The sequence below is a fragment of the Kogia breviceps genome, chromosome 1 (assembly GCF_026419965.1).
Source record: "Kogia breviceps isolate mKogBre1 chromosome 1, mKogBre1 haplotype 1, whole genome shotgun sequence".
Taxonomy (NCBI): domain Eukaryota; kingdom Metazoa; phylum Chordata; class Mammalia; order Artiodactyla; family Physeteridae; genus Kogia; species Kogia breviceps.
Genome location: NC_081310.1, coordinates 181,152,001 through 181,204,155, shown reverse-complemented (window position 1 = coordinate 181,204,155; position 52,155 = coordinate 181,152,001). Strand labels below are relative to the sequence as shown.

General features: G+C 55.5%; 4 protein-coding genes across 6 annotated transcripts; 2 read left to right on the top strand and 2 right to left on the bottom strand.

Moving 5' to 3' along the window:
• Positions 1-7,868: 7,868 nt before the first annotated feature.
• TMEM222 (transmembrane protein 222) lies at positions 7,869-19,907 on the top strand. 2 transcript variants are annotated; one of them, XM_059036811.2, is made up of 6 exons: positions 7,869-8,118; positions 14,478-14,562; positions 15,858-15,889; positions 17,390-17,486; positions 17,572-17,693; positions 18,842-19,907. In XM_059036811.2, the coding sequence occupies exons 1-6, from the start codon at positions 7,922-7,924 to the stop codon at positions 18,927-18,929; spliced, it is 621 nt and encodes a 206-aa protein (XP_058892794.1). In that variant the 5' UTR covers positions 7,869-7,921; the 3' UTR covers positions 18,930-19,907. The 2 variants fall into 2 exon arrangements, with proteins under 2 accessions (XP_058892794.1, XP_058892783.1); XM_059036800.2 differs by having other exon boundaries at positions 17,572-17,702.
• Positions 19,894-31,993, top strand: SYTL1 (synaptotagmin like 1). Of its 2 annotated transcripts, none has more exons than XM_067014016.1 (16): positions 19,894-20,173; positions 20,894-21,015; positions 25,837-26,065; positions 27,047-27,195; positions 27,418-27,490; positions 27,572-27,617; positions 28,036-28,108; positions 28,355-28,461; positions 28,616-28,705; positions 28,942-29,108; positions 29,381-29,477; positions 29,818-29,976; positions 30,252-30,330; positions 30,454-30,553; positions 31,350-31,555; positions 31,764-31,993. In XM_067014016.1, the coding sequence occupies exons 3-16, from the start codon at positions 25,875-25,877 to the stop codon at positions 31,901-31,903; spliced, it is 1,677 nt and encodes a 558-aa protein (XP_066870117.1). In that variant the 5' UTR covers positions 19,894-20,173; positions 20,894-21,015; positions 25,837-25,874; the 3' UTR covers positions 31,904-31,993. The 2 variants fall into 2 exon arrangements, with proteins under 2 accessions (XP_066870117.1, XP_058892314.1); XM_059036331.2 differs by lacking the exon at positions 19,894-20,173 and adding an exon at positions 23,592-23,649 and having other exon boundaries at positions 20,938-21,015.
• An 83-nt stretch (positions 31,994-32,076) lies between these two features.
• On the bottom strand, positions 32,077-43,589 carry MAP3K6 (mitogen-activated protein kinase kinase kinase 6). Its single transcript, XM_059036038.2, has 29 exons — positions 43,169-43,589; positions 41,653-41,792; positions 41,541-41,564; positions 41,075-41,265; positions 40,788-40,956; positions 40,297-40,403; positions 39,703-39,873; positions 39,490-39,602; positions 38,934-39,093; positions 38,565-38,727; positions 38,369-38,488; positions 38,210-38,259; positions 38,025-38,120; positions 37,783-37,870; positions 37,567-37,700; positions 37,033-37,160; positions 36,657-36,793; positions 36,232-36,337; positions 35,587-35,744; positions 35,291-35,483; positions 35,047-35,185; positions 34,593-34,752; positions 34,247-34,423; positions 33,862-33,967; positions 33,421-33,592; positions 33,222-33,334; positions 33,052-33,125; positions 32,687-32,763; positions 32,077-32,463 (listed from the first exon to the last, which is right to left on the bottom strand). The coding sequence occupies exons 1-29, from the start codon at positions 43,509-43,511 to the stop codon at positions 32,373-32,375; spliced, it is 3,900 nt and encodes a 1,299-aa protein (XP_058892021.1). The 5' UTR covers positions 43,512-43,589; the 3' UTR covers positions 32,077-32,372.
• A 2,046-nt stretch (positions 43,590-45,635) lies between these two features.
• Positions 45,636-50,330, bottom strand: FCN3 (ficolin 3). The gene is given in 8 exon segments (XM_059083728.1): positions 45,636-45,877; positions 46,898-46,934; positions 46,936-47,033; positions 47,140-47,269; positions 48,363-48,519; positions 48,970-49,018; positions 49,365-49,460; positions 50,324-50,330. Coding segments are annotated over 8 exon segments (816 nt in total).
• Positions 50,331-52,155: the final 1,825 nt, after the last annotated feature.

The window sequence follows — 52,155 nt, the reverse complement described above, 5'->3', positions numbered from 1 at the left end:
AACTGTGGAGGACTCCTGTGCTTGATGAGGGATTGTAGGCTTGATCCTGTAAGCAAGGAGGAGCCATTGGAAGACTTTACAAGGGGCTCCATTCCATTTGGAATTGGTACTTTTTTATTAATAGACAATTTTTTTTTAAGAGCAGTTTTAGACTTACAGAATATTGAAAAGATAGTACAAAGAGTCCCATATACCCCTCTCTCCCTGGCTTAGTTTCTCCTATTATTAACATCTTGCATTAGTGTTGTACATTTGTTACAATTAATGAACTGATATTGATACATTATTTGTAACTAAAGTTCATAGTTTACATTAAGGTTCATTCTTTGTATTGTACAGTTCTACGGGTTTTGACACAGGCATAATGTCCTGTACCCACACTGTCAAAAAATAGTTGCACTGCCCTAAAAATCCCCTGTGCTCCACCTATTCAGCCCTCACCAGCACACACACACACACACACACACACACACACACACACAAAAGGGAAGAAGAAAAAAGGTACTAAGTGCTTAGGAATAAACCTAGCAAAGTATGTACAAGATATTTATGAGAAAAACTATAAAATTCTGATGAGAAAAATCAAGGGAAATCAGAATAAGTGAAGAGATATTCCATGCTCATAAATAGGAAGACTCAATACTATTAGATGTCATTTCTTCCCAACTTGGTCCATAGCTTCAATGAAATCTCAATCAAAATCCCAGCAGGGCTTCTCTGGTGGCGCAGTGGTTGAGAGTCCGCCTGCTGATGCAGGGGACGCAGGTTCGTGCCCTGGTCCTGGAAGATCCCACATGCCGCGGAGCGGCTGGGCCCGTGAGCCATGGCCGCTGAGCCTGCGCGTCCGGAGCCTGTGCTCCGCAACGAGAGAGGCCACAACAGTGAGAGGTCCGTGTACCGCAAAAAAAAAAAAAAAAAATCCCAGCAAATTATTTTGTGACTATCAACAGGCTGATTCTAACGTTTATATGGAGAGACAAAGACCCAGAATAGCCAACACAAATAACAAAGAGAAAGAACAATGTCAGAGGATTGACCCTACCCAACCTCAAGACTTATCATAAAGCTACAATAACCAAGACAGTGTGTCATTAGCAAAGGAATAGACAAATCAGTGGAATGAATTAGAGAACTCAGAAGTAGATCCACACAAATATAGTCAACTGATCTCTGACAGAAGAGCAGAATCAATTCAGTGGAGAAAGGAAAGTCTTTTCAAAAAATAGTGCTGGAAGAACTGGACATCTACATGCAAAAAAAAAAAAAATCGAAACACTGACTTTACACCATTCACAAAAATTAACTCAAAATGGATCATAGAACTAAGTGTAAAACACAAATTGATAAAACTTCTAGAAGGTAACATCGGAGAAAATCTAGGTGACCTTGGGTTCATCAGTGAGTATTTAGATACAACATAAAAAGCACAACCCATGAAAAAAAAATTGATAAACTGGACTTCATCAAAAACTTCTGCTCTACGAAATCACTGTTAAGAGAATGAAAAAGACAAGCCAAGGATTGAGAGAAAATATAAGAATTCTTACAAGTTAACAATAGGAAACAAGCAACCCAATTAAAAAATGGGCAAAAGATCTGAATAGTCACCTCACCAGAGAGGATGTACAGGTGACTAACAAGCACGCGAAAGATGACCAGCATTATGTCGCTAGGGAATTACAAACCAACAACGAGATACGACTCCACACCTATTAGGATGGCGATACCAAATGCTGACAAGGATGTGAAGCAACAGGAACTCATTCATTGCTGGTGAGAATGCAAAATGGTTAACAGTCTGGCAGTTTCTTACAAAGTTAGGTAGTCTTATCATAGGATCCAGCAATTGCTGTAATTAGAATTTACCCGAATGAGTTGAAAATGTATGTCCATGCACAAACCTGTACATGAATGTTTACAGCAGCTTTATGAATTGCCAAAAACGAAGCAACCAAGAAGTCCTTCAAAAAGTGAATGAGGGGGCTTCCCTGGTGGCGCAGTGGTTGAGAATCCGCCTGCCAATGCAGGGCACACGGGTTCGTGCCCCGGTCCAGGAAGATCCCACATGCCGCGGAGCGGCTGGGCCCGTGAGCCATGGCCACTGAGCCTGTGCTTCCGGAGCCTGCGCTCCGCAACGGGAGAGGCCACAACAGTGTGAGGCCCGCATACCGGAAAAAAAAAAAAAAAAAAAAAGTGAATTAGGGCTTCCCTGGTGGCACAGTTGTTGAGAGTCCGCCTGCCGATGCAGGGGACACGGGTTCGTGCCCCTGTCCGGGAAGATCCCACATTCCGCGGAGCGGCTGGGCCCGTGAGCCACGGCCACTGAGCCTGCGTGTCCGGAGCCTGTGCTCCGCAACGGGAGAGGCCACAACAGTGAGAGAGGCCCGTGTACCGCAAAAAAAAAAAAAAAAAAAAAAAAAAAAAAAAAAAAAAAAAAAAAAAGTGAATGGATAAACAAATGGGTACAGCCATACGGTGGAATATTACTCAGTGATATGAGCAATCAAGCCATAAAGCCATGGAGGAAACTTAAGTGCATATTGCTTAGTGAAAGAAGCCAATCTGAGAGCCATACTGCATGATTCCAACTATATGACATCCTAGGAAAAGCAAAACTATAGACAGTAAAAAGATCTGTGGTGCTCCATTTTAATGTGTTTCCACATGTGACTCAGTCCTGCTGACAGGGAGCCTGGGGCTCTGTGAGATAAGCCTGCATAGTGAATGTGTAGCAAAACAGACATTAGAATTGCAACCCCTGTGTTTGTGGTGGCAGCTGTGGCCCTGTGGCCCTGTGGCCCCAGGGGCCTGCTGCGGGTCTCTGTGCTAAGGAGCATGCTGAAATGCATTTGCAGAACTTAAAAGGTGATGAGAGATCAGCTCAGAGGATCCCAGCCCTGGCTATACATCAGAACCACCCAGAATACTCTATAAACTACAAATAGGGACAATGAGTTCCAAAGAGGGGCAGGGAGAGGGAATGGACTGCCTAAAACCCAAGTCATTAGAAGCAAAACCAGGACTGGATCTCTAATCTCTGAATTCTGGTCCAGTTCTTTAAGAATCACTTTCTTACTTAATGTCATGATATTTTTTGAGTTCCTATTCGCCTAGCACTGGCTTTATGACAGTGCACACAGATTAGTCCCTGCCCTCCTGGTGCCTCCACATTATCTGGAAGATGTGGGTAGCAAATATGGGGGTTGAGCTCAGTCCCTGAATGTTAGATTTCACTAGAAATCTTGAGCCCTGCCCCATACATCCTGCCGTGGAGTGCCCCACTGCGTGCCAGGCTCTTTGTCTGATGGACATGATGGCAGGCGTGAGGCACTCTGTTGTTCAGCCATGTCCTGCCTCCTACACCCGAGCCACTTCTTGATATATGTATAAAATAGGTCCTGGTCCTAGTGATGCCACAGTTTGCACCTAATCTCAGGTCTCATCCTCATCACTCTTTAATGGCCCTAAAACGGGTCACCAGCAGAGATAGCCCAGGGTTAAGGTGCAGAACCCCAACTCTATCTAATTTATGCTTAGATCTTGGGAAAGTTTCTGAACCTTTCTGGGCTCATTTTTCTCAATGGGAAAATGGGTGCCATGATACCTGCTCTGGTTACTTCACTGCATCGTAAGAAGGCCCCAAATCACAGTGAGAGGATGCGCATCGAAGTGCTTAAGTGGTTGAGAGTCCTGTGATGGTGATGAGTGGTTTTAATTGCTGTAACAGCCAACCCTGAGTGTTCATACTGGGCCAGGAGCTGTTCAGCTATAGCCTATCAAATAAACTTTACAAGAACTTTGCAATTTTCGTTTCCCATTTTAGGGATGAGGAAATTGATGCCCTGACAGGTTCGGTTACTTTCCTAAGGTCTGACAACCACTGACAAAGCTAAGGGTCAATACTGGGCTTGCCGGCTGACACCTGAGTTCATATGCTTAACCACCGTGCTTTACTGCCCACCTGGGTGTAGAACACTTAGATTCTGGTCCTAGCTGTGCTTTCTAATTTGTTGGGTAAGTTTGCCCAACTATAAAATGGAATGGAGAAGAAAGTCGTTTTGTAAAACTCTGATGTCTAAAGGGTCAGAGGGTCTGTTCTCAAATGGTTTCTTGCATTGTATCGGCCCCAGTGGTCCCCTCCCCACCACAGAAAGGTTTGGAGCCATCCAGGAAGACAGTTTAGGGCTTAATGGGGGGAATCCAATGGAGCAGAAGCAGAAAACCTGCAGAAGAGAGGACACACACACATGCACGCTGCGTCACACCCAGCAGCTCCTCCAGCCTGCGCTGTGATCGCCCCAGGCTCAGCTCTGCTTCCCTGGATTACTGATTGAGGTGATTCTTCACCAGAGCCATTAAGGCGACCAATCTATGGTCATCAAATAGCTCTGGTGCCATTCCCTGAGCACTTCCTATCTACCGGGTGCCATTCTGACTACAAGGTCCAATGGATCCAGTCAGTCCCCTTCTCAAGGGTCTCCTGGGGAAGACAGACATGTAAACAGCTAATGCTAATGCAAGTACACATGAATATGCAATAGGCAGGAACAGCCTTCGTGCTCTGGGAGCAAAGAGGGAGGATTTGCTGGAAACCCTGAAAGTGGTGTAGAGAGTAGGGGAAGGGTGAGAGTAGGGGAAGCAACTCTGCTAAAGGAACAGTGTGAGCAAAGACATGAGGTATGAAGTGCAGGGCTCTTTCTCTGAAGGGCAAACAGGGCAGTGAGGTTAAATCCAAGCACGTCCCAAGGGAGACAGAGAGATGAGGGTAGAAAAGAAGGTTGGGGGTTGGGGCCAGACCAATGGGGCCTTGAATGCCAGGATGAGGAGTGAGATGGCCTGGGGAAGGAAGTGTGTGAGCCCTGGGGACTTTTACATGGGGCCAATTGAGAGGGTGTCCTGACTCATACCAAGAGGGGATGTGCCCTGAGTTCACCCTTCAAACAAGCAGCATCTTACCCTTGAAGCTTTCCCAGCCTGACTGCTTCCAGCTCTGCCATCCTTCCCTCCCCCAGCCAGTCGTATAAGTGGATCCAGATGGTCATTCCTATTTTAGGTTGGGGTGTGTTTGGGGGGAGGGGTAGCTATGAGCTCTATCAATCTTTTCCTGAGCTCTGTTAGAGGAGCTTCTTCCAGGACCCTGCTGTGATCCTCTGAGCCTGGAAGGGATTGTTAGTCTTTGATGGAGATTTCCCATCTGTCTGTGGGTGATAGGGGTGGCAGCAGCCCAGGAGGCAAGGGCAGAGGCCAAGGAAGCTTTAACATTGGGTAGAAGAACCTAGGTGATGTGTATATGTGGGAGGGGGTCCTGTGAACGGGCTGCGAAGGGGAACAAGCCTGGGAGAGAGGCTCCAGAGGAGTCAGAGAAAGAGCTGGCTTCTCCCTCCAGGTACCTGGCCCTCCTCTTGCTCCTGCTTCTGCAGCTGCCTAGGCCAAGGAGATAGGGCTCTGGTCAGACCCTACTGAGCACTGTGCCTACCAACATCCATGAGTCCCTTAAAAATCTTGGGGCGGGCTTCCCTGGTGGCGCAGTGGTTGAGAGTCCGCCTGCCGATGCAGGGGACGTGGGTTCGTGCCCCAGTCCGGGAAGATCCCACATGCCACGGAGCGGCTGGGCCCGTGAGCCACGGCCGCTGAGCCTGCGCGTCCGGAGCCTGTGCTCCGCAACGGGAGAGGCCACAACAGTGAGAGGCCCGCGTACCTAAAAAAAAAAAAAAAAAAAATCTTGGGGCATTGCAAGGTAGCAGCTGACAAGCTAGATTCCTGCTCTCAGACTGTCTATAGCTAGCATATGATACATACCAAGCTTATAACTATTTGTCATTCATTCAGTTTAGCAAATATTAAGTAAATGCTGTGTGCTAGACACCACTAGGCATTGGGTTTACAAAAGTGAACAAGACAAATACAGTGTCTGCCCTCAAGGAGTTTCCAGCCTAGTAGGGGAGTCCAACAATACACAGCCACAAATGTGCTACAAAGGAAAAGAAGAAGGTATTCCAGAGGAGATTCACAGGAGCTTTCCAATTTAGATAGGGAGGCCAAGGAAGAGCTCTCTGAGAAAGTGACATTTAATCTGCTACTTGAAGGATGAATGAACATTACCCACTTTTGGAGGGAGAAAGGGCATTTCAGGCAGAAGGGAACAGTGTGTGCCAAGTCCATGGGGTATACAAGAGCATGGCACATGAGAGGAACTGAAAAGAGGCTGTAGGACAGTGAACAAGTTAAAAAAAAAAAGGGGGCATGATGCAGGGCCTTGTAAGCATGGTATATCTGTGTTTTATCCAAAGTACAATGGGAAACCACTGAAGCACTAAATGTGGTACTTGTGTTAGTACAACCAAATTTGTGGCAGGCCCTAAGAAAGACTGACTTTGGTTGTGTATTCATCCCTACAAACAATAAATGTTTAGAGGACACCCACCAGCCCTTTGCTAGAATTATGAGTTGACAGTGATGGTAAAGGAATGTCTAAGGTATAGACCTTCCTCGGAGACCTTCCTCCAGAAGAGATGAGACAGCTAGAGTGATTGAATCAAGATGTGATTTATTCATTCAACAAACTGGTACTGCACACTTAAACTATTCCACACATGTGCCAGATGCTGGTTGTTGCCCATCAAGGATCACACACATGGGTCACAGGAGAGGCATAAACGTACTCAAAGAATTTTGAGTGGGTTAGAAATATTTTCAGCTGTGGTATCTGTGAGGCCTTTATAAAACATCCAGTCATTCTGTAAATCAGTAAACATCTAGTGGGCATCTGTTCTGCACTAGGAACAGCGCTGGCTACTGAAATTAAGGACCTTAGAGTTCCATAACAGAGATAGACATACCCCCCCCAAAATGCATTAAAATATTAGGTGCTAAAAACAGGAGAGCAGGCTTTCTATAGATCAGTGTTGAGGGAGGGTAATGCAATGGAAGAAAAACCTTCCCAAAAAGGCATTATCTCCCACCTTCCTCAGCGGATTTATCCATACCTCCCACTAGCATGATTTTTAGCTGCTGCCTTCTTTCTTCGTCCCCCCATTTTCCCTTCCCACCCCAGCAGATTCCATTTTCTTTGTCTACCTTGGTATCCGTAAAAACGCCCAAAGAATCCAAGATTTGAGCCTGGCTTCTTTATATTTATAGTGTGTGATCTCAGACAATTACTTTAACTTTCCTGAGCCTCAGTTTTCCCATTTGTACAATGAAAGGATCGGATCACATCTAAGGCTTGTGATTTACTCCAGCCAAGGTGATATTCACACTCCTGCACAGTGCTCTGCAAGGCCTTTCTTTCTTTGCACGGCTGCACGCATCCCTCCACCCCCATGCCGGAGCCACCTGGCAAACATCAAGGCTCAGCTCAAATATCTTCAGGCAAGTTTCCCCTATTTCTGCACACACGCCACACACTGTTTTAGTCTATCCTTCCTTTATGCTACCACTACCTCGCAAGAGACCACAGAATATAAAAGGGAGACTTGGGTTTGAGTCGTGGCCACTTACCTCACCTCTTAAGCCTCAGCTTCTCACTTGTAACTTGAGGGAAATACCTAAATTCGCATGTCTAAGCAGTTTATGGGGATTAAAAACAATGTATGTCAAGTCAAGTGCGTGGCACCTAAGTCACGCTCAATAAATGGAGACTGTACCACACCTCTTAGGAGCCCTCATCGTACTTAATTACAGAGTTCTAGGTCTCCCGCGCTAGACTGCGCGCTGCCTGAGGGCATCCCTTCCGCAGCGGTTCAGTGCTAGCGCGAACCCCCGAGGGTGGCGGGCGCCGAAGGAGGTGGGCCGGGCCAAGAAGGACGCAGCTCCTATTCCCGGTGGGAAGGCCAAGCCTGGCGGACCCCACCTTCGGGAAGTGACGCCACCGAGCGACCGGCGCTGGATCAGGGGCAGGCCGGAGCGGGGCGCGCGCAGCATGGCGGAAGCGGAAGGGAGTTCGCCACTCCTGTTGCCGCCGCCGCTGCCACCCCCGCCCGGGATGGCGGAAGTGGAGGCGCCGACGGCGGCCGAGACGGACAAGAAGCAGTTTAGCTGTGCTGGCGGCAGCGTCATGGACGTGGAGCGGAGCCGCTTCCCTTACTGCGTGGTGTGGACGCCCATCCCGGTGCTCACGTGAGTCTCCTCCGGCGTCCGCCCGGGGACGGGGAAAGCCGGGCCCGCGCGGCGTCCTCCGGCGGCCCGGGGCCAGCTTCCGGCCCCGACACACAGCAAACCCTTCCAGTGGGTCCGGGGTTCACCAGTACCCCGCCACCCGCGCGGTGCCAGCTCTGCTGGTGAATGGGACAAGCTCTCCTCCCTCATTACACCTGGTCTGATCTGAGAGAAAGACAGTTGTTGACCGCCGAAAGGTTCTGAGGCTGGGAAGCTAAGGACCTGTGGGCGTACAGAAAAGGGGCCCCTAACTGGGTGTGAGAGAGACATCTTCATTCACTCACGGGCTTATTCATTCATTAAACAAATGATTGCTGGTCACTTCCTATACGCAAGACATCCTGCTGGGTCTGGAGGCAAGAGTGGGAGTTTGATTGGGACCACACCGACTCCTGGGATGTCGTCATTGGAAGGGCCCCCAGAGATCTGGGAGTCCAACCCTTTGTCTCACAGATGAGGCTGAAGATCACACACCATCTCAGATGCAAAGCGCATTTAGGTCCCAGGCTGTCTGCCTCCCAGACCATGGTTCTTTCTATGGCATCAGCCTTTGTCAGAAGAGAAAGCAGGTGCTCCAATACTGCTGGCGCCTTTTAGCAAGGAGCTTGGGGACGGGGAGGGGGGAGTAGGGAGCTGGTTTGCCCTCGTGCTTCAGCCTTGACAGCTGATAATAACCACTCCTCACAGTGCTGGACAGTTGGCCAAGCTCTTTCACACCCATTTTCTCTGAATTCCACAGCCACTTTCTAAGGCAGGAATTATATTCTCGGATGATGAATTTGTACCATTAAATGTCTTGATCATGTTCACATGACAGTAAGCAGAAGCATCCCAAACTCCGTTTTCTGACTCCATAACTTGCTCTCGTTCGACTACATCCTGTCCCCTCTCACCTGACGAATAGATGTGTTCCCTATATCAAAAACAGCCAAATGGTGTGGAGAAGGGATCATTTTTGTCCTTATACGTTGCTGATCCTAAAATGAACTTAATTCTTGTATTATGTTAAAATACTTCAGTTCTGTTTTCAAATGCTTATGCATTTGTTTAAGAACACCCAAGTCTTGGAATTCCCTGGTTGCGCAGTGGTTAAGAATCTGCCAGCCAATGCAGGGGACACAGGTTCGATCCCTGGCGGGGAAGATCCCACATGCCGCGGAGCAACTAAGCCCGTGCGCCACAACTACTGAACCTGTGCTCTAGAGCCGGGAACCTAACTACTGAGCCCACATGCCTTGAGCCCAGACTCTGCAACAAAGAGACGCCGCCGCAACGAAGAGTAGCCCCCACTCACCGCAACTAGAGAAAGCCCGTGCGCAGCAACGAAGACCCGAAGCGGCCAAAAATAAACAAATAAATAAGTAAATAAATTTATAATTTAAAAAAAAAGAACATCCAAGTCTGAGTCCTTTCAAAATAAAAATTTTAAGAAAGTGTTTTCATTGATTAATTCAGCATTCTTTTTTTAAAAAATAAATTTATTTATTTATATATTTTTGTCTGAGTTGGGTCTTCGTTGCTGCGAGCGGGCTTTCTCTAGTTGCCGCGAACGGGGGCTACTCTTCGTTGTGGTGCGCGGGCTTCTCATTGCGGTGGCTTCTCTTGTTGCGGAGCACGGGCTCTAGGCGCAGACTTCAGTAGTTGGGGCTCGCGGGCTCTAGAGCGCAGGCTCCATAGTTGTGGCACACGGGCTTAGTTGCTCCACAGCATGTGGAGCAGGACTTCCCGGACCAGGGCTCGAACCCATGTCCCCTGCATTGGTAGGCGGATTCTTAACCACTGCGCCACGAGGGAAGTCCCTCGGTATTCTTTTTAACACACCTGCTAAGTGATTCCTATGTGCCTAGAGTAGTTCTAGGTGATACGAATATACAGTGGTGAGTAATGCAGATATGATCCTTGTTCTCACAGAGTTTAAATCAAGGTAGAAGGAGATAGACAGTAAACAAGTAAACTAATAAAAGAACTGATAGTGAATCGTGCTGTGAAGAAAGTAAAATGTTAATGTGAGAATAACTGGGAGGGAATGTATTGGTTTTGCTAAAACCTGTCTTATTATCCCGAGATCTCTTTGGTTTTTCCCTGTTCTCAAAAACACATTTGTGGAGTCCTCTGCTCTTCAGAGAGCTGGTAGCAACATTGAGTGGAGGCACCACGATCCCCAGTCATCTGGGCCAGAAGCAGCACACACCCCATTTCTATTCAGATCTATTTACAGGTGTTCATAAGATGAATAAGGCCTACTGCCCCATCAGAAGGCTCATGTTCCCATCAAAGGACTCGCCTTCCAGCAGGAGAGAGAGAGACAGGTGAACTCGCCATTGTAGTGCGTTGTGGTGATTGCTGACCTAGAATGCGGAGCTAGGAATAGATGTGGCACAAGGAACTGTCATTGATTTTGGAGGTGGGGGGGCGGGGATCAGAGAGGAGGAAACTGAATCCAGAGATCTGTCTGTCCCCTCAGAAGTGTTGATAATTTTGCATGAAAAGCCAGTTAACAGCTATTGCTACTACTAAAAACAGCGAAGATTGGATACTTACTCTGTTCTGGGCTCTGTTCTAAACATTTTATATTCATTGTCTCATTCAGTCCTTTTATCAATGTAATGAAAATAGATACTGTCATCCTCACTTTATAGATGAGGAAATATAAAGGCTTAGAAGCCAGCATAGGGCTTTTTCCACTGAAATAGTCTACCTATACCAGGTAGAGCTCCAGAGTCAATAACTCATTCATTCAATAAATAGTTCTTGAGGACCTAGTACGTACTAGGTCTGAGTAGACAGTAGTCCACAAAGCAGCTTTGGAGCTTGCCTTCATGGAGCTTCCAGACTGACAAATACTTTGCGAGTTTCTTCTCCAGGGCTTCCCCAGGCGCAGACTCTTGTGTTGTCTCCAGCCTTTATTCTAACTTCCGGCGAAGCCGTGGTATGTGGAGTATTGGTCAAACCCAGACCTTCTCCCCAACCAGATGAGAGGAATTGAGGGTGGGAGGGGGAGATGGGTCTTGAGATTAGGGCCTGAGAAGCCAGAGAAGCTACGTTCCCATAGTTCTGAGTGTCCATCCTGTGGCCACTATGAGTCTAAAGCAACTTATTGTATGCCAGCCAGTCCAGCGAATCAAATGGCAAGTATTTATTGTACACCTACCTCATGGTAACAACATTGGGCAACTACCAAGTGCAGGGAAGTGTGATAAGCATTTTGCAGGCATATCCTGTTTGGTCCTCACAGTCACCTCGCAAAACAAAGTCAAGACTCAACCCACGTCTGACCTCAGAGCCTGACTCCAGTCTTAAATGCATGATACTCATCCATGCATCATTTAGTCAATGACTGCTTAGCTCCAGCTCTGTGCCAGGCACTGCCCTGGGGGCTGCTCTAATCAATAAGAGAAAATCCCTGCTCTCTGGGAGTTTACCGTGCTAGAGGGGAAAGACAGTAACCATATAAGTAAACAAGATGATTGCAGATAACAGTAGATACTATGACGAGATTAAAGCAGAGTAATGGGATCCGGGGTGCCTGGGGTTGTGTGTGGCTACTCTAGAAGGCAGTGTCAAGGGAAACCTCCAAAGTTGATGGTTGAGCTGAGGCCTAAATGATGAGAAGCAGCCAGCTTTGTGAAGCTCTAGGAGAGTGTCTGGGATGAAGGCAAATGTAAAAAAAAAAAGAATTGAGGTGGGAGGATTCGGTGTGTCTGACGAACCAGAAGTGGGCAGTGTAGCTAGAGAGAAGAGTGAGGTGACTTCAAGGAATAAGCAGGGCCAGACTGTTGGAAGGAGTTTGGAGTATAAGTGTAATAGGAAGCCCGTAATGGATGTTAAAGCAAGGGAATGACAGAACCTGGATCGTGTTCTTAAAAGACCACTCTGGGGAATTCCCTGGCCGTCCAGTAAGGTTGGGACTCAGCGCTTTCACTGCCGAGGGCCCGGCTTCAATCCCTGGTCCGGGAACAGATCCCGCAAGCCATGCGGCACAGCCAAAAACAAACAGACCACTCTGGCCCCACCATCCTTTCAGGTGCTCAAGCTGCAGACCTGGAAGAGCTCTATCCTATCGTCATAAAACTGCCCAGTCTTCCTTTTAAAGGTCTTCTCAAATCATCTGCTTTCTCACCTGACCAATACTCTGGTCAGGATCACCATCATCTCTTGCCAGTATTCCAAAACAGCCTCTGAACTCCTGTCCCCCTCCCATTCTCCAGGCACACACAGCACTTTGCTGCCTTGGAGTTTTGCTTTCTGCCTGTCAACATCCTGTGCTTTCACAGGTCAAGGTTAAAAGTTACCTCCTGTGTGAAGTCTTTGCTGACTCTGCCCCAGCCCCACGTAATTGTTTCCTTGGGCTATATCTCTGTGGCTTTTGCCTCCACCTCCCAGCAGGCAGCCTTCAAATCAGCACTTCGCTGCTGGCCCTGGGAGTCCTTTTTTCTTTTTTTCCCTGTGAGTCCTTAAACTGGATCAGTCTCTCCAGCACCTAGTTCCTGCAGAGCCACGGTTCTCAGACTACAGACAGATCCGGAGTTCCTATGTGTTTTGCATATCGGGGTCCAACTGAGATTTGGGTATTTTTAAATGCCCATGGCTTTTAAAAATTCAAACTTTCGACTTCGCTGGTGGTGCAGTGGTTAAGAATCCGCCTGCCAATGCAGAGGACACGGGTTCTATCCCTGGTCCGGGAAGATCCCACATGCCGTGGAGCAGCTGAGCCTATGCGCCACAACTACTGAGCCTGTGCTCCAGAGCCCGCGAGCCACAACTACTGAGCCTGCGCGCCGCAACTACTGAAGCCTGTGCGCTAGAGCTGTGCCCCACAAGAGAAGCCACCACGATGAGAAGCCCGCGCACCACAACGAAAAGGTAGTCTCCGCTCGACACAACTAGAGAAAGCCCGCGTGCAGCAACGACGACTGAACACAGCCCCCAAAAATAAAAATTAGAATTAAAAAAAAAAATCAAACTTTCAGTTCCTGTAACACATCATGCTTTTGTCCTGAGCCCTACCCTTGCACACATTGTTTCTTCATCATTTCCTCAGAGGAGCCTTCTGAACCCCACCCCCACCCCCAATGTGCGTGCGTGCATGTGCGCGCGTGCTCACATACACGCACGCGCACACACACACGCTGGTTTAAGTGCCCCCCAACACTTTTAAAAAAACTTTTTAATTGAGGTATAACATGTACCATAAAGTGTAAAAATCTTAAGTACACGGCTCAGTGAATTTTGCATGTGTGTGCACTCAGGTCACGAGAGGGCGTTTCCAGTATCCAGTGGGCTCCCTTGTGCCAGTCAGTTCTGCCACAGAAATAACCCCTCTTCTGCGCTCCAGCACAATAGATTAGTTTTGCCTTTTATTTATTTATTTATTTATTTTTTGCGGTACGCGGGCCTCTCACTGTTGTGGCGTCTCCCGTTGCGGAGCACAGGCTCCGGACGCGCAGGCTCAGCGGCCATGGCTTACGGGCCCAGCCGCTCCGCGGCATGTGGGATCCTCCCGGACCGGGGCACGAACCCGCGTCCCCTGCATCGGCAGGCGGACTCTCAACCACTGCGCCACCAGGGAAGCCCAGTTTTGCCTTTTCTTGAACTTCACATAAACAGAATGATATGCATGCACTTTTGTGTAAGTTTTCTTTTACTCTGCCTTGTATATGTGAGAATCCGTGTTGTGCGTAGCAGTTTATTATTTTTCATTGTTACCTACTATTTCACTGTATGACTATATCCCAATTTACTTACCCATTTTACTATTGTTGGACATTTGGATTATTTCTAGGTTTTTTTAAGCAACTTTATTGGGATATAATTCACATACAATAAAGTGCATACATTTTAAGTGTGCGGGCAGTGAATTTTGACAACTGTTGTTTCCAGCTATTTTTTAATAAAGGTGCTGTGAACATTCTTGTCCACGGCTTTGGTGGACACAAGCATTTGTTTCTGTTGGGTGTATACTCTGAAGTGGAATTGCTGAGGTAGAGGGTGTGGTACCAGTTTTCGAAAGCTGTGGAAACAATTTATTCTCCCGGCAGCAGTGAGAAGAGAGTTCCGGTTGCTCCGCCTCCTCCCCACACTCAGTGTTGCCGTCCTTTGAGTGTAGCTGTTCTGTGGGCAGCGCTGATTTCCCGCTCTGCTGTTCCCGTGCACTTGCCCCTCTTCTGTACTTCCCCACCCGCTGCCGCCACCCTCATGGACACTTACCACACAGCGTTATATTCATATGCTGTCACTCTGCATGGAGTGTCCCCAGCGTCTGTCTGACCAGCTGAAAGACACCCACAAGCTCTGCCCTTTCCCTGTCCTTTTTTTCACAGGTGGTTTTTCCCCATCATCGGCCACATGGGCATCTGCACATCCACAGGAGTCATTCGGGACTTTGCTGGCCCCTACTTTGTGTCGGTGAGTCCCCATTCTGGCCCCCTCTGGAGGGTTCCAGGGCTCAAGTGGAAAGCTAGCCTGTCTTGCCCACAGGCAGCCTTTCTGTCTCCCCAATATGCAGGAGAATGCAGATGCCACGCAGTCCTGGTCCGGCCATCTGGTTCTCACCAGTGTTTGACCCCTTTCCCCCTTCTCTTGCCTCCAGGACAGACCAGGAGGGCAGTGTGGCCAGGATTCTTAAGTAACTGACCCAGCCCTTTGCCCACCCCGGGGGTACCAAGACATGGGTAGGGTTAGAGGCAAGAGTGGAGTGTCAGACCATCCTGGTTCCTTGGTCCAGGAACCAAGTGTCTGGACCTTCAGAAGGTGGGAGTCACAAGGCAGGGGCACAGGGGAGGCTGACATGGTTCCCTGGGTGTGGCCATGGAGAAGAGGGGGTGGACCTTCTAGAATGAACCAACTGTGTTCTCAGGTCTGTTCCCTGGGGATGTGCCCGAGATAGGGCAGTGGGCTCACTCCAGATGAGCAGGCAGCATCCTGCCTATTTCGAGGTTGCAGCTTCCTCTCCATCAAAGGCTGGGATGAATGGGTGGTGGCACCAACCTGTTTATATTCATATTTGTCATGATTGTCTTAACACCACAAAGGTCTTTCATACCCATTACTTTCACTGTCATATACGTGTATGATAATTCATCTTTGACCAGCTCTGTCAGCAGATTCTGAACCCAGAATCTGTCCCTCTGTAACTCCTGTACCCCACATCTTGTGTGGCAGGCCTAGGACTTGGCTAAAACATCCCCCTCGTAGCAGGCCTCTTGAGGCCCAACCACTGTGTCTACCCCACTCACCCCAACCCACCCCGTGTCCTGCTTCGACTGCAGTCACACTGCCAGATTCTGTGTGGGCCACCACTGTCGGGTCAGGAGGTCAGAGGGTGTCCTCATTCACACCACGAAGGAAACCACTTCCCTGTGGACAAAGACCAGAGATTGACCAGAGAACCTGGAGAAAACAAGGCCCAGAGAGGGTGAGAGACTTACTTGGCAGCCACAGAGAGGCAGTCATGGCTGTACCCCAAGTCTTTGGTCTCCGGGTGCAGTGCTCTATGCACTCCTGCCACACTGCCTTCTTCACACAGAAGAGCTGCTGCTGGCCCTTCAGATATCCCGCCAACCCCAGAGCAGGGCCCAGGCCCCACTTCTGCCCACCCACCTTACCTCCTCCTAAGTCATGACACTTCCACCACCAACCCAGGTCTGTCTGCTGGGCTGGATGCGGGTTCCCCACTGACCTCTGCTCTTGTCCCTCAACAGGAAGACAACATGGCCTTCGGGAAGCCTGCCAAGTAAGTGATGAACATCCGTGTGATTGGCCCTAGAGCCAGGTTCCTCCTGCCTGGAGCAGCAGGCCAGGCCTTCTGGGGCACAGCAGGAGCCAGCAGCCTGAGGATGGGGTGAAGGGGGGCAGCCCGGGTCTACCAGAGCATCTGACCTTGTACCACACATCTCCTGCTCCAGTCCCTGGCTGGGTCCTTTATCTGCAGGCCATCTAGGCCTTGCCTCAGCCCTGCAAGGTCGTGTTTTCAGCTCCGTCGGAAAGGTGAAGATAAGGAAGGGACTTGGTCAAGATCACACAGGAAGTAGCAGAGCTGCGACTCACATGCAGGTCTGTCTCACTCCAAAACCTGGACTCTTTCTCCTGCCCCTCAAGGAACAAACACGCCATTTAAGGTGTAAGGGAGGCATGGTTTGGAACTCTGCTGGAAAGTTCTGGTTGGAGAGAATAAAGGCAGTTTAGTCTCTCCTGGAGCTGTCGCTGGTTTGCATGGGATTTTTGGACTTCATTTTTTCTGTCTTGGGGGCCCACCTCAGTTGTGGGTCTGGTGACAGTGCCTCAGTCTGCAGTCTGCTCAGAACAGCAGCAGATGCTCTATTGCCCAAGGCAGCATCCAGGAGGGTGGAGCCCAAGGAGTCCCACACAGCATAGGCGGCCTGGAGCTGGGCTCTCCAAACCCTGCTGACTTCCTCAGGCAGGTGGAAACGTGAGCCAGGGGCCTCTGGTCTGGGTGTCTGCTGCCAGACTGCTCCTCGGCGAGAGTTGGAAGGACACCCGTTTCCAGGCAGGAAGCCCTGAGCAGCTGAAGTCCTGGCCACGGAAGTTTCTCACTGGTCCAGTCTGTAGGCTCCTCTGTCAAGCCATTCCCCACATAGCAGCCAGAGGGCACTCTGACCTCCCAGTGCCCCCTGGCCCGAGACCCTTTGGGGTGTCACCCGGCTTGAGGTTCACAGACTTTAGCTCCACCAGCTATTTTCCCATTCACCCTAGTCTCCCATGTGGGGAGATGGGGAGAATGCTCTCTGACGGATGAACTCCTCAGGATGACCTTCAAGTCCCCCAGAACGTGGCCCGCCTGCATCTCCAGCCTCACCTTCCAACCTCCCTCACCCCGTTCTTCCCTCTGAATCCTCCAGCAGTGCCCAGTGTCTTAATTTCTGGTACACACTGCACAGTTCTGTTCCTCTTCCTCTGTTCAAACTGTTCCCTGTCCCTAGAACATTCACTCCCCATTCTGCGCCTGGCTAATCCTTCCTCCTTCACACTGGACTCAGGTGTCACCCCCAGGAAGGAAGCCCCTCACATCCCCACTGAGTGAGTTCATATCCTGCCCGGGATCCGCATGGCGGTGGGCATGTCACACTGTTCCAGTTGTCTGCTGTGTGGTCCTTTCCCTGGACCTGGCACACCCCTGTAGCCTCAGCACCCAGCTCAGGGCCCTGCACAGAGCAGGCGTCAGGGGCCATTCATGGAGCTGAGCCAGTGCCCAGAACCCCTTCTCCCTCCTCAGGTACTGGAAGCTGGACCCTGCTCAGGTATACGCTAGTGGGCCCAACGCATGGGACACGGCTGTGCACGATGCTTCTGAGGAATACAAGCACCGCATGGTAGGTGGGCTGCTCCTGAGGGCGGGAACGAGGGTGGGGGGTTTCCCCGCAGCCCATCCTGACCCAGCCCATCCTGCGTCTCCAGCACAGTCTCTGCTGTGACAACTGCCACTCACATGTGGCCTTGGCCCTGAACCTGATGCGCTACAACAACAGCACCAACTGGAACATGGTGACTCTCTGCTTCTTCTGCCTGCTGTATGGGAAGTACGTCAGGTGCGCTGCCTGTCCCCCTGGCCGCCGCCACCCTCCCTGGGGCCGCTCTCCCACGGATCCCAACAGGGCCATTTCTGGGGTCCTTCATCCAGCAGGGACAAAGCAGGAAAACAATTAGCTGAGCTCCTGGTGAAGAGGCTGGTGCTGTCTGAAGCCCAGCTCTGTCCCTTGCTCACTGTGAGATCTTGGGTAGCTGCCTTGGCCTCTCTGAGCTGCAACTGTCCTTGGTAAAATGGAGATAATGATTCTGGCTCCGCAGGGATGCTGCGTGTGTACAGAGCCCTGTGCTCAGGTGCAGTGAGCAGGTGGACCCTCAGAAGAGGGTGGATGACCCCATAGGGTCCCCTCCCAGCATCCCTGGTCAGAGGCAGGGTTCTGGGCAGGTGGGCCCCAGTGGTGGCCTGGGAGGACCTTTGAAGCCCCCGCCTCATGACTTGTGAGGTCAAAGGCCTTGGTCCCAATTCACAGACCAAGGGAGCTCAGAGAGGTGGAGTAACCGTCCCACCGGGGAGCCAGCACACACCTGGGCTAACCCAGCTGCCTCGCCAGGCTTTCTTCCAGCTGTGCTCATCATTAAGAGCTTCTGAAAAGGAGATTTTCAGGGTCTTTTTTGGTCCAAAGGCTTTTAGAGGTCTCCTGGGAAGACCTTATCTGTGGTCACACAGAGACTGAGGCAGAGGCGGGGTTGAAGCCAGGCTGAGCCATAGCCCCGCGCTAACTCTCGCTGACCGCTCCCCGCCCACTGCGCTGTGAGCGGAGAGCACTCCTGGCTTCCCCACCCAGACTGAAGACTTCTGGGTCCTCTCGCTGGCGACCTCTCCCCAGACACAGGGGTGATTGTGGATGGAGTCAGGAAGGCCCAGAGGGTGGGCGCGTCTCCTGTACCCACCCAGCGAGGTGTCACATCTCCACCAGGAGCCTGGAGCAGCCCCTTCCCAGGACCGTAGCTGGTCCTCCTCCATAGCGGGCACCAGGCCTGGCCCAGGCCCTTAGCTGACTGAGTCTGGGGGTGAGGGGGGTAGTTCCAGGAACTTCCTTGGGGGGAGCGGCCCCGTCTGGGTTTGTGGGAGGACAGTGTGCCGGCCCACACGCTCACTCACTGGGCCCTTCCCTCCCATGCTCCCCCCTCTCTCCACCAGCATCAGCGCCTTCGTGAAGACCTGGCTGCCCTTTGTCCTCCTCCTGGGCGTCATCCTAAGCGTCAGCCTGGTGTTTAACCTGCGGTGATGGCTGCCCCATGGCCCTGGGCCCTCCAGGCTCCTGAGGAGGCAGCCGCCATCACCTTTCGTTCCAGATTCTTTCTCCCCGCCCTTAGGGATGGGCCCGCCTGGCGCAGGGGTCTGGGCTGAGTGGGGCGGAGTAAGCGCTGAGGATGCGCACGGGCTGGAGGCGCTTGCACTCTGTGTCTCACTGGTCGCCCAGAAGCTCCGTGCCCCCTCCTTCCCAGGCTTGTGACTCCCACCCTCGTGGCACCCTTTGTTCATCTGTTGGAAAAGCCCTAGCTTCCCTCTGGAGCTGTGTCTGCCACTGCCTGCTGGGCTCCCTCTGCCTCAGCCCACTGCCTGCTGGGGGAGGGAAGGCTATTTGGACCCACCAGACAAGGCAGCACAGGGACCAGAGCTGGATTTGAAGCCCATTCTCCTGCCAGGACTCTGGTCCCAGGGTGGAGGTACACTAAGAAGTCTGCATAAACTCAGCCACCCTGGGGCCTTCTCCACTGGCCTCTAGAATGGTCCAGTAGGGCTGACGGGCCCCCTTCAGATGTCTGCCAGAAGCTGCACTACGGCTAGTCTGTGCCCCACTCCTGGCGGCCGCCAGCCCACGCAGCCCCCTCTTCCCGCTCTCCCAGGGCCTCCAAGCACTTGGGCCCATCTCCCCCCTGCAGCTTGGGGCCTGGGCTCCCCCAACCAGGCTGGAGAGATGAGTGACACTGACATATCCAGAGTGACCCCTGCAGATCAGAGTGATGTAACAAAGCTTGTCCTTGGCCCCAGGTAGGGGCCTCGCACTCGTGACGGCACCCCTTGGGTCCGAGATGTCGGGGGGCCGTCGGAGCAGCCAGTGCCATCAGGGAGCTGTCTCCTCGCACCCCCCACGGCTCCCCCTTCAAGTTGTGGGACAGGCCTGTGCTGCCCCCTCACCCCTGCTCCATGGATTCCTTTGTGCGGGGCTCCCTGGGCAGGACAATAAAGAGTTTTAACTCCAGACCGTGCTTGTCCTTGATTTCTCCCTTCGGTGGTCCCTGGTTTCACTGAAGACATGCTCTCCCTCCAGCTCCTATCTTCGTGGTGAACTTGGGTTCCTCTGCCCCCGGCAAGGGGTCTGGTTGCCAGGGACATGGTTGGGTCCTCATCCAGTGCCTGGAGCTTGCAGGAGTCGGCATCCCTCGGGTGTATCCTGCTCTGAGCCGGAGCGCTGCGAGTTCTTCTCCACGCCTCATCCACCGTCCCAAAGCTTCCTCCTTGAGGCAGGCGAGTATTGAAACCCCTCCCATATTCCCTGTTGGGAAGAACTTGGCAGTAGGATTGGGAGTCAGTGCTGACAGACCAGAGCCCTGGACCTGGCCCCCACCATATACATTGATCATGTCGCCCCGCTCCTCGCGCTGACCCCCAGTGATCCGGTCGCTGCCCTGCTCCGTGGTGCCTCTACTTCTCCATGGCCTCGGGACCCTGCACTCTCACTCTCCATGCATCCCACACTCTCTACCAAGACGGCAGCACCTGCTCTCCAACGCCCACCCACTTCTGGTCCTTTGCTTTCCACCTCTTGAAGTCGTGCCCTTCCTTCTCAAGGCCCAGCTTAAAAGGCACTTCCTTGGTGAAGTCTCTCCTAACCTTGCCCTATGCCAGGTACCACTTGAGCTGAACTAGCAAAGGATTTGATCTCTGAATCCTGAGAGCCCTTTGTGTTCACCCTGGGGATGGCCTTGGGGACAGCTCTAGCTGCAGCCCTCAGGGCCCTGGGTCAAGTGTCCGTCAGCTCATCCCAGACCCTGCGGTGCTGTGGTTTCCAAGCCTGGGGCTTCTCCAGGGCATGACAGAGGTGGCCCCTCCTCTCCTCAGAGCACTTCCATTTTCAAAAATCTGTTCTGCCTATGGGTCCACCTAAGGGTTGGGGTTAAATTCTGGTATGGGGGACACCACAGCAAAATGGACAGAAAAGCTTTAAGGCCTGTTTTCACCCAGCAGAACTCTAAAGCAGCCGTGTGGTGATGGGACATAAACAGGTGCCATCAAAATGACCAACGGTTACTGAGTGCTCACTCTGTGCTGATAAAGTACATCATTTATCCTCACCACAGTCCCATGAGGTAGGTGTTCTTATCCCCATTTTAAGATGAAAAAAAGCACAGAGAGGTGACGTGACCTGCTGGAGGTCACAGCGGTAGGAACAGTGAAACCATGTTCAAACCCAGCAGCCAGGCTCCAGAGCCCCCATTCGGAACCACCCTGCAAGGTGGCCCCACTGGAGCACACGAGGGAAAGTGGGGTGGGGCTGTGACCGACAAGAAGGGAGAGTGGGCGCTGGAGGCAAGAGAAAGGAGTCTCCTTACGACAGTCCCAGGAGACGGCTGCCATTGTCCCCGCTTCATAAACGGAGAGAGTAAGGCTTACAGAGACTGTCACTGATCCAAGGCCACAGGCCATGTGGCAGAGCCAGAATTTTAACCCAGGCCTGGGGCCTCTTAGCCAGGGGCTGTTGCCTGGAGACCAGCTGCAGTGCAGAGCATCAAGGCGCTGCAGGGGTGGCGACGGGTGGGGAAAGCATTCTGCAGCTGAGGAGCTGGGAGCACAAATGGGTCTGGGTGTTGAAGGGGCAGGAAGCAGAGCCCGCAGGTAGGGCTCTAAGGACGTAGGAGACAGGAGATGAGGACCAGTCAGAGCTAGGCAGGGTCCTGAGGGTTGGGTCGAAAGGCCAGGCAGCCCAAAGGATGATGGACTGTCTTGGGAGGTGATGAGACTCCTACTGTAGATTTGGAGTAGATTTGTTAAAGGGTCAGGGGGGTTCCTCTGGTTGTCTGCTGGCGCCTTCCAAAGCTGGGGAATGACAGATAAAAGTGGAATGCTGAAAGGGCCCTCTGACAGCTGTGCAATAAAGGGCTGGGGCGGGGTGGGGTGCTGAGTGTGGAGGCCAGGAGACAGGGAGGAGGAGGCTTCCAGGAGAGGCTGGGCAGGGACTGAAACCTGGGCAGTGGGAGGGTGGCGGAGGTGGGGGGCAGATGGGAGAGAGTCCAGTAAGTGGCAGCAAGCATCAGGAAGCCTGGGGGCCGGGACACGAGGGCTGTTCACAAAAGTGGAAACTTGGAAATAGGAGAAGGTTTCGGGTGGGGAGGACACAGGGGAGCTGGGGCTGAGAAGACAGCAGGAGAGGGGTCCAGGAGAGTCACAGATGCAAGGACAGGAGATCAGAAAGAGGAAGGGAGTTTAGAAGCCAGAAGAATAGACAGTGAACTTTGATGCCTTCCGTGGTGAGAGCCAAGAGGTGGGAGGGTTAGAGAAGCATCCTTGGGAGGAGCCAGGACAGAATGATGGGAAGGGGTGAGGGTACTGTAGGCCACTCCTCTCCCAGTCCGGGAGACTTGACAGAGGAGGCGGACCTCACAGCAACCGTTCCCGCAGTGGATATTCAATGGCTATTGCATCTACAAATGCATATGCATATTTATTAAGGGCCGGTTGGGGTCTAACTGAACTGTAGTGAGAGCCATCTTCAGAGGGATTATTACCCCTATTTAATAGATGAGGGGAAAGAGGCTCAGAAAATAAGACTGACTTGCAAAAATAAACGGGGAAGGCTGGACCTTGGGCTGGGGGTGGAGGAGGGACCCTCAGGTGCTCCGGGTGGTGGTAACATTCTGGAGCCGCTTCCGATGCTGGGGAGGAGGAGTGGAGTTTTGCTTAGAGTCCACCCCTTACCCACCTCCCCTCTTGGGGGTCTGTGAGGTGCCCTCTGATCTTTAAGCCATGGTGCAGGTGGGGCAAGACAGGCAGATTGAAATGAAGCAGACTTGGGGGGGATCTGGAAGCTTTGCTGTGGCCTCGGCTCATGGTCCCAAAGCAAATGTAATCCGGGCCCAACCTATTCTCAGGGTGGGGAAGAATCTGGGGGCAGAATGGGGGGTGCTCAGAGGGGCTCCCCACGGACAGAGGGAGGGTATGGGAGCCTCACTTTGGCCCTGGAAGAGTCCAGGCCTCCTCAGACAGATGGGGCCCAGGGCGGCAGAGGGGACAGAGAGCAGCTCTGCTGTGGCCAGCACTTCCTGGGAGGCATACGTGGACATGGAGGGGACCATGTTGGCCAGGGAACACCTGGTACCTCCTATATGCCAGCTTGTGCCAAACACTTTCATTTCCCTCCGAGGCTCTTCACCCTCTGCTGCCTGCAGTTTGCACAGGAGGAAACTGCAGCTCAGAATGGTTGAAAGACCTGCTTAAGGTCACACAGTGGCACAGCAGGAACTATTCGGGTTGTCTGGCTGCAGTCTGCAATCCTTCCACTACCCTGGTTCTCAGAAATGTTTCTAACTTTGCTTTCAAAGCAAGTTCCTATCAGCTCCTCAGTGGGCAGGGTGGGGCTGCTACCCATTCGACAGATGGGGCACCCAAGGCTCTGAGGGGTTGGGGCCAGCTCGGGTTACAGGAGTTACAGAATAAGTCTGCAGAGGAGCTGGGGCCAAGCCCCAGGCATCTCCTACCCACCACACCTGCTCTGGGGTTACTGAAAGCCCAGGCCACGCCCCTGGGGAGCCGGGAGTCCAGGCCCGGTTTTGCATCAGGCCCTGTGAGAAGGTGTTTCCTCCTCCTCAGTGGGGCAGCCACTCTGCTGGGCTGCAGGTTGAGTCAGCCTTAGGTCCTCACTGCTCTTCTTCTGGTCCCTGAAACTCAGCTGCCAGGGGAGCCGGGTGTCCCGACGAAGGTGTCCCGTCCATACTGGACCCCTACAGGTAACACACCTCGGGGCCAGAGGGCCCCTGCCAGTGTCCCGAGGGGTGGGCACTGCCACCTGGTATCCTGAGCACCCTCTAGGACCCAGGGGTGGGGGAGGTGGAGCGTGTCTGGGGCTGGAACAGCCAGACCGACGGACAGACCCTTAAACTGACCCATGGGTCTGTCCCATAAGTGTTGAAACAGAGTGGGGAAGACCAGACACCGGATTCTGCCTCTGGAACCAGAGGGGACTGCAGGGAGGGGTGTGCTGCTGGGGACCCTGGGCTCAGATGCCCACAGCCCAGCCCAAGCAGACCTCAGGACAAGGGCGGGCAGGGTCAGTTCTGTGGAACGTCCCCCCACCTCCATACTCATACACACACACCTGGTGGCCCCCAGGGCACCAGAGTACACACCACAACACACAGCCCAGTCACACGTACAATACGCACATGCGCACACACCCCACTGCGCTGTCGCCCAGAAAGTCACAGAACCTATCACACAGACGAGAGTCGCCCATGCAGCATCACAGTGTGACATGACGCCCAGACACACATGCAGTGATACAACATTCACACCCACAAAATATACAGCCTCCCAGATCCCCAGTCTGCAGCCGCCTGCTGAACAGAGACTCACAGCGGCACCGGGTAACACAGGGGCAGCCACACAGGCTCACACACCAGGCCCCAGAAGAGCCCTAAACAGTGCATATGCAACGCCCAGGACCTGCACACAGTAGATGTTCAGGAAATGCTGTTAACATCGGTCACACAGGCATTTCCACAGCGTCATACACGACACCCGATAGAGACACCCACCCACACCCCCGGGTGAGGGTGGAGCAGCAGGGGGAGAGGGCTCGCTCAAGGGGCTCGCTGACTCAGCTGGGAGGGCACAGAGCGCGGGCTGGCAGCAGGCACAAGCCAGGACCTGTCTGCTGAGTGTCCTCTTCCCGTCTCAGCCCTGCCTGGTGCCCTGGGAGGGAGGGGACTAAAGGGGCGGGAGGAGAGGAGAGACCGCCCAGTGGGCTCAGGCCACAAGGCTCTGCCCACGGCCCAGTCACAGGCCCCTTGCCACATCCACACGCCCCTCGGGGCTGGGCAAATGTTTTCCTTCCGGAGTCACCGTGGTACCTGAGCTGCTTTGCAGCACTCGGCCTCCGCCACCAGGTCCCACCCCAGCCAGGTCCTGGGTCAGGGCGTGGGGAACCCATGTGGCCAGAGTAAAGGGGTCTAGGGAGGGGCTCCAGGCCAGGGGGCAGGGCTGGTAGCAGGGGCAACCTTGGGCTGGAGGCCTCCATGGGAGTGGGTGCAGCAGTTACCTCCGGGGGAGGAAGTTAGGCTGTGAGCTGGGGAGGAGGTTGCCTTAGACAGGAAGGCCCAATAGGCCAGAGCAGGGTGGAGGTGAAGGGTGGAGGTGAAGGGTGGAGGGAAAGGACACAAGTTGGGAGATTCCCGGGGCAGGGTGGCGAGCAGATATGTGTGTGCACCTGTGCGTCTGGCTGCGTGTTTGTGTGTGTGCATTTCCCACGTGTGTGCAGGTGCACGTATTTCTGCATTTAACTAGTCAAACTTTTACTAAGCATCTGCTGTGTGCACAGTTCTGGCTTTGAGGATGAGGCCCTGTCCCTGCCTTCAAGGAGCTCACAATCTAGTTTGTGGGCTGCAGTATGTGTGTGCAAAAGTGTGTGTGATTTGTATATATCTAAGGACAGGTCTTTGTCCCTGGACTTATTCTTGTATAGGTGAACCCATCTGTGGGTCCTTGTCTCCCCTATGTGCATGCGCCTGTGTGCAGGTTTAAGGATATGTTACATACATCTCTTGGTCTGGACATGGATCTGGGCCTATGACTGCATAGGGCCCTTTATGGGGGACCGGGTATGCATGAGCCTGTCTTTATATAGGTGTCAGTGTGCACGCGTGACCAGGTGTGCATCTCACTGTGGGGAACTATATCTACACGTATCGGTGTGCACATGTACGTCTCTACATGTCTTTGAGTGTGTCCCTGAGTGTGTTCATGGGTCTCGGTGTGCATGTGTCCACGAGTGCATCTCATGCCACCTTGATCTCAGCCTTCCTGGGCTTGTACCGCGCCCACCATCGGGGGTGTATATTTGGGCAGAAAAGGCAATTGGCTCCAGGATGTGCCCTGTATATGGGAAGGCCTTTACCTAACCCTTGCTCTGCCCCCAGGGAGCCACGTGTGCCCAGCCTGGGCACTGCCCCAGCTGATGCCCCAGAGGGGCCACCCATCTCAAAAGGGGCTCTGGTCCCTGCCTGGCCTCATCATGGCACATGAGGCACAGCCTGAGGCTGATGGGCTCTTGGATCTCAGCTTCCTGACAGAGGAGGAGCAAGAGGCTATTGCCAAGGTCCTGAAGCGAGACGCCCACCTGCGCCAGCTGGAGGAGGGACGGGTCAGGTAAGGCAGAGTAGGGGAGCCCCAGAGGAAGGGGCCTCAGGCACTGGGGGGCTTGGGTGACTCCCACCCTCTCCCCTACCAATGTGCAGCCTGTCAGATATCTGGGTAGGTCTTGTTTTTGCCCACTGGTCCACTCCACCCTTGGGCAGCTCAATTCATCACCTCTCCCAGGGTGGCTGCACCAGCTCCCTTGCTGGCCTCCCTGCCTCCGGGCTCGCCCTTTCTGGCCCACCCTCCATGCTGCAGCTGGGACTCTCCAGATCTGTCTTTAATATCCTCTCCTGCAACCTCACATGGTTCCTCAGCATCTCCTGTCAGGGGCAAGCTCCGAAGCGTGGTCCGCAAGGCCTCCCTGGTTGGACCCTGCCAGCCTCTTCCACCAGTAAGCCTCACCCCCTGACACACATACACAAAATGTCCACTACAGCCACTCGGGTGCTCCACAGTCCCCAAACACACCCTTCGCTTTTATGATGTTTCTCCTGCCTGGAAGAGCACAATGGCAGAGCAGCATGGGACTTACAAGTAGTGTTTGGGGACAGACAGACACCTCCTAGATTGCAACCTTGGACCTCCCCAGCACCGCTCTCCTCATCTGTAAAATGGAGCTAACGAGTCCTACCTCATACATTAGGAAGGATTATACACAGTCATTTAATGAATAATAATTATTTTTCTTCTCTACCTGGAGAACTCCAATTTGTCATTTAAGAGCAATTCACATGTCACCTCCTCTGGGAAGCCCTGCAGTCTTCTCGCAGGCAAAGCTGGCCCTCTTACATACATCATGGCTCTACCTCACTATAGTGTACTCGTCTATTCTGGACTCAGTCTCCCCACCAACCTGAGCTCCTCCAAAGCAGGGATCAAGTCTGATTTGCTGTTGTATCCCCGGCCCCAGGTACAGGGCCTGGCACAGAGTGGGTGGCAATAATGTTGATTGCATGAGTGGTGACAGCCACGCCCTCCCCCATCCTCCAGCAAGCTCCGGACATCGCTGGCAGACCCTGGGCAGCTGAAGATCCTTACAGGGGACTGGTTCCAGGAAGCACGCTTCCAGCGGCACCACGACGCCCACCTTGGCTCTGACCTTGTTCACGCCTCCATCCGCAGGAAGAAGGGCTCCAGGGGTGAGAGGAGCTCCCCAGAGTGGGGCACGCCTTGGGCAGCCCAGGTCACCGGGTGTATTTGGACAAGGAGAGAGAGCCCCTGGTTTCAGTTCCAGCTGCCCCTGGCACTGCGTGACTTTGGGTGGGCACCTCCCTTCCATGGGCTACAGGAGGTGGGTGGGCATCTCCAAGGGCCAGACATCCTGAGAAGAGAGTTTCACAGAACTTCTCACCTGGGTGCAGGAGACCAGGCTCAGGGCAGAGATGGGGAGGCTGAGGCTGCTGGGAAAGAGACCGAAGAGGCGCTGGAGCCCAGGTGAGGAGGCATGGCAGGGAGTGGAGGGTGCCTCCCAGTCACCTGGGGCCCATCTCTGATTATACCTCTCCCTCCTCCCAGGCTCCCCATGGACGAGGCCCCCCAAGAGAGGTTCAGCGAGGCTGAGGTGAGTAATGAATGACTGAATGGGCTAATGAATGAATGTACAGTGTCCCTGGCATGGAGGTGGGATGTACTGGGGAAAGAGCCCAGCCTGAGAATCAGGAGACCCTGGCCTGGGCCTCTGTCATCCTCCTCTGCCAAATGGGGGTGTGGGCCCATCCTCTAAGGGAAACTCTGAATTGATTACTAGGGGTGGAGTGTGGACTGAGCTGGGTGAGGTCCAAGACTCAGATGCCACCAATGGGACCCTGGGAGTTAGGTAGAGCAGGCCCTGAAGCGTGAAGGGGTGTGAAGTACAGGCCAGATTGGTCCTGCAGCTGGTTGCCAGCTCTGCCCTGAGAGCAGTGCAAAATCTGAAGCTGGAACCTCTGACCCCTTCACCACTGGGCCCCTCTGTGACTTCTACCCCTTGCTTCTTTCAGGGACCGGATTTCCCCTCACCATATGTCCCCCCAGAGGCTTCAGATCATGAGAAGGAGCCCCAGGCCCAAGAAGGTGAGTGGGAAGGTGTGTGTTGGGAGCACAGAGAGGTTGCGGGGATCAGAGGCAGCTCTAAGTGACCCCAGCCACCTGTGTTCACCTTCCTCGTCCAGCTTAGGTGGTGGGTAGGTGTGGTCTCCACCGGCAGCCGCAGGGCAGCACTGGGGTCTGAATGGGGTTTGTAAACCAGTCCCTCCAAATTTGCTCAGGAGTTAGGGCGGGCAGGGGAGGGGCTCGCTGAGCTGTTTGTGCCCCTCCCAGCCCCTGGCCCCGGGGGCGGCGTCCAGGTCTTCGCCGCAGAGGAGGCTGACCCTGAGCTGGAGCCTCGGTCGAGGGGAGAGGAGGAGCCGCAGCCTCCGCCTGCCCAGGTAGGCGGGAGCGGCCCAAGGCTACTCTCAAGACCCGGAGTGGATTCCGGGCGGGGAGTGCAGCTGCCCGAGGCTGCGAGCGGTCCGGGACCGACAGCGGCCGCGGGAGGGGCGGGGGGTTAGGGGGCGTCCCCGTCACTTACCCCCTCCTCAGACCCAGGAGGCGTCCGAGATCCTGGAGAATGGGGAGGAGGCCCCGGGGCCCGGGGCACTCGACTGCGTGCTCAGCAGCAGCTCCTCCACGGTGAGGGGGTGAGGGAGAAGGCCTGGGGTGGGGGTGGGGTGCGCCTCCCCTCCCCGTATCCCGAGGCGTTGCCCCTGCATGACCCCTCCCTTGATCCCCGGACCTGACACTCCAGCCTCCAGGCAAGCTACCTCACTTTACCCCCCTCCCCCCCATCTGAACCCTCCGCGCTCCCCTTCCCTGGCCCCGACGTGAGCCCCGCAGCCCGTCCTGACCTCCCCACCCTCCGCCCGCAGCTGAGCAGCAGCCAAATGAGCCTGTCCGGGGAGGCGGAGGCGGGCGCGGTGCAGGTGCGCGGCTTCGTGCACTTCGCGCTGCGCTACGAGCCTGGTGCCGCCGAGCTGCGCGTGCACGTGATCCAGTGCCAGGGCCTGGCCGCCGCCCGGCGCCGCCGCTCCGACCCGTGAGTGTCTGACCCCGCGAGGAGGGGCGCTAGGGAGCCGCTCTCACTGCCCAACCCCACCGCTTTTCTTGGCCTCAGTTTCCTCATCTTCAAAATGGGAATAACGTTCTTGGTAGACGCGGGAGCTGAGTGAGATAACTCCTGTAAAGCGCTGCACGAGGCCTGGCACGCGAAGCTGCGTTCCCGGCTGTGGCTGAGGAGTAGGCGCTGGAAGGGGCTGGAGGGGTAAAGGGGTCCCCCTTCACCTCCGGTCCTCACCTGCCCCGCTCCAGCTACGTCAAAAGCAAACTCCTCCCGGATAAGCAGAGCAAGCGCAAGACCGCAGTGAAGAAACGGAATCTGAACCCAGTCTTCAACGAGACTTTCTGGGTGAGGCTGCGACGCCAGGGCGGCCCCCCATTCATGAACCGAACGCCCCTTCCTGCGGGGAACGGGTGGCGGGGGCAGCCATGGTGTCGTCATTGCCGGTCGTTCCAATCCTCCATTCTGGGGGAGGAACGGCAGGGAGGCCCTCGCATTAACTCGCTCTCCAACATGTCAGTCTAGAGGTGGGCGCGGCGCTAGTCCAGACCCCCATTAATACCGTCCGGGGTTCCCCAGGGTTCCTTCCAGCAAGGAGCGTGGTAGGATGAGCCCCAGGCAACACTCCCGCAACACTGAGGCCGGGGCCATCGACGCTGCTGCATTAAAGTGCACCTCCTGTCCCCAGTACTCCGTCCCCCAGGCCGAGCTCCGGGGCCGCGTGCTGAACCTGTCCGTGTGGCACCGCGAAAGCCTGGGTCGCAACATCTTTCTGGGCCAAGTCGAAGTGCCCCTGGACACGTGGGACTGGGACTCCGAGCCCACCTGGCTCCCCCTGCAGCCCCGGGTGAGCAGCTGGCCCGCGCGGGTAGACCCGCGGCGCAGATCTCCCGCCTTTACTGCACTGGGCTTTCCCCCAGTCCCCGTCAGCCTCGAAACCTTACGGCCCTATTCAGAGGTCTGTCCCTGACTGCCGGTGGCGGGGCTCTCGGATTCCCCAGGCCGTTCTCTCGGCGGCCCCCTCCAAGACCCCGCCCCGTCGGTGTCTGGAGACTCCGCTCCCTCCTGTCCCCTTTTCCCTTGGACTTTGTCCCCACCCCCTGACGAGCCCGCCTCTCGCAGGTCCCTCCCTCTCCCGACGACCTTCCCAGCCGCGGACTGCTCTCTCTGTCCCTCAAGTACGTGCCCGCTGGCTCTGAAGGTGAGTGACCGCCAGCGAGAGACCAAGCTGGACGGGCCTTGAGAGGCGGGGAATCTCTGTCCCGCAAGGGTGAGGGACAAGTGTCTGTCCTTGGGGCAGGGCCTGAGCCGAGCCTCTTCGCAGGCGCAGGACTGCCCCCGAGCGGGGAGCTGCACTTCTGGGTGAAGGAAGCTCAGGACCTCATGCCTCTGCGCCCAGGATCCCTGGATACCTACATACAATGGTGAGGGGCATCGGCACTTCCCCGCTTCCCTTCCCTTCTCATGCAGTGGAGCTCCCCACCTTCAACAAAGCCCTTCTGATCATTCACCCTTGATTCCCCACTCTGGGCTTTGACCGCTGAGCAGAGGTGGAGGGGAGAGCTTGAGCAAAGGCCTGTAGTCAGGAGAGTTGAGGACTCCTCTGAGCAGCTGCATTTCAGTGACTGGAGCACAGGACTTGGAGAGCTGAGGCTGAGACCTGGGAGGTCTCAGGGGCCTGTCCATGGAGGACCTGGAAAGCCAGGCTGTGGGGTTTGGTCCTGAACTTACAGTTCAGTGGTTTTCAAAGTAAGCACTGGAGGAATTCTAGGGGTGCCTCCACACCCTCAGAGAGTAAAATAGAGGTAGGCCAATGAGGTTCTGAGTTCCCAGCCTTGATTCAACAAGAGACATTGCTTTTCTTCTAGGTTTTGTACTTCTGAGCAATATTTTTGTCTTGCAGAAAGGGCTCCGAGGCTTTAAAAAGTTTGGAAACTACTTCTGGGGGGCTGTGAAGGTGACTGAGCTGAGGAGTAGCAGAACTGCATTTCAGAGACATTACTCTGGGGTCCTGTGAATAGGTGTTGTAACTTTTAAAGGCAGGAGATCTGAGAGGAGGTTGGTGGCAAAGGTCCCAGGATACTGAGGGTTTGAGGCCAGTTCTCAGGCAGGAGCCAGAGGACATGGACATTGTGAGGAAGTATGTGTAGGACTTGGTGACTGGTTGGTTCTGGGGAGTGTGAGGGGGTGGCCACTTGACGCCAGCCCACCTCCCCACAGTTTGGTGCTGCCTGATGACAGCCGGGCCAGCCGCCAACGGACAAGGGTGGTGCGACGCAGCCTCAGGCCCATGTTCAATCACACCATGGTTTATGATGGCTTCGGTCCTGCTGACCTGCGCCAGGCCTGTGCTGAGCTCTCTCTCTGGGACCATGGGCCCCTGGCCAGTCGCCAGCTGGGGGGCACACGCCTCAGCCTGGGCACCGGTGAGTGGGGCAGAGCCCTGAGTGGACCCGATGCTAGGAGGCAGGGGCTTGACATGTGGCCCTGGGCACTTCTCTGGCCTTTCCTGAGCTTTGGTGTCCACGGAGAACGTGGGGGTGATAGTGCATGATCTGGGACCAGGCAGGTGTTCCTTGGGACCTGGGGTGTCCAGCGTGACCATGTCTTCCACCCCTGCCCGCCCATATCTAGGCAGCAGCTATGGGCTCCAGGTGCCCTGGATGGACTCCACACCTGAGGAGAGGCAGCTGTGGCAGACCCTCCTGGAGCGGCCATGTGAGTGGGTGGATGGCCTTCTGCCCCTCAGAACCAACTTGGCCCCCAGGACATAGCTGCCCTACAAGCCCTGCAAAACCCCTCTTTCTGGACCCCCATCTCAGGGCCTGCCCTTGGCTAAAGTCAATAAAGTCTATTCTGAGGGCAACAAGGGACTGATGTCGGCTTGGGGGTGGGAGTGTGGGATGGCAGTGATAGCAGGGAAGTGAAGAGGGCCAGATGAAGGAACTTTAGACTCAGACATAAAGACTTTAGTGAGCTGGTCCTAGGACTCCTCCCCATACTTCAGACATCGCCAAGGCCCAAGGGTACAAAAGTATTGTTGAATAGTCTTTGCCTGCCGGCACTCTGTGAGCTTGAGACACCTCTCTGGTTGGTTGGCTTGGGCCCTACCCTGCCCCCCCCACCCCCCCGCCCACCTGGCCTCCTCCAGTTGCCCCTGGTTCCTGGGGCAGGTATGTCACAAGCCTCTTGTGTTTCCTGCATTCATCCATCCTTGGGTCTGGCCTCCTGTCTCTGATGTCCTCATTCAGCCTCCTGCAGGCCGGGGGTAACTGGCGTGGATCTTGCTCGCTGTGCCAAGATGGCTCTCCAGATGCGGCATATCATCCCTCCCCTGGGGGTACCAGGCTCAATGAGGCTCAGGCAGAAGAAGGCCCTGGGCTCTCTCTCTGGTACCCACTGTCTGCCTGATGCCCCCTCTGTCCCCAAGGGACCCTAGGGTCCCTATAGTTTTCAGAGAGGAACCCAGGCAGGCCTGTAACTAGGGGGGGTGGTGTCAGGATCTGGCCAGCATGAGGCCATATGTGTGGGTTATCCCTCAAGGGCCCAGGACATACCTGATGCGTGTGTAGATGAGGTCATCTCTAGTGGCACAGGTCAGTAAGGCATGGAGGGTGAAGCTGTGGTTCAGTAGCTAGTTGTGGACAAAGACACATGCACAGAAAGAGGGAGAGGTAAAATCAGAAAGATGGGTCCAGAGACCCAGGAACTAGCTCTGTTCTACTACCAACATGCTAGGACAGATCACACTCCTTTCTGGGCCTCAGTTTTCTCATCTGTCCAATGGGAGGCATATACAAAGTGCTCATTCAGTATTGAGATTCTCTGCATCAGAGGGAGAAAGTGAGAAGAGCTGAAAGATGGGCATAGATGGAGTCTTTGGCTGGTGGGGGTCAGGGACTGCCAGTACTCGCCCCCTCACCGTCTGGATGGTGCCTGAATCCACATTCAGCTCCTGTAGCCACCGCACCAGGCTCCGGTCCACTGTGAGAGCAGCTGTCAGGGAGAAGTCAGTAGGTGAACCCAAGGACGCCTCTGCCACGAAGCTGTGTCACACCCACCATTCGAGCTCTCCAGCCTGCTCCCACTCACCTGGGGGCTCTGAGGCCAGGACCCAGGTCCTGGCCTCCCCACTGACGCGCTGTAGGGTTAGCTGCACCAGGGACTGGCACTCCCGTTCCTTCTCAGCCAGGACATCTCGAAGCCTGTTAGAAGGCAGAAGGCAATAGAATGGAGGGGGCGTAGGGGTGAAGCTCCTGCAGAGGCTATGGGTGAGTCCCAGAAGCTGTACCTATCGGTCTCTGCTCGCAAGAGGCCCAGCTGCACCATCGAAGGTGGGGTGTCCTGCTCGGGTTCCCCTGGGAGCGGGCTCTGCTGCACTGGGGTCTCCTGCTGCTTCCGTTGGGACTCCTCTTCTTTATTGGACTCCTCCGACTTTGGTGGGACTGCCTCCTTCTCCGCCTCTGCCAATCCGAGTAGGGTGAACTCAGGCAGGGCGAGAATGCCCATTTAGGACCCCAGACATCGGCAGAGGACGCGGGGCTCTGGGCACGGGCTAGGCAGTGTCGGCCTGGGAGATATCCATTTGGTTACACCATCCCCCAGCTTGGCACTGGGTCAAGCCAGGGCCTCGCTGACCACGCCCCTACCTGCCCTATTTGTGTTCGCCACGCCCCCAAGGATCACACCCTCACCACACAGGCTGGCAGGCAGGCTCCAATCCCCCACCCACCTGGGGCCAGAACAGCCAGGGCTGCCAGCACAGCGCGGCTGAGCAGCGAGTCCAGCACGAACATCCAGTGTGGGCGGATCTGGCGCCTGTGGAGGATCTGCTTCACCTGGAGCAGGAGGAAGGGTGCGGTTGAGACTGCTGAGCTTCAAACAGAGATGGGGCTTGAGTTGGAAAGGCCTAGAAAGTCTTCTGTCGGAGGCAAGTGGGGTGGGCGGGCTTGGGATCAAAGGAGGGGCTGGGAAGCTAGGACTGGGCAGATGTCCCTTTCCCGATGGTTCTATCGGGGAAGACATGGAATCTTGCAACATCAAGTCCTTGTACATTCCCAAGCATGGGGAGCTCACTACCTCTTATTGGGCAGCCCTAACTGAGAAAGCTCCCTCACCGCATCCGGGAAGGTGAAGAGCGGTCCTTGCAGAATCTCGGGCCCAAGGCCCTGGGCCCGAAGCTGCCCTTGCAGCTCCCGCAGCTCCTGGGCCAGCTGCCGGCGGTTGGGAGTGTGGATGTGCGCCCTGAGGCAGCGCAGTAGCTGTTCCACGTGATTCCTCCCCAGATGGGAACCCTGAGGAGGAAGAGAAGGTCATCAGCGAGTATTCCCGCCTGAGCCGGGGGAGATGCTGGTGGGAGGGTGCGGGGCGCGGTGGGGTTGGGGAGCGGAGGGACGGGGGAGGCCTTCAGCAGGAGTCCTGTCGGTGCTCGACCAGCAGGGGGCGCCGGGGCGAGCCGCCCACCTGTTCCTGCTGCAGGCGCAGACTCTCCACCAGGGTCGGTAGCTCCTGCTCCAGTACGGTGGCCAACATGGCCCGGCGCTTGCTCTCTTGGTGCAGGAGGCTCAGCCCCGAACTCTCCTCAGGGGACGCGGGCTCCTCGGCCCCAGGCTCCTCAGGCACCCTGGGTGTAGTGAAGAGCGGCTGATGGAGGGGGGGGCCGCAACACCGTCCAGCCACCTCCACCCCAGCGTTTGAATGCTGGCTTTTTTATGCCCACCTCACAGGGATAAAAAAGATGAACTCAGCATTGAGAGGGCACAATAAATATAAGTAAGAGCATTTGGGAGGAGGGCACCAAATGCCATCCTTGCAAGTGGTCAAAGTGCCCAAGTCCCCAAGGAGGGCTTTTTCTGGAGGGAGCGTACCAGGACAAAACCAGATGAAGCAAACCCACCCCAGGACCCTGGGTTCTTACCGGAGCCGGCTGGTGTCCCCATAACTGAGGCAGCGCTTGGGGGGAATGGAAGGGTGCTGAGAGGGTGCCTGAGGGCGCGGGAATGTCTGGGACTGGGAGGTCAAGTCAGCTGAAGGAGTGGGGCTGGCGGACGGGGCGTCTGAGGGAGGGACAAGGCTGTCAGCCAGGGCCCCCTGAGCCCTCTCACCTCCACAGCTCCTCTGCCCTCACCCAAGCGTGCTCACTCCCTCCACCCACTTAGTACCTGAGGACCTTAGAGCCTGTTGGGGGGGGCCGGGACTGCGGCTCTTCTTCCCAGGTTGCAGGAAGGGGTCCTCCAGCAGTGCTTGAGCACTGGCTCGGAGGTGGGGGTCTGGCTCAAAAGTTCGGAGGAGGAAGGCTTGAGCCTCGGCTGACAGAGAACTGGGCATTGGTGGGTGCACCTTGTACATGCCCACCTGGGAAGAGGGCAGGGAGGGGACACAAGGGGCAAGTTTAGAGGTGTTCAGGGCCCAGTCTGTCCCCACCCCACCTCATAAGCCAGGCCCTGAGGGATCTCACCTGAAACATGGCAGCCTGCGGGCTCTCCAGCTCGTGGAAGGGTGGGCGACCCGTGGCCATCTCGATTACAGTGCAGCCCAATGACCAGATGTCCGCCGCCTTCCCATACCCTCGTGGGCCCTGGTCAATGATTTCCGGGGCCATATACTGTAGCGTCCCTAGGACAGGAGCAGTAGTGATAACGCGCATCTAGCTTTGTCGCTGTGGGGGTGGCAGGGGGCTCTATCATCCTCTGGCCACCTGCATTCACCCTGAACTTTAGTATCCAAAACAGTTCCTATCACCTCCCCTGGTCATCAAACATCTATCCTGAGTCTCCTCGCTCATCTCAGGCTCCGTCACGTTCGTGGGCTCCGTCACCCACAGTAGCTGCCATCATCTAACCTGGATTGCATCATCCGCTTTGACCTTTGGCCCGCATCAACACTTCTGGGCTCCGTTTCAGGGACTAAACTCAATGTCATCAGCTATCCAAGCTCCAGTTCTAGATTCTATCACCTCAACCCTGGCTCAATCACCTGCCCTGGGTTCCATCCCCCATTAGGACTCTAACTCCATGCCCAGGAGAAACAGCATTCCCTGGAAGGTCCCAAGAGTTCTCCGCCCCACGTCAGCAACCCCATTCACCACCCCACGGCCTGTTACCTGTGAAGGTCTCAGTGCAGGGTGTGATGCCTGCTAGTCGCTTGGAGGTACCAAAGTCGGAAATCTTGAGCAGCCCGCTGAAGGTGTTGATCAGTACGTTGTCCCCCTGAGTAGTGGACATTGTGCTCAGCGGACATCAGGCTGGGCTCCTGGTGCCAGAACTGGACCCTATCCCGAGACCCCGACTCCTGGGACTCCCAGCCTGACCCTGCCTCTGTCACCCTCCTCGCCCTGCTATCCCACTTATCCCCCTCTGGAAGTTAGCTTCAGATCTGAACTTCTTGCCTTCTCTAGGGAACCTTCTTGATGAATTCCCCAACCCTTTGCAAAGGGTCTGCCCACTTAGTCTAAACTGCCAGCCTCTGTCTGGGGCCATATCTCTTCCTCCCCACCCCCCAACCAGGGTGAGCCAGCTGCACACTGACCTTGATATCTCGATGCACGATGCGGTTGTCGTGCAGGTAGCCGAGTCCCTGAAGGATCTGGCGGGTGTAGAAACTGATGGTGCTCTCGTTGTCCTGCAGGGGTCCCCACACTGACCGCAGCAAGGAGGACAGGCTGCCTGGGAAGATGAGTCCAAGGTCATAACTGGCACCCGCTTACTCCAGCGCACAGCTCTCTGCTCAAAGGCCAGGCCATGGCCTAGACTCCATCACCCAACTGCACTGCCTCAGCTAATTCTGGGCTATTCTACCCACACACGCTAGGGTTCATTTTCCCGGAGGGTTCTCCACCCCCGCTTGGCTCCAGCCCCATGCTCCACAACTACAGTTCCATTCCCGTCCCACACAGGGCAGGAACCTCCGGGCACTTCCTCCATGAAGATCTTGAGGTAGCCGCCCTGACTGGCTGAGCCCAGATAGCGAACGATGTTCTTGTGGCGCAGGCGTTTGTGCAGAGCGATCTCTTCATGCAGTGGCTGAGAGAACCTAGGGGCAGGTAGGGAGTGAAGAACAGGCCAGCTTGGGGCAGAGATGCTTACCCAACTCCAGCGCCAGCAAGGCAGGCCCCCAGGATCTGCCCCGCCCACCAGCACCCCCGCCCCCGACATTGCGCCACTTAATCTCCCAGCCCACACGCCGCCCTCCAGACCACAGCCCGCCCTCCGGGTTCCTGCAGTTCTGCGCACAGGCCTGGGCCCACCGGGCTCGTACTCCCGCTTCCGTGAGCCAGCGCACTCGGCTCGACCCCTTGGGCATACGCGTCGCCCTCGCCTGCGGTCCCGCCCACAGGACCCTCTCAACTCGCCGTCCCGCCCATTTGACCCGCTCACCTGGTCCCCCAGCCCCCCACCCCAAGCCCTGAGCCCCGCCCGCGTGGCCTCAGGTCCCAAACCTGCTGTCCCGCTCCGGGATCTCCTTGATGGCGATGCGCACCCGCGTGTGCCGATCGCGGCCGGCGAACACCACCCCGTAGGTGCCCTTGCCCAGCACCAGCCGCTCTCCCGACTCTGTGTACTCATAATCAAACTGGGGGGGCGGGTGAGATGCGGGGTTCAGCTGGGCCCTCAGCCCTTCCCCCTCCTCAAGCTCCCAGCAACCCCTTCCTCACCTCCAATACCTCCCTTCCGCCCTCCGCCTCCTCTTCGGCCGCCGTGGAGTCCGGATTCTTCACCAAGGCCTGGATCAGCCCGCAGAACCTGAGGGCGGAGATCAGACTGATGGGAGGGGCACCTTGGGCGGAAACTGTTCCCTCTTTGCCGAGAGCACCCAGGGAACATGTCCCTTCCTTTCCCTCAGTACCCCGGGCACCCTTGCCCTCAGAGCACCCCGACCCCGAAGGGCTGCGCCCACCACTGGCAGTGCCCTCTGCTGGGGAAGCACAGCTGGACGTCCTGAGCCGGGGCAAGCGCGTAGAGGAAGCAGCAGCGCTCGTCTCGCTTCGACACGCTGGAAGGGATGAAGAACCCCAGTGAGCCGGGCGGCCCAGCAGCGCCGCCCCCGCCCCCGCCCGACCTCCCCCAGGTCTCCCCTCTCACCTGACACCGCTGATGGAGGCCACCGGGAAGGTCCAGCTGGAGGGAACGTCCTGTGAGAAGAAAAAGGTCCAAGAGGGGTGTGGGGACCGGGAGAGGGGTCTGGGGATGGGGGAAAGGCTGGAGAGAAGGGGTGCATAGATGTGAATGGGGGTGACTCACCGGCGATATCACCTGCTTACCGGGATCCAGCAGGCTCACTGTCACTGTGCTCACCGGGTTGGTACCCTGAGCCTCCAGCCTGGCCGGTAGCAGCACCTTATTCATCTCTAGGACCAGCACCTGCAGATGACAGGGGAGAGGGGTTGGTCAAAAGGGGCCTGCCCCTCTCCCAGGTCCCACACCCCACGGGCCTCACCAAGCACTGCTCCCCTTGGGGACAGGTCATCTGGAGTGGCTGGCAGGACTGTAGCAGAAAGTGGAGCCAGAAGTGGGCATGGTGTGGGGTTTCTCCAGGATGCTCTAGTGTGGGTCTGAAGTGCTGGTACAGCAGGAAGGTTTCCATCACAGACAACAGGTACCTGCAGACACAACCTTGTCCTCAACTCAGCCCAGGCACCAGCTAGCACCGCCAGGGAGAGTAGACTGGCTTGGATGCAGCCAGAATGTGGCCATTGGGTGCCATGGGCACTGGTCTGAAAGAGGTTCAGACCAGATGCCAGTGGATATAGGTGCAGAAGCTGACAGCCCAGGCCAGCCCAGGACCACCACAGAAGGGGCCACCTACCATATGGGGGCATTGAGCTTGTACAGCTGCTCTGCAGCCAGTGCCACCTGGGTGAGGTCATTGACAAGGATCTGAGCTCCCAGGTAGAAGCCAACATCCCAGTAATACTGCATCTTCTCCACACAGCCTTTTCGGGCCAGCAGGCAGCCCAGCTTCATGCCTGGGAGGGAGGGGCATGGGTTGTATAGAATGTGATTACAACTTTAGGCAAAGCCCAGGTGTAGGCCGCAAAATTCATGTGGGCAGGAACATGGAAATGGCTAAAAACTTAGGTGTGGCCAGATCTCAGTTGGGAGTAGGAGCTCAGGTACAGGTGAGGGTTTGGGAACAAGTGTACGTGGAATTCAGTGTGTAAGGAACACAGGTGTGAGCTTAGGAACAGTTGTGGGCTCAAGGGCTCACGAGGACCCAGGGCCGGGGTGGGTTCAGGCAGAACAGGTCCAAAAGGCGATGGGGTCGGCCTCAGCTCCAGCCCAGGGTCTTCTCTCCCTACCCTCTCCCCAGGCCTCTCTGAGCTCCTGTGGGTGGGGGATAGGGGTGCAGGATTGGGGCTCACCTATGAGCTGGAGCTCCTCGGAGTCCTCAAAGCGCTGCCCAGCGGCAATGAGGAGCACAGCTGCATTGATGCCTGAGTGGAGGCTGGGCTCTACATCAAAAGCCTTGCAATACCTTGGGTAAGGGTGGGGGGATGCGGGGCTGGACTGATGCCCACAGCCTCATTCCTCATCCCTCTAGCTCAGCCCACTGTCCACTCGTTTGGGCCCCTTACCAGTGATAGGCCTGCTCCCGGTGTCCAGCATCCTGGAAGCCAGAGCTGAAGAACATGTCCTTATAGATACGGCCACACATGCAATATAGGTCAGGTGCCACTGAGCCCTCAAACTGTACCAGTGGCAGCAGCACAGCCAGTGCCTTCTCCCGGTCCCCAGGCCCGTTCCTCCTAGGGGAAGGGGAAGAAGGCTGGAGACCCGCTTGATGGCCCTGCCTCCGCTCTCTGTCTAGGAACCCCCAGACCCTGAACAGCAGGGACCCTTCCAAAGACCTGACAATCATGAACCCAGAAGACCAGTGACTCTGGTCAGCTCTGATCTTTCTAGAGGTAGCGATCCCGGATGGAAGTGATTTCTAGCTGCAATGACTCTGAGAAGCAGTGACCTTGGATAGCTGTGACCACTCCAAGGGCAGCACCACCACCCCCACCCCACCCTGGGCAGCAAGAACAGAACAATAGGGACCATCTGACATCAGTGTGACCTTGGTCAGCAAATTCCCTGAACAGCAGTGATTGCAGACAGCAATGACTTTCCACAGCAGAGACCCATGTCCCCATGTGCTACGACCTGAGCCTTGCTCTGCTACGCACCGGTTGAGGGCAAATGTGTAGTGGAAGCGGACACTGTGCTGCTCGGCCACGTCACAGGTGGGCAAGGCCTGCAGTGTCTCCACCAGCTCAATGATGGCTGAGTAGTCCTGCAGGAGGGAATAGCACGCCCTGGCCTGCTGGCCTCTGGTGGGTCCCATCGGCCCACAGAGCCTGAGGTAAACCTTGAGCTGGGGTCCCCTCCCACCCCGACGCCCCATCTTCCCACCCACCATCCTCTGCACACCTCCTTCAGGCCCAGCAGGTAGTGTAGACACCACACCTTACACGGAGAACCCACTGTGTGCCCAGCACCTGGGCCCACCCTGGGAGACATGATCACCCCCTATTACAGACAAGGAAACCGAGGCTCAGAGACGTCAGATAATTTGTTCAAAGCCACCAGTGAGCAAGTGAGTCCAGGAGCTGGACTCTGGTTTGTCCGACACTGAATGCCGCTGCCCCCACTGCCCGCCTCTCTGAGCATCACACACCTGCGCATCACGGTAGGAGAGCAGCAGGTTCATGATGATGTCAGGGCTGAGCAGCTCTACGCTGTCCAGTCTCCGCTGCAGGCGAGTCAGCTCCTGCCGCAGCTGCTGCCCGCTGAACCGCTCCCGCGCCTGCCGGATGTCCCGCCGAATGGTCTCCCGGAAATAGCCGCTAACGTCCGCGGCAGGGGAGGGGGGAGGAGAGAGAATGGCCGGGCTTGCCCCTAAGCCCCAGCCCCCTGTACCCTCACCAGCCTCCTCCTGGTTCCCCTGCTGAGGGCCCCCATTACCAGGAGTCCGTGGGCGTGGCCTCCAGCAGGCGGGCAAGCTGGTCCACCAGGGGTGTGAGCAGCACCTCATTGCCCACCCCAGTCTGTACCGGGCCATCAGCCAGGAACCTCAAGAGGCCCGCGTCTCCACATAGCACCCGACCAGTGGCTGTCACCACATAGGGGATCAGCATGTAGCTGCCAATGCAATCCTGGTGGGAGGGAGGTGGGAATCAGTGGAGGTCAAAGGTCAGTATCAGGTTAGAGAGGGGCAGTGAGGGGGTCAGAGGTCAGCACCAGTGGGGACTAAAATAGCAGGGAAGGGGCACACTTCATGAAGGGAGACCATAGGGAACAAAGGGTCACATGGATGTCAGGGGACACTAGGGAGGTCAGAGAGGAATGAGGAGGCCAGGAAAGATAGTGGAGGTCAGAGGTCATAATGGAGGTCAAAGGGCACATTGGAGTAGGGGTGGTTTCTGCTCACCGAGTTCTTCTGGAAAATGTCCTCCTGCAGGGGACAGACATTCAGATACTGGTTTTCTGAGTAGGGCCAACCCAGCTCTGTGCCGGCCCCCACCAGCCCGCTGGCCACCTACCCGCAGGGCCTGTAGGTCAGGGAGGTTGGCCTGGGAGCAGAGGAGCACGTTGTTGGTCATGCCGAAGCTCTCCCGCACACCCAGGTGGTAGAACAGGGAGGGCTGCGCCAGGGAGCTGCTCACCTCCAGCACCACCACATCTGCGGGCACACGAGTGGGGGCCCTGAGCCCTGAAGCCCAGCTTGTGGGGAAGGAGCCTGGGGATCCATCCTGGCTCAGCCTGCCTTCCCATTGTGACTCCAGCAGGGTCCAGTTTTGCTCTGGGCCTCAGTTTCCCCCTTTTAGGGTCCCTCTGGCTCATACAGAAATTATGTCTATAGTATTGCAAGGAAAGGAGTGGAGCTCCCAGGGCTGTGACTCACATCTCACCGTTCAGAGCCTGTGGACACTGGGCACAGAGAAGGGGAGGCTGCGCACCAGTCTGGAGCCTGTTCCAGGCCATCTGAGAGGCAGGAGTTGTGCAAAGATAAAAGTCCCCTTCCCTGGGTTCTCAACCCAATCTCTTGAAAGGGGCTGACACGAGCAGTGTGCTGTGTGTATACACATGTGTATACACACATGCCCTGTGCGTGTACAGGCACTGTGCCTCTCTGTGTGTGTGTGTGCGTGTGCGTGTGTGTGTGTGTGTGTGTGCAGCTTGCTGTGTCTGTATCTCTGTGTGTGATAGTGTCTGCGACAGTTTATGTGAATCAAGATATGTTCGATTTGTGAGTCTGTGACTGTGTGTCTTTGTGTCCTCAAGGTCGAGTCAGCCTTCATTTTTAGGCTGAGGTTTTATGGACATCCTGCAAGTACGGTTCCTGGACTCTTGGATGAACAAATAAGTATCGGGGGCGGGGCGTCCGGGATGGCGAGAGGGCGGGGTGACCCGCACGGGAATAGCCTCCTTCTGGTCCCGCCCCCGGACGACACTGCTCCGCCTCCAGCCCCCCCCAGCTCGGCCCATTCTCTCGGAACTACTGGGGTCTCATAACCCAAGATCCCTCGCCTAGAATCCAGTGCAGTTGGTCAGTTGGTCCCCTTCACTTCTCTTTCTGCCTCTCCAGCCGGATCCTCGGAAGTAGTAGGACCCCTGAATTCCAGGGCAACATGTTACGGCTCCTTTCCCCAGTCCAAGTTCCACCTCCCAGGATTCTCCGTCATGAGCTCCGTGCGAGATCATCCCGAGGTTGAGTTCTCCAATCCCACTCCTGAGATACCACACCCTGCCCCGCTCCCAGCCTCTCCCTAGGCACGGTGCCGACTCCAGAGTGCTTAAGCTCCAACCCTGAACCCCGAGCCAGACCTGGATCCTCTAAATCCCTGCCCGAGTCCGGCCGTGCTCCAGATCCCCTAAACTCCACTTTTATCACGGCCCCGCCTCGAGCCCCTAGACTTTAGCTCACTTTATGCCCGCATAGCCCCCTACACCCCACACCTCGGGGTCTCCCGGGAGTCGCCGAGCCACGCCCCTTCGGCTCCTCCCCAGACCCTAAGCCCCGCCCCAGCGTCCCGCCCCGCCCCCAGGATCGCTCACCCGCGTTGTAGAAGGAATCGAGCGCTGAGGTGTCTCCCAGCGCCAGGGTCTCAAAAGGCAGGCTGCGCAGCTGAGGTCTTGGCCGCGGTCCGGGGATCTGCGCGCAGGCCTCACGCAGGCAGCGCAGAGGCAGCGGCTCCGCCTCGGCTCCAGTCTCGGGTTCCGCCAAGGGCTGTGGCTCCCGGGTCAACACATAGACCACGCTAAGCGGCCGGCTTCGCACGCAGCCCCGGCCCGGGGACGCCGCGAGCGGCCGGCCCCGGCTCAGCGCCTCGGCCAGCGGGTCCTGCCAGCAGCTGCCGGCGCGCTCCGCGGCTCCGGACCTCAGGCACTGCCCCGCCATGCGGGGGCGCTCGGGCGTCGGGCGCCGGGCTTTGGGCACCCGGGGCGGGACAGGAGCCAGGGACAACAGATACGGGGATCTCGGGATCGGAAATCAGGTCAGGATCGGGAATCTCCGACGGGATCTGAAGATCTGGAGATCCGGAGTCCGGCCGGAGGTCCGTTTGGGAATCTGGTGTCCAGGGCGAAATCCGGCCTCTGACTTGTAAGGTCCTGAGAATCTGAAATCGGGGATTGGGGTCCCGGGAATCTTGGGCATCTGGTGATCCGCGACTCAGAGTCACGTGGGAGAATCCCGGGAATCAGTCAGGCAGTACTGCTCAGTACTGCTCACCACCCGGATTCCGCAGGAGAGCGCCGGCCGTCGCTCTCTCCGGCCCTCACATGTAGGCCGGGCCCAGCCCTTTCCTGGACGACGGGGAAAGCTCCACCCTCGGCCTTGGGGCAGCACCGCTCCCTAGCGGCCTGGGACTCGGCCTCTTCCCTCCCTCCTCTCCCGCCAGAACCTCTGAGACAGGCCGCTTCCGGAACAGCCTGTGCCCCTGTGCACGCCAACCACTGTGGACTGCTCACAGCAGGCACTCGTAAGATGTGTGCCCAGGGAACTTCTCTGGTGGTCCAGTGGCTGAGACTCCGCACTCCCAACGCAGGGGGCCCAGGTTTGATCCCTGGTCGGGGAACGAGATCCCACATGCCACAACTAAGAGTTCGCATGCCACATCTAAAAGATCCCACATGCCCGCAAAGAAGATTTAAATAAATAAATAAATAAATATATATATATATATATATATATATATATATATATATATAAAAACACACACACACACATATATATGTGTGTGCGTGTGCCCAGGCCAGGGCTAAGGAAGGCAGAGGTGGGAATTGCAGGCCCTGCCCCTTGCGGGGTCTGTTGAAAGAAAGGCTCTCCAGAGACATTAGTGTGTGTAGAACATAGCGTAGAGTGCTGTGAAGAGTGCCTGTCCTCTGGGTCCCTGCTGTGCAGGCTGGGAGGGACTAGAGACTGGGGGAAGCCTGCTCCTCAGCCTGCCAGGAGCATGGGACTTGGCATCTGAGCCCGGCCCTTTGCACTTGTGCCAGGGGGCTGCTCTTCCCGTAACCCAATCTGCCGTGGAGCCCATCTGATCTATGACCTCCACCCAGAACATGACCATGGAACCTGAGAAGAATCCCCATGCAAACGTTTCTCTACTACCTGGAGAACGCCAGAAACCCCAGCCCTTGGACTACAACAGCTTCCCAGCTCCAATCCCCAAGAATCCCTAACCCTCTAGTGTGAATTAGTGAGGCAGCAGCCTTGTATAAACTTCAGTGAACTCTGAAATCAGGAACTGGGGACTGAGAGAGGTTGAGTAACTTGTTCAAGATCACTCAGCTACATGACAGAACAGGATGCAAGCCCAGGACTATCTGTCAAGCTCAGAGATCAGACTCTTAACTATTGCTCTAACACTTTCTAGAATGTGACACTGGCAAATTAACTAACTGCTCAGTAAATGCCAGCTCAGTACTGCTGTTTCACTGCCTTGTTGCCCCATGGAAGAAAAATGCACCTGCCTTGGTTTGACTGAGTTCAAACTAACCCCTAATGGGACAGGCAAGAAGTAGCAAAGAATGAGAACTTGACTTACAACAGAGCCTGGAAAAGGGACAACTTAGAAGGGACAAGGAGGGGGCAACAGGGAGGGTGAGATAGCTGTGCAATTCCCACCACAAAGCCATCCACTTGTAGGACCCAGCGGGCCCAAGAGTATTGTCAGTAGATGCCTGAATACTTCCAAGTCCACCGCTCAATGCTCCTCTGGCCTTGGCTTGCACACCTCTTGGGATGGAAGCCTCACTACCTTTTGAGGCCGATTCGTCCGTCTTCCTGACGGGAAGGAATATCTTCCTTGAATGGAACTGAAACCTGTGTCCCTGCTCTGCCCTTGTGAGTTTTTTCCCAATAACTGGAAGAGATCTGCAAGCCAGGAAAGGGTTAAAGTGATTTTCCTTTTTTTAACGTGGACAGAGGAGCAAAGATGGTTAGCAAGGGGGAGGGGTAGCCGAGGGTCCCGAAACTGTATGGGAGAGATAAGATAACCCTGCTTGTTGCCAGGGGGCCCTAGCAAAGCATTATGTGAACCCTGTGGTAAGGATGGCCCACGCCACAGTCTGAGGCCCAGTCAATGCCATAGTTATGGGCAGTGGCTTCGGACATCCAGTGGCGCCCGTTGAGATTGGACTGATAGCAGGATCTGAAACACCAGGCACCACGGACAGTCACCTCGCAGTTGCTGTCACTTGTATCATGGTTGGTGTCATAGGTGGTAAAGGGCTTCCTGCTGGGGAAGCTCAGGGAGTCCCCTGGCAGGAAGGGGATGGGAGGCACCTAGGTGCCGGCACCATGCCTGGCACCCTTGGAGAGATGATCTCACAGGAGCCTCAGAGCAATTGTGAGGTGGATGTTTTCAGGCCCCATGAGAAAACAGCAGTGCCAAGGAGCCAGGGTGTTTGCCCAAAGCTACACAGGGGCACTGGGACTTGAGCTCAGGACTGTGGCTCCAAAGCCACTGGCTCCTCCCCCTACCTTTTCCCCTCCCAGAATCCTCAGCTTACCTCTTGTTCCTTTGTCTCCTCCCAGTTCCCATCTGCAGCCTGAGCAACTGTGCCAGGGAGAGCTGGGAGGGAATTCTCAGATGCCTGGGCAGGAAAGGGGGCTCTCCTGAGGCACCTCCTCATAACCACTTCCCTCTTTCAAATTTCTCCTCAGCAGTTGGTGTTTCTTTGAGAAAAGCCTTCTCTGGTTCCTCTTCCAAAGCAGATAACGCTGGGGACTTCCCTTGTGGTCCAGTGGTTAAGACTCCACACTACCAATGCAGGGGGCCTGGGTTCAATCTCTGGTCAGGGAACTAGATCCCACATGCACGCTGCAACTAAAGATCCCGCACACGGCAATGAATATCCCACATGCCGCAACTAAGAAATGGCAGAGCCTAAATAAATAGATGAATGAATAAGTATTTTTTTAAAAAGGCATATAATGCTAACACTCAACAGAGCCTCAGAGGTCTCCCACACCCTCCCTCCCTGGGAGGGAGGAAACTGAGGCTCTAACCCAGAAGGGACTTGCCCAAGGTCACGCAGTTAGTAAATGACAGAGCTGGACTTTTAAACTCAGGATTGTTTGCCTCCAGAACCCAGCTTCTTCACTCCTACACCACCCTGTCTCACGACTGCCATTTTTCAGTTGAGGAAATCGAGGCCCACAGAGGGGAAGGAGTTGTCCTGGGTCATTCATGGAGGCCGTGGCAGCCCTGGGAAAGAACCCAGCCTCCCTCGCCTTCTTTGCCTACTCCAGGGCCCCACTCAGGTGGGCTCGCTCACCTGCAGTGCCCTCTGAGAACCTGCCCAGCACTAGCTGGGTAGAGACCTGCCTCCCCAAGGAGGTGGAAGGCCCCACAGTGAGCAAAGGTGCGTTTGCCTTTAAAGTCCTCCAGCTCCACCCGCAGCTCCCAGGTACCTGGGGGACAGGGAGGCAGAGACGGAGGGATCCTCAGATCCCAGGTGGGAAGTCAGAATGCCAGGGAAATGCCCCTCCAGCTCCCTGGACCCTACTGAGAACCTACTCTGGAGAGTAAGCTGGGGCAAATTCTCATCACCCAGCCAGAATTCGGACTCCTGGCTCCCCAGACCTGCTTTGGAGGAGGACCAAGAGCAGAAGAAATCCACGGAACCATCCTGTCCCCGCTGAAATAGCTAGGGAGGCAGAGAAGGCTAGCACGGCAGCCATTACTCCAGGCTGAGCAGGGGATGAGGAGAAGCAGGGGGCAGAGGCAGCTGAGGATGGATGCACGGTGGGGGGTAGGTGAACAGGCACCCCCTCTTTGGATTGGGGGCTTGTTGATAAAGTGTGAGTCCAAGTGAGCCTTGCCTGTGAATATGCTGATGAGCTCTACACACACTTATTACCTTTTACTGACTCTCAACTTCACACTGCAGCCTCGAAAGCCCTGGGGGAAATGAAATGATAGAAACATCGTCCCTGTCCTCGGGAGACAGTCAGTCCAGTTGGGGGTCAGATTCAAAAAAACCTGCTTTAATTTAGTATCATAAGAACCAAGATATTACAGCAGAGAGGTCACCTCCAGAGGCCCACCCAGCCTTACCCTGATGCTCCCTCCCAACCCTACTTTCCTCTTCAAGCCAAGCAGACCCCAGACCCTGCAGAGTTTCTCTCCTAAATATCTTTCAGTCTAAGAGCCCCTACTTCCATTGTTGCCACTGCCCCGACCCTTGCCGTTGTCCTAACCTGTGTCCCTACCTGTAGTCTGGTCCCCACTCAATGCAGCTGCCACAGTGTAGCCTGAGTCTTCTTTCTAAAACATGTCTGACCTGGTCCCTCCCCTGCTTAAAACTCTTCCATGGCTCCCCACTGCCCTCCACACTCCTCAGTGGGTCACTCAGTGCCCTCTGTGAACTGGTCTTTTCAGGGACCCTCAGTCCATGCTTGACCCACAGCAGTAGACCTCAGCCAACCCCTCCACCTGCTCTCAGCTCATTCATACAGTCCTCCCACACCCTCTTGTACTCTCCTGCCTCCTTACATTTGTCTTTCCCTCTACCTGGAATGCCCTTCTGCACCTCATCTGTCTCGAGAACTTCTACACAGCCTTCAAGGCCCTTTCAAATGGCATCTCCTCTGTGAAGCCTTCTCAGACTTCATTCCTTAGTGAGCTACGCTTAAGGGAGCCTTGGCTCTGGTGGGCTCTGGCTCCCCCTAGGGGCCAAGGGGAAGAAATGCCCACTGGGCCTGACTTCTGAGTCCCTTCTGTCCCTGACACTCGCTCACCAGGCAGCTCTGCTCTGTGATGTCCACGTCACAAAAGACTGGGAGGGCTCAGCCCTCCGTTTGGCAAAGATGGTACCAGCCCCTCAAGTTGGCACCCCGGCTCAGCAGCTCCTGGCAGCTCCTGGGGCCTGGGGAAGGGGAGATGGACTGAGGGGGGCTCCCAAGTTATTCCCCACCCCCCACTCCCCTCACAGGCAATGGAACAGGCCAAGTGTGGGACCCAGGAGCCCTCTTGATTGCTTTGGACCCCTGAAGAGGGGTCCCGAGGTGTGCTGGGCCACACCTGGGGTCCACCAACACCCCAGCACCAACTGACTCCAAGTGCTTGGCTCCTGTGAAGGCTGCCTCACTCTCCTGGCCCCGGAGCACGTTCGCTGAATCTCCTGCCCCAGGGAAAGATGACTGTTGGCTATGAGGTCTGAGTACCTCCAAGGGAGCGCCCATTAACCACCAGAGGGGAGGGTGCCCAGGCCCTTCTAATTCTCCCCACTCCTCTCAGCCTTCCAGCCCCTCTGCAGGAGAGAAATCATAGCCCATTCCTGAGCAGCAGCCAAGCAGAGGCAGGGACAGAGCAAAGAAAGAAGAAGAGACCTCTGGCCCCACATACTCAACAGGCTCGCCCTTGGGGCCCATCTTGCCTGGTGGTCCAAGTTGCCCTGAAATCCCAAGGCAGAGATGCATTACGTCCCACCCCATGTCAGGGGCCAAAAAGCAACGAGGGATTTGGAGCCAGAAATCAAATCCCAGCTGCAGCCTTTCCTGGCTCTGTGAATGTGGGCAAACTGCTTATCCTCTCTGAGCCTCACTTTCCCCCCAGCAAAATGGGGATGGTACCACCTACCTCACAAGATCAATCTTCGGATGCTGGGCATCCAGCCTGGAGCCTGGCACGCGGTAGGTTCCTTGCTCTTTTGTCATGGGCTCTCAGCACAGACTGTAACTGCAGCACCCCGTCCTCCCCAGCTTGCCCCAGGTCCCTGCCTGCTCCACGGCATCTCTCACCTTGAGGACCTGGCGCTCCCTTCTCCCCAGGACTTCCTGGGGCTCCAGGACAACTGCGCAGGAGGGCAACTTTGCCGGCTTCCAGTTCCCTGGGTTCTGCAGGGAGACGTGGGGCTGGGTGGACACAGGCTGGGCATGGGGGGAGTGGGCATTTCTCTCCCAGACCCCTCTGCACTTCTTTGTTCACCCCCCAGATTCTAGCTGTCAGGACACTGGCCTCCGGAGCTGGCAAGGTTTTTCACCTTTGCATCTATTTGCATACGTTTCTGTGCAGAGGCCATATTATCAGACTCCCACACTGCTCCTTGAGGCTAGTGAACCTGGCTGGGAGAAGGATACCTAGGGAGGGAAGGAGGGCAGATGGGTACGGAGGGCGCCCTAGGCCTCTACCTGGGCAGCTGGGGCATCCTGGGTTCTCAGGCGGGCTCCCCAGACAAGAGGAGCAAAAGGGAGAGTGGGGTCCAGAGTGGGCTGATCTTGCTGGAGCCCCTGACGGAGGATGTCAGTTTATAAGGGGCCAGGCTGGTGAGAGGACATGAAACAAGACTTCCTCCTGTTGTCCCTCCCCAGGGACACCCCCCTCCAGGCTGGAACCAGCAGAAGGTGAGGGCATTTCCTTCCTCAGCCCTGGAGAGAATGGGCAAAATCCCTGCCTGCTCCAACCAGGATGGAGTCCAACTTCTGCTCCTGGCCTCTAGGGCTCTGCAGCCATCTCTTCAGACTTCTGGATCCACATAGGGTTTTTCTACCTTTGAACTTTAGCTCAGTCTTTGCCTTCTATCCGGAAGCCTCCTCCTCTTCTCTCCCTGTGAAGCTCCGCCCATCCATGAAGGTCCAGCCTTAATGCTATCTCCACTAGGAATCCTTCTCTGATCCTTGTCACCAGTGTCAGGAATGACCGCTGCTACCGTCTGTTGGGCACCTACTGCACCCGAGTCATGCTGGGTGCAGTACGTTACCCCCCATCGTTACACAGCCCCCCTCATGGTCGTTATTACTGGCCCTGGGTTATAGGCTGGTACATAGCAGGTGCTCAGTTAATGTTGGTTAAATGAATGAATAAACATGGAGAAACGGGCCCAGAGACAGGACATGATTTGTGTTCTCTCTGGCTCTTATATGCCATAGATTTTGCCCAAGCCCATGCCGCCCCCCACTTAGCAAGGTGACTTCATGCCCACCCTCAGGTCCACTGAGAAGCCCCTGGCAGTGCCTAGAAAACAGCTGCTAATATAGGCCATCGAATGGGCAGACCGTGCAGGGCAGGCGTGGAGACAGGGAGGCCAGTGAAGAGGCAGCAGCCTTGGTCCAGATGTGAGTGGTGAGGTCTGAGCTGGAGAGGGACCTCCGGTGATAGGGGAGGGGAGGAGAGGAAAGGCTCATTCATTCATTCATCCACTCATTCATTCCTTCATCAAACCCTCCCTGAGGGCCTCCTTTTTCCAGGCTCAGTGCTTGTGGGGGTAGGGAAGTTAGAGGCAAAGTTTGCCAGACAAGATGGATCCATGAGATGGACGCCGAGACTCTGCAATTCCAATTCTAGGAATCTGTCCTCCCTACTCTCTCCCACAGGTGTGCCAAGATCTGCAGACAAGCCCCTTTACCATGATGCTGTTTATGATAAAGTGGAAATGACCCAGCTGCACATTGACAGGATGCAGGCAAATAAATCATCACCATCTGTATAAGTCATAGGGCAAATTTGATCTATAATGAAAGGGGCAAAATTGCAGAACAATATGTAAAGCACGCTCCCACTTTGTATTTTAAAAGCACTACATGTGTGTTGTGAATTCATAGAAAAAGGTCTGACACATCCTGTTAAGCATAGTTATTTCTGGGGAGTGGGGCCAGGGGGAGAGGGATTCTCACTCTTTATATAAACTTCTGTGTAGTCCTCTTGTTCCTCACAGGCATTTACTACTTTTTGGGGGGGGGTGCACGGCTTATGGGATCCTAGTTCCCCAAACAGGGATCAAACCCGTGCCCCCCGCAGTGGAAGTGTGGAGCCCTAACCACTGGACCGCCAGGGAATTCCCGGCATTTACTAATTTTGAAAAAGAAAACATTCAATAGAGAAATTTCCTTAACTGGGTGGAAAGCCAGAAAGATATAGGGGCATTTCCTCCCTTGGCCTGGGAGAGAACGGGCATTATACCAGCCAGGATTAAGTGCTGGGTGGAGAAGCCAAGGGAGGGTGACCCAGGCAGGAGAAACTGCGTGTGCAGGGGCTTGAAGAAGAGAGAGCAAGGCAGGCTGGGTAACACGAGGTAGATGCAAGGAGCTGGAGGGGAGGCTAAAGGGGAGGCTGATGTCTGAAAGGAGGGGGGTGTTGATGGAAGTGAGCATGGAGGGGGAGGGACGAGGAGGTGGACTGTGTTTGGCATTGTCCATGGTGGTGCGATGTCCAGGCAGGTGAGCCCTCTGTGAGGCCAAGGAGTAGCTGGAACTCCCTGTGGAGCCCAGGGGCCCTAAAGCCCTTCCAGCTGCAGCCGGAGACCCTGCACGGAGACTAGGCCTGGGGCAAGAAGAGGTGCAGGCTGCCCAGCTGGAAGGGTGGATGGGTGCCCTGGAATGAAACAGATGGAGCACACGCACCTGCTCTGAACCTTCCCCATATCCCACAGAGATGGAACCGCTGTTATCCAACTTTACAGACGAGGAAACTGGGGCCAAGAGCTATTCAATTAGCTTGTTCCCATTCACACAGAGCAGTCAGGCTCCACAGGCTGAACTTTCACCCATGACTCTCTATTGCCTCTCAGCTTCCTAAGACAATCATGGGACTAAA

What these genes read in the sequence shown, in the direction of transcription:
- SYTL1 (XM_067014016.1), top strand. Translation starts at nt 25,875, where the DNA reads ATGCCCCAGAGGGGCCACCCATCTCAAAAGGGGCTCTGGTCCCTGCCT. An exon ending in CTGGAGGAGGGACGGGTCAG is followed by an intron (nt 26,066 to 27,046) that starts GTAAGGCAGAGT and finishes CCCATCCTCCAG; the next exon opens with CAAGCTCCGGACATCGCTGG. An exon ending in AGAGGTTCAGCGAGGCTGAG is followed by an intron (nt 27,618 to 28,035) that starts GTGAGTAATGAA and finishes TGCTTCTTTCAG; the next exon opens with GGACCGGATTTCCCCTCACC.
- MAP3K6 (XM_059036038.2), bottom strand. Translation starts at nt 43,511, where the DNA reads ATGGCGGGGCAGTGCCTGAGGTCCGGAGCCGCGGAGCGCGCCGGCAGC. An exon ending in CCCAAGGGGAGCAGTGCTTG is followed by an intron (nt 38,489 to 38,564) that starts GTGAGGCCCGTG and finishes TGTCATCTGCAG; the next exon opens with GTGCTGGTCCTAGAGATGAA. An exon ending in GCGGAAGGGAGGTATTGGAG is followed by an intron (nt 37,701 to 37,782) that starts GTGAGGAAGGGG and finishes CCGCCCCCCCAG; the next exon opens with TTTGATTATGAGTACACAGA.
- TMEM222 (XM_059036800.2), top strand. Translation starts at nt 7,922, where the DNA reads ATGGCGGAAGCGGAAGGGAGTTCGCCACTCCTGTTGCCGCCGCCGCTG. An exon ending in ACGCCCATCCCGGTGCTCAC is followed by an intron (nt 8,119 to 14,477) that starts GTGAGTCTCCTC and finishes TTTTTTTCACAG; the next exon opens with GTGGTTTTTCCCCATCATCG. An exon ending in CTGGCCCCTACTTTGTGTCG is followed by an intron (nt 14,563 to 15,857) that starts GTGAGTCCCCAT and finishes GTCCCTCAACAG; the next exon opens with GAAGACAACATGGCCTTCGG.